The sequence below is a fragment of the Glandiceps talaboti genome, chromosome 14 (genome assembly GCF_964340395.1).
Source record: "Glandiceps talaboti chromosome 14, keGlaTala1.1, whole genome shotgun sequence".
NCBI lineage: Eukaryota > Metazoa > Hemichordata > Enteropneusta > Spengelidae > Glandiceps > Glandiceps talaboti.
Genome location: NC_135562.1, coordinates 19,376,698 through 19,448,786, shown reverse-complemented (window position 1 = coordinate 19,448,786; position 72,089 = coordinate 19,376,698). Strand labels below are relative to the sequence as shown.

Here is a 72,089-nt window from a genome sequence, read left to right as displayed (position 1 = left end):
AATCGGCTGCTGAAGTCACGGGATTGGTTTCGGAATCTCAGAATTCTTCTCCCAAGACGCTGTTATGTACTCACACTGGCAATTACTCTTCAAAACGGCTTCATCGGACCCCCTAGCTCAGCCTATTTATATACGGCTCAGAGCCACGGTTGAGGCGCTGCTGCCCTAATTTCACTACACTACACTATTAATGATATCATGGATGAGCTTTGGTCTATGAAGTTATCAATTGCTAATCAACTAAGGGAGCCTTCAGTATTTACAAGGGGGAGGGCTGGAGGAAATCACACATGGTCTGTTAAGAAAAACATGACCCTCGATCCCCCCCATTCTCCATTTGTAAAAAGTGACCCTCCCCTTTGTCCCATTTTGTAAAACATGACCCCCATGACAATTGCATATATAGACTGGGGCCGAGGATGACCAAAATCTCATCAAAATTTGCCCACACGGAGAGGAATTGGCATGAGGAAATTGTCACCAGTGAAATTTTACTCAGCTGATTGTTCTAGTGTGCTCCTGACTAAATTAGTGCTTCTAAAGGTGATAACCCACTAAGTAATTCATTGACAATAGTTAACGTCTTCGACGAAAGTCAACTTATGGAAATTAACATGACAAAGAGTATAGTACGATATTGTAGCGTAACTGTGCTGCTCGACTACGTTCTGAGGAGAATCACCAGAGCTATTTGAATTCCAAGTACATGTATAACTATGTTTTATTACTTTTACTCTCGAGTTTCACCTCTGATAAATAAAGATTGCCACAAAAAATGTCTTGTCAAATCCATGGAATTAAAACAGAAGTAGCACCATTACCTTTCTTTACTTTCACTTTGAAAGCAACCAAGCTAGACAACCAACGAACGCATGTCGAATGAGGATTAACGGTTTATTTCCGTGAATATTTCGACCTTTTATTTTTCATGGTTCGTACTTTGTAATTATTAGGTCAGTAAAATATTAAATCTTAGAGAGAAGTCTCTAAACGCCCTTCCCAATCAACACATTTCTACTCTTTGTCTAGATACAGTGCAAAGTTTGTCTTCCGTTAAGGATGATTTAACCTGATACTTCAATATTTCAATGGACATCTCATTATAATTTGCATGCCAGAGTCTTCCAACGTTAGCCAATGACGCTAAAATGTTCTCAAGTTGAGAGAACACCCGTTTCTAAAACCGCCAGCTACTGCTGCAGTGCCTGAACAATTACCAATTTTTGATTGGTGGAATCAATTTGCATATAGAATTACAGATGGTTTCAATGACGTTAAATATTGTCAAAAGACTAATGAGTCTGTATTGTTGTTTAGGTCGTGTTCATTCAGGTTAACGTCCGTATTTGCATATAAATATCTCATCAACGAGGGGATCGTAGTTGACCGTCGGTATACTATAAGTGCTTAGGTGAAAACCCACAATTACGACCGCGTTACGATTTATAGTACGCTTGTTGTTATCATCGAAAATAACGTAGTGTGAATCGTAACACCGTCACATTGGAACTAGACCATGGAAATATCAGTATCGCGTAATTATTGGCCCTTCACCACGACTCCTCGCTAAACATACTTAATAGCGTTAGTCCCGCTTGCAGACTGAGTAATTCGGGACTCGATTCCGACAATTGTCCGGAAACATCGCATCCCGTACACCGCGTACCGTCTGCTGCAGACTAACCGCGTGCGTCTGTACATGAAGTCAGCAACGTGGGAGATCTGAACATAATATAGTCCATGAGCGTAATTTTCACTTGTCCTCAGAAAACGTTTTATACTGCGTGTTTTCTTCTTTGCAGAGAATTGTGGAAGAGAAAAAAAAGGAGATTTGGAAATTATCAGTTTCTGTCAAAATTCAACGTGTTATATACTCACCATGTTTCGATATTGATGGAGACTCAGACCGAGGTGTATAGTTTACAGACTCATTCTGTGTTAAACGCCTCATTTGTGATAGCGCCAAATGTGGCAAAGCATATGTTTACTTTGTTTTTATAATTTAGCCTGCCTCCCTGGTTTTTTCCGAGGTGTTCGTTACACTTCACAGTGTGTCATGACACAAACAAAATGTCAATCAACGTCTTTGGAATAGAAAAAATTATTTTTACCGTATTTTGACTTGTATATATTTATGACTTGTATATATTTATGATATATTTAGACTGACTTCCGGTAAAGAACTATCTCAGCTGATCTGATGCTTCGTCTGAACACTGCACTGTACGTGCCATAGTAATAATGCTTGTACGGGCCGGGTGGATACGTATAATATAACGTTACCATTATGAATAGTGTTAGTACTTTTACTCTCTCTTCTTTGTATGTATCATGGAGACACAAAATGCAATAACCAATTATATATGCTACCATTATATGGAGAAAAAACATTCCTTTTATGAAAGAAAAAATAATTGTGTGTTTCCCATAACATGGCCTCAGAAGAAAGGGTAGGGAGGTCGGGAGCTTATTTTATTTTTAAATTGTAATTGTTTTTATTTTTGAAAACTATTGCTTCGCCCCAAAACGAATAAAATTAATGTTGGTCAAAATACCCCTTCTGTGATAGTTTGATGAAATATGTACAGACATTGCTGGGAGAAAAAAAAACCCAGACGTGCATGAAGGTCAAGAAGACAAAGAATGTCTTTCCTTTCTTCGCTGCTATTAGCCATTATATTAATTGTAATGACTATCTGGGGAAAAAAATAACTAATAACATGTCAGAGGAAGCCGTATTCGTCGTAGTTGGCGCTCTTGCATATCATCCTCTCCTGTTAAACATGTACATTACACGACGAGTCTTTCAAGTACCAGTCGACTTCAAAACGCACATCGCCGTAAATTAATGTTGACTATGTATACAGTGTTGGAGCCACACGATAGAGTTAGTACGCGTACAAAAGTTAGGCATGCAACTGCATGGATTCAGTGACTACTACACTACGCTTCCTATATATAAGGGTCTTGTTATACGATAGGCTGAGGGCACTTTTATAAAATGGATATAAACGTATTTGATTGAACAAATGTCATCATATGAGAACATTTTTCAATGGTATGGATCTCGGTATTTTAGGACATCTTTGGAGAAGATGTGTCTGAATGTGCAACAGAATGTGAGTGAATATATATACTCTTTGGTTTGTTACACTTTACTGGTATGTGGGTTACAGCTTGACACTCTGTATGGCTCTTTGTTTGGTCATTGACGGAGTTAGTAAGGTATATGGTAGTCCTCTTTCTGGAAGATACGGTCGTTTCGTTTGATTGTGTAAGGCGTTATTGACTACGCCTTGGATGGACTCTTCTTGGGAAGAAGTAGAACCTGGGTATTTGGTAAAACACCGCCCTGTCACACCGGAGAAAGTTTCTTAGCCGGAGTGAAAAAATAAAATTATCTTTGACAGGCGAGTGTCTTGACTGTTTCAGGGAAACTTCCTTGTTGTCTTGTTTCTTCCAGACTCGGATGATATAAAGCTACACTTGCAATTGATTGACGTCTTTCTGTGGATTTACATTTTCGTTATATCAAAATAGACAGAATTATGAATTATGTTCAAAACCAAACGTTAAATAATTATTCAGAAACTTTAAGCAATGAATTATATGCAGTCATAATTATGAACTTCAATTCGCTTGTACAAAGTCAGAACTACCAAAACCTGCTATAGCTACGTGTCATCATAATTTGTGTACTTATTTTCAGTGTATCCATGTTGTACTTGTTGACGTACGTGTGGTCAAACCCTACCAGCATAACATGAATTTACAACAGATTAACTAGTAAAGGTTCCATACCTCTATTCTACAAATTCATACACCAGTGTTATTAGATCGGTGGACTCATGAGAATTACATATATGATCGTAATTTCGTTCTAGACCAATCTTTCTAAAGCTTTGTCTGACAACATTTTTACCATTTTAATTTCTTAATTATTTCTACTTTACCTTTCTATAAATAAACCCAAAGGCAAGTGATAATCGTAATATAGATGGATGGATGGAGAGGTATATAGACATGCAGACAGACGAACATACATACATACATACATACATACATACATACATCCATCCATCCATACATACATACATACATACATACATACATACATACATACATACATACATACATACATACATACATACATACATGCATGCATGCATGCATGCATGCATACATACATACATACATACATACATACATACATACATACATACACACATACACACATACACACACACACATATACACACACATACACACATACACACACATATACATACATACATACATACATACATACACACACACGCACGCACGCACGCACGCACGCACGCACGCACACACACACACACACACACACACATACATACATACATACATACATACATACATACATACATACATACATACATACATACATACATACATACATACATACATACATACATACATACAAACAAAGGGAGAAAGAGACAGACAGACAGTGTGAAAATATAAACCAAGAATGTAACTGTGACCTTAAACTTACAGTTACCATGTCAGGTAGGGTGTTTATATGTTTACATATACTTTTATGACGCTTTCCATCTGCGTGTCCCCATTTCAGTTCACTATGTGTATATCCCACATATCACAACGACTTTATACTTCAAATACCATTGACACTAACCTGGGTTATGGGTCTAAATTTCGCTGAAACCCGTAACTTTGCCTCGTAATATACGATTTGGGGGATTTATCTGCGTAAAACAGGTTACAAGTCTGATGTATGAACAGTAGTATTTATTGCTCCACATACTATATATATACAATATCATAACAGTATAATGTTTGTTGCTCAGCCATTGTATATTGTCGATCAGTGACAGTTTTATTAAACTCGCGACATGCAGTAACAGTTACTCTTCCAACTAGGTGAAATAAATGTATTCTACCGCAGATTCTGTGTTGAAATAAATTTTGACAGGTTTGTACTTTGGCTCTCTGTATTCACCTTTCATGTGCTTGTTATACAATTTTTAAAATTGTGTTAGCTAAAATGATTCATATCCCCGGGTCCTTCTTTTCTATCGAAGCGTATTTTGGTAGGAACTTTATTTCTGCTGCGCGGATTTATCACATTGTGTACAGAGTGAAAGAACACTTCACTGGCGGTTGGAATTCACTTGTGTGTATCATAAAGTCGAACCCTACCAACCTGTTTAGGTAAGAAATTTGGAAAAAGTCTTCAAAATGTCACCATTTGCAGTTGTCTTCGTTTTGACGGGTAAGTGTAAAGTCTTTCGTTGCAAATTTATTTTCCCACTATGCTGATTGTCTGAAAAAACGTGCCATATCAACAACGTTCAATTTTACTACAAATTAATTACCTTAAAATGGCGGGATGTTAAAGTGCTCAGTTTTATCGCTTTCTGAAGTTAATCGTCCTAAATATCAATCATGTCGAAATAAAAAAATCTTGTTAATTCGTCTAAACACATTGACCATGAAAACATCAGAACATCTAGGATTTGCGAACATTTCAACAATAATCTGAAGGAAAAAAACCCGAGACGCGCGGTTTTTTCCTCAACACTTTCATCTGATTAATATATATTTATATATTGATAGGACATTTTGTTAATACTAGAAGCAAATTACGGTTAAAAATAAAAGAGAATAATGCTAAAAAAAAAAAAAAAAGCAGCTTGATTCGCAATTTTGAGTGTTAAACTCAAGTTGTCAGTACCCCAGGTTGGGGTCATACATGGGTCCGTCTTTGTGTACTTAATATATGTATATACCAATCCGTTAAGATAAGAAGCACACTCATAAGCACACTCCTCACATTCATGCCCGGCCCGGGCTTTCATGCCACGATTTCGTTTTCTCGCTTTCGGCTACTTTCTGGACCAGAAATTTGTCATAGCTCGCATAAGTAATATTTCCACGCACGGTTTCTTTGTACGTTTTTGTTTACTCGTGTTTGTTTTAGTTATTTATGACACAGTATTCACACTGGTTGATATTTCACCTACGCCATATATACCATCATAAATCAAATTACGCATATGTAATTAGTTGACCGTATCGGGTCAAATGTGTTGCCGTGTCCATCCTTATCGAGTGACGTCATTATGTAGAGAGAGTGACACATCTCTCCAACCACGTGACCAGACCGTGCGTTATTGTGCCATACCGTTCGAGGTCATCGTGTGTAGTTTCCTAACCCTGGCAGACACATACTGAATTAAAATGACACATTTCCTGTAAATCTTGACGTTAATCGTTCACGATTTTGACAAAAACTCATTTAGTTTTAGTTTATCTTTCAGTCAAAAATCAACTTGAGGTGTCAGTGAACAAAATTTACCGAAAAAATTGCAAACAATTGTTCGAACGGTTTTCCTTGTATAGTGTGGGAAAGTTCAAAAACCTTGTTTGACGCGTGTCACGTGCTGAACATTAATCTTAAGTTATAGGACACTATATGGCATAATTAATTGTCAGGTTACATCGTTATGTTTTTGAATGTGTAAGAAATGTGATTGTTCAGTAATTACAGGGAAAAGGAAATCAGGCTCAATCTGTTGCTTAAAATGTAACCCTCCGTCGATTCTGTCATGCTAAAAAGTGGCCTTCCCTCAAGTTTCTTTCTCTGATACATGAATCTCCCCATATTCAAATATTTGTATATCATTGGTTAAAATATTGTCAGACGTGAAAAGGGACACGAGTCCCAATCCCAGTCCCAAACCTTTGCCATGCCACCCAATTGATAGTTTTTATTAGAATTGAATATTTCTCACTACTACTACTACTACTACTACTACTACTACTACTACTACTACTACTACTACAACTAACACCACTACTACCACCACCACCACCACCACTACTACTACTACTACTACTACTACTACTACTACTACTACTACTACTATAACTACCACCACCACCACCACCACTACTACTACTACTACTACTACTACTACTACTACTACTACTACTACTACTACTACTGCTGCTGCTGCTGCTGCTGTTGCTACTGCTACTAGTACTGTTACTGCTACTACTACTACTACTACTACTACAACAACAACTACTACTACTACTACTACTACTATTACTACTACTACTACTATTACTACTACTACTACTGCTGCTACTACTACTACTACTACTACTACTACCACCACCACCACCACCACCACCACCACCACCACCACCACCACCACCACCAATACCAACACCATATGGAGTGTGCCTGAAAGCACTGCATTAATCAATACCTGTGTTTGGATCAAATTGGCTGAGTTGAAGGCCTGAACTCCAAAAAATCTAACTGGGCCTACTCCCGACATTGTCTGGACCTAGTTCAACATCTCCACCTCACAGCATTAACCCCAATATCACTATAGCACCACCACCACTACCACCATTACTGCAAACATTCCTACCATTACTACCCACATCTCCACCACCACCACCACCACCACCAACAACAACAACAACAACAACAACAACAACAACAACAACAACATCCCCATCATTACTACCCACATCTCCATCACCACCTCTAACACCACCACCACTATCATCACCACCACCATTACCTCTACTACCCCACCAGCACCACCACTACTATCCAATCACCACCACTATTACCACCACTATATAAGACCACAACCTACCGTGACACCCACCCACAACACAAGAAGACGATCAATAACCACGAAGAATGTGGCGTAAAATATCTATCATTGTGTGTTTCGTTATCTCATACATTAGATAGATATACAGGACAAGAAAGAAATATCTCCTACTCTTATTTCAATCTTGGTGTCGTCAAAATATGAAACGAACTTAAAACTCAGAATAATTGTATGATAGTATTGCATGAGGTTTACAGGGAAATATTTTATGTACTGATAACTTTAAGAGATATTGCCATCGCATGGTGAGTTTGCCGCCATTTTGATGTAGTTTGTCTAATAACTTCTTAACCCCGTTGCCACTCACGTTAAATACGCGTTGATGGATTTAACGTAGTTCAGAGGGTATTAAACGTCACATTGCAGTAGGGCAAAAGTCAATAATAACGGACTGAAAAATGTTCTCGAAAGCATGCAAGCGATGATGCAGCATAGAGTAGTTTTGATATCTGAAGAATCTTCGTAAGATATTGAGATTGAGACAGGTCTCTTGGCTAGGATTTATTTTGAGTGTACGTATAGACTGCTGCCATTAATAACTAAGACAAAAAATGAAAGTTTGGTGTTCGCAAAACATCACCAATTGTCCTATTACATTTGAATCTCGGTCAGTCTGCTCTCAAACACATTTTCTTGTTTTCGTGCAAAATTATCGTTAACTCATCTCAAATTACCAAATTACATGAATTGTTTCTTCATTTTAGTAAAACACACGCACAATTACTAACACAGCCACTTTGATTTATACTAGTGATAAATATAAATAACGTGAACAGTGTACCAACGACTCCCACTCTAGATATCGCATCGAGTTTTGAATATTTGTGTCATGAGCTCACTTCAAATAAAGTAAACGTAAGATGGACTTTGGACGGTTCTATAAATCACGCATACGTATTTGTTTGTATATACACAGTACCACCTGTATGAGTTGGAACTAAAGTAGTCATGGTTTAGGGATATATATATATAACCACGATAGCCTCTTGACTTATAGTCTGTAAGGTACGCCGTGACGGGGCGCCCTCACACATCGGCCAACCCCTACCACGAGAGGAGGCCGGTGAGGGCGAAACGTCACGACGTATCTTACAGTCTACTTGACTTACTGGGTGGTGCTGTGTGGTGCTTTTGAAAAAAACACTGCGACCAAATTTTATTAGTTTTCATTTGGAAAAAAAGTTCCTCGGTGTGTCTTTTTCACCTGATTGAAACTCGATATTTCAGAGACTTTGCATTTGACTTTCGAAAACACTAAAGATCAATATCGATCACATACTAATTTCGTAATGGTTTCAATGAGAGCAATCACACGAGGTAATAAATAGCATATTCAGCCAACGAAGCTGTTCGTCTACGATTTTTTTTAGTGGGAGGGGATAGTTTTTGTAATGGGAAGGAAAGAACCAGCCAGTATTTCTGCCAGCAAAACTTGAATTTCAACTGAGTGGTAAGGGGAGATGGGAACAGTATAGCCAATGTTGGCTGCATTTGAGTGTTAATAATTTGATAAGAGTGTATACGTCATTTGTGTTAAAAATATAACACTCAAAATTATTCGTTTGGAATTGTCATGGTGTTGAATATGGCGAATATAAGGAAAAAATGAAGTTGAATGATGGGGAGAGAGCAGTTGAGAGTATGTTGATATGGGGAGAGCGAAATGGCAGACGGTCACATATTCCTGGGTAGTGGGCATGTAGATTCACTGGGATGGTATGTCGTTAAAAGTTGTAGTGAGCGGACACGTACGACCACCTTTCACTTTCCCCATTTAGTCGTCAATATAACTAAAAACTGTGCCAATAAAGTTCGTTTACTATATTTTAAGCTGTTTCGTTTGCTACACCCAGTCGTCTATGAATGTAAAACATTAGAGCGTACGGTATAGAGATTTTATTTCCAGAGAATGTACTTCGTTACTCAATCACGTAGTTTAGTTGTGATGGCGGCGGTTAAATCTGTCTGTATATTAGCCGTCGCCAAAGAACTCTTTTTTTTTCTTTCTTTTTTCCGACCCTGAAATTGAATATTTGGTAAGATGTTGTAATGTAAATCTCCTGATTTGAAAGAACTTTACAATATGGACCGATACATTTTGTCTGTCTGTCTGTCTGTCTGTCTGTCTGTCTGTCTGTCTGTCTGTCTGTCTGTCTGTCTGTCTGTCTGTCTGTCTGTCTGTCGGTCGGTCGGTCTGTTTATTTGTTTGTTTTTGTTCTATGAACGCTCGTCTTGGTAGAGATGCACTGATGGATGACCTTGTATCAAAGTTAAAAGTACTTGATGTCACACAGATATCACTCTATTCCCGCAGATGTATATTAATCTAACGTTATTGTATGTTTATACCGATTTGAATTACGCTATTAAATTCTCATTTCCATCTTTCATCCTACAGTTCTCCACATGTGTACTGGACAAGTGACCGTCACTACAGATCCTTCAAAAGAGGGACTTAAAGACCAATCTGTAACCTTGAAGTGTAACTTTAACGCCGCAGGAGGTTCTAATTTCGTCGTAACTTGGGAGTTCACTCCAGAGAAGGGTGGCGTGACTGAAGTCTTCTACAGTAGAGCTGGCAGTACTGGCAGTGGGACGACACATGGGCGTTTCATAGGACGTGTCAATGTTGCAAGTTCAGGCACTAGTGCTTCTTTGACCATCAGTCGATTGGAAACACTAGACACAGGCACTTACAAATGTGAAATTAGCTTCTACATTACTAAGCAAATGGGCTCTGGAACAACACGTCTTATGGTTCAAAGTGAGTATGTATGTATGTATGTATGTATGTATGTATGTATGTATGTATGTATGTATGTATGTATGTATGTATGTATGTATGTATGTATGTATGTATGTAACAATGTATGTATGTATGTATGTATGTATGTATGTATGTATGTATGTATGTATGTATGTATGTATGTATGTATGTAACAATGTATGTATGTATGTATGTATGTATGTATGTATGTATGTATGTATGTATGTATGTATGTATGTATGTATGTATGTGTGTGTATGTGTGTATGTATGTATGTATGTATGTATGTATGTATGTATGTATGTATGTATGTATGTATGTATGTATGTATGTATACGTACGTATCGCATGTACGTAATGTGGTAGGTAGGTAGGCAGGTAGGCGGGCAGGTGGGTTGGTAGGTAGTCGGGGTACGTATCATGGCACTACTTTGTTCATTAGATATAAAATTTTCTTTTAACTATATCGATTCTCTATTTGAATTAGTAGTGGTTCAGTGCCATGTGTATATACTTTATTTTATGTAATTTCAGATTTGCCTCAAATGGTCGACATACTGAACTACCCTACCGGATCACGGGTGTACACCCCTCGCAGCAAAATGGCGCAATTCGAGTGTAGGGCAACGAGAGCACTGCCCATGGCCGAACTAGAATGGAGAAAGAATAACCAGATACTACCAGGTGGATCCACCAGACAAGAAATCAACTTAGATGGTACGTACACCACTACTAGCACCATCTCGTTCATGCCAGTGAAAATTGACAACAACGCTATCTTGAAATGTGACTCCAAGCAGAACTCACCATTACTACAAGGACAGTTTAAAACTGACCAAATTATGCTGAATACAAGTAAGTTGGTCTAAAGTACTCTAACCATCCCAACTCTAGCTTACCTGTAGACTTGAACTTGAAGGATTATCGCTACTACGCTATTGGCTATCCTATTTGATATTTGTCTTTCCATAAAGTCAAAATATCAATTAGGGTACAGATAGCGTAGTTGCATTAGTCCTTCGAGTCTACATATAGGCTATTCCCACCCAGACACGTAGGCTATCTCCACCCCAGACATGTAGGTTACCCCTACCCCAGACACGTAGGCGATCCCTACCCCAGGCAACAAACAGATAGAAATCCCCAACCTTTGTTATAGTTTACTTACCATTGAAATATATATAGGACCACGGACTGAATTATTCCCACTTCACTCAGTATCCATGGTAACGATCTCACAAGAATTGTTACTAGCACACAATTATTGTAAATCATCACGGTAACCATTTATTATATTTTTGGAGATAAAATAACAGTTAAAAAAATCGTTAAGTCTGGTCTCAATCTGTGATCATTGAAATGGTTGTCTTTTCCATATTGATGCAAGAAATAGTTTTCAGCCCGTCTTCACCTCCATGACCTTGTATAACAATGAAACCAAAATAAGAATCACAGGGGCATGTGGCAAGATACATCTTTGAAATCTAGTTATTGTTTGTAATCGTAATATAGTAATAAAATATATGTTAATTCTAAAACAACTACATTTTTAAGACTCAGCAGAAAGCGACTGTTTGTATGTACCGATATATCTATCTATCGCACACTTGTACGCTTTCTAATAATATCCTTGTACTCATCGACTACACAGTCAACTAATCATTCGTTGACATGCTGTTGTGACCCGCCGTATTTTTGCGACGCCTCCGAGTCTATAGTCATATGTAGTCGATGAGGGCGCACAGTACTAGGATATTAATAGTGATAAAGAGAATGCAGAGTATGCCATAGATATCGGTACATACAAACAAACAGTCGCTTGCTGCTAGCGACGCTCTCGAGGCTGTAGTATACTACACCTTTTTTTCTAACAGACTGTGTGCACAGTATTTTGTTGAGGTAATTAATTATCTAACCAATAGCATGTATTTTTTTGAAGAACCTACAGTAAATTAATATTGACAATAAACAAATGAAACATATACACAGACAACTGCATGTTCTTGTTCATCCTATAACACGTATAATGACAAAGTATACACATTTCAAGGACGCTTTATATGTACTCAATTGTACAGTCACATCTCGTCAAAACTGTTATTTGCTGACTACACAGTGCAGAATATACACCTCGTCAAAAACTGTTATTTACTGACTGCACAGTGCAGAATATACACCTCGTCAAAAACTGTTATTTACTGACTGCACAGTGCAGAATATACACCTCGTCAAAAACTGTTATTTACTGACTGCACAGTGCAGAATATACACCTCGTCAAAAACTGTTATTTACTGACTGCACAGTGCAGAATATACACCTCGTCAAAAACTGTTATTTGCTGACTGCACAGTGCAGAATATACACCTCGTCAAAAACTGTTATTTACTGACTGCACAGTGCAGAATATACACCTCGTCAAAAACTGTTATTTGCTGACTGCACAGTGCAGAATATACACCTCGTCAAAACTGTTATTTGCTGACTGCACAGTGCAGAATATACACCTCGTCAAAACTGTTATTTGCTGACTGCACAGTGCAGAATATACACCTCGTCAAAACTGTTATTTGCTGACTGCACAGTGCAGAATATACACCTCGTCAAAACTGTTATTTGCTGACTGCACAGTGCAGAATATACACCTCGTCAAAACTGTTATTTGCTGACTGCACAGTGCAGAATATACACCTCGTCAAAACTGTTATTTGCTGACTGCACAGTGCAGAATATACACCTCGTCAAAAACTGTTATTTGCTGACTGCACAGTGCAGAATATACACCTCGTCAAAAACTGTTATTTACTGACTGCACAGTGCAGAATATACACCTCGTCAAAAACTGTTATTTACTGACTGCACAGTGCAGAATATACACCTCGTCAAAAACTGTTATTTACTGACTGCACAGTGCAGAATATACACCTCGTCAAAAACTGTTATTTACTGACTGCACAGTGCAGAATATACACCTCGTCAAAAACTGTTATTTACTGACTGCACAGTGCAGAATATACACCTCGTCAAAACTGTTATTTACTGACTGCACAGTGCAGAATATACACCTCGTCAAAACTGTTATTTGCTGACTGCACAGTGCAGAATATACACCTCGTCAAAACTGTTATTTGCTGACTGCACAGTGCAGAATATACACCTCGTCAAAACTGTTATTTGCTGACTGCACAGTGCAGAATATACACCTCGTCAAAACTGTTATTTGCTGACTGCACAGTGCAGAATATACACCTCGTCAAAACTGTTATTTGCTGACTGCACAGTGCAGAATATACACCTCGTCAAAACTGTTATTTGCTGACTGCACAGTGCAGAATATACACCTCGTCAAAACTGTTATTTGCTGACTGCACAGTGCAGAATATACACCTCGTCAAAACTGTTATTTGCTGACTGCACAGTGCAGAATATACACCTCGTCAAAACTGTTATTTGCTGACTGCACAGTGCAGAATATACACCTCGTCAAAACTGTTATTTGCTGACTGCACAGTGCAGAATATACACCTCGTCAAAACTGTTATTTGCTGACTGCACAGTGCAGAATATACACCTCGTCAAAAACTGTTATTTACTGACTGCACAGTGCAGAATATACACCTCGTCAAAAACTGTTATTTACTGACTGCACAGTGCAGAATATACACCTCGTCAAAAACTGTTATTTACTGACTGCACAGTGCAGAATATACACCTCGTCAAAAACTGTTATTTACTGACTGCACAGTGCAGAATATACACCTCGTCAAAAACTGTTATTTGCTGACTGCACAGTGCAGAATATACACCTCGTCAAAAACTGTTATTTGCTGACTGCACAGTGCAGAATTTACACCTCGTCAAAAACTGTTATTTGCTGACTGCACAGTGCAGAATATACACCTCGTCAAAACTGTTATTTACTGACTGCACAGTGCAGAATATACACCTCGTCAAAACTGTTATTTGCTGACTGCACAGTGCAGAATATACACCTCGTCAAAACTGTTATTTGCTGACTGCACAGTGTAGAATATACACCTCGTCAAAACTGTTATTTGCTGACTGCACAGTGCAGAATATACACCTCGTCAAAACTGTTATTTGCTGACTGCACAGTGCAGAATATACACCTCGTCAAAACTGTTATTTGCTGACTGCACAGTGCAGAATATACACCTCGTCAAAACTGTTATTTGCTGACTGCACAGTGCAGAATATACACCTCGTCAAAACTGTTATTTGCTGACTGCACAGTGCAGAATATACACCTCGTCAAAACTGTTATTTGCTGACTGCACAGTGCAGAATATACACCTCGTCAAAAACTGTTATTTGCTGACTGCACAGTGCAGAATATACACCTCGTCAAAAACTGTTATTTACTGACTGCACAGTGCAGAATATACACCTCGTCAAAAACTGTTATTTACTGACTGCACAGTGCAGAATATACACCTCGTCAAAAACTGTTATTTACTGACTGCACAGTGCAGAATATACACCTCGTCAAAAACTGTTATTTACTGACTGCACAGTGCAGAATATACACCTCGTCAAAAACTGTTATTTACTGACTGCACAGTGCAGAATATACACCTCGTCAAAACTGTTATTTACTGACTGCACAGTGCAGAATATACACCTCGTCAAAAACTGTTATTTACTGACTACACAGTGCAGAATATACACCTCGTCAAAAACTGTTATTTACTGACTGCACAGTGCAGAATATACACCTCGTCAAAACTGTTATTTACTGACTGCACAGTGCAGAATATACACCTCGTCAAAACTGTTATTTACTGACTGCACAGTGCAGAATATACACCTCGTCAAAACTGTTATTTACTGACTGCACAGTGCAGAATATACACCTCGTCAAAACTGTTATTTACTGACTGCACAGTGCAGAATATACACCTCGTCAAAAACTGTTATTTACTGACTGCACAGTGCAGAATATACACCTCGTCAAAACTGTTATTTGCTGACTGCACAGTGCAGAATATACACCTCGTCAAAACTGTTATTTACTGACTGCACAGTGCAGAATATACACCTCGTCAAAACTGTTATTTACTGACTGCACAGTGCAGAATATACACCTCGTCAAAAACTGTTATTTACTGACTGCACAGTGCAGAATATACACCTCGTCAAAACTGTTATTTACTGACTGCACAGTGCAGAATATACAATCATTTGATATTTTCAGCTGTGAAACCTTGAATATACAGAATATAATGAGTAAAAATCAGAATGTTGTTATTTTAAAAATCATTTGTTAAAACCAGAAAGTTCTATATTTCATCGTTTGTCATTAATGTTTTATCAATAGGTGGTGCAGGTATTCAGTCTATCAGTACTTTCTTGATGGTCATCTCCTGTGTAGTTGGCTTGGTTCTAATTAAATAAAAGATACTGTACGATTCACAGGTAAATTATCTACTATATTTATATCATTTATACAATATCATTTGACACTCTATCTGTAAAAGAGATGCACTACAAAACGTCAAGTAGTTGCATTAGTTTTGAAACAAAACTATTTTACTCGTATGCACGCTTTTGAAAAACAAGAAAAAATTGAGAACGTGCCATTGAGGGCGCTGTCCACAAAAGTTGTTTTCGATGTGAAGTCACCGTGAGAACGTAATTTTAAAATGTTCAGACAAGGGTACATATTTTGAAGAATCTCAAATTTATGACAACAAAACAGTATATACTTACGTCACATTTCTTAATTCTTTTATATTTGTTTTCTATGCAGGTATTCTTCATTAAGGTCAGGAACGATGTCAGGATATTCAGTATTTTGTTATCAACATATATGTCACTATAGCAACATTGTCATCACAACAGAGAATTCAGATAAAAAAGGTCACTTCCACGAAAAAAGTAGTAAATTGCCAAGAAATATAGTCCCCCATCAGTAGTTATATATTTTATCAGACAACTTTCATGGACTGTTAAACTAAGTTTATTAAGTAATATGTATTAGTTGCCAAATAGCTGGGTTTTTTTTTTATTATGTTTAAGTTTTACATTTAAAGGTTAATATGTAACAATGCATTGAATTTTCCACATTTTTGAATTTATTATTTTATAGCTTAAAATTTTAGAATGTATGTATCAGTCAGTGTTTTAGCTTAGATTTAAGGTCTGTAGTAAAAGTGATTGGTTGAATTGTCTGGTCACCGGTCAAATTTATATTTTTAACTTGATCAGAAGTTTTGCAAAGTAAAACAGTGTTTATGTTCTAACCTCCTATTGAGAGGGGGGGGGGGAGTGCGGAGGAAAGGTAAGGCAGGAGGTGTAAGGTAGGTGTGTCTCCATCACCCCTCAAACAAAAACACAATTGTCCATTCAGTTAGGTTTCATTGTTACATAAGTCATGTTACCCTGCCCATGTGAGGGCGCCCCATCACAGCATACCTTACAGACAAGTGTCATTGTTTTCTTTTTTCTTTTCCATTACACTAAGAAATAGTTAAAATATTATCATTTATATCTCATTGCTTTATTTAACCTCACTTGGATAGTTTTTTCTCCTTTTTTAAAAAAAATGTAAAGGCAATAATAATAAAGCTAAGTGTTTGAAATGTTTGACTGTTTTCATGCCCTAGGTAGTTGGTCAAATACAGTGACAAAGGTTAAGGTTGTAAGACACAACTTTAAAATAGAATTCCATGACATAATGTAGCATTTTGAGGTTTCTATTGTCTTTTGTTTTGTTTCTAATTTAGCTGATTTATAAATTTATAACCCTGATTTTATCAATCTGACAATGAATGTACAACGTTGTTAAAAAAATATTGGAAGAAAAACAAGAGTTCTGTTTAGAATTTTTCAAATGATATTTGACGGTGTTCCATATCAAAGTTCTTTCTCTATCATCCAGAATACCATGTAAAGTTGGAATAAATGTTATTGTGGGCCAGGTCCGCATGAACACTTTAGAGTTGAATTTTGATTCCTCATTTGAAAATCATTGCAATAACTGATGTGTTCTGGATCTACTGCCCATTCATTTCCTGTTTAGAAATAGTTTCCACATACTGTTCGATAAAAAAACCCTGCAGAAACTGTATAACTTTAAGCTGCATTGCAAGATAATAGGATTTGAATGAATACAGTTTCTTGTGACATTTTGTCTAAATGAAATGAACTTAGCGTGCCACCTAGTCTTGCTGCTAGACGTTCGGGCTTTCTTTCGATACTATAAGTGAACGAAGTTCGCAGTGAGGGCTTTTTTTAATCGGAAGAACATCCGAGGTCTAGCAGATAGACTACGTGCCACCATCCAGACAGCAATACATTGATGTTCCTATTTGTGCATCAAGAAGCAGTGTACATAAACAGTTTATTTCATCTAGTCAAAAATTAATTTACAGAAATTGCATCTTGCTATTTTAAAGTGCAGAATGTAGCATTTTCAATGGCTGTAGCAGGGCCAGTGAACACTAACATGAAATGGGCTGTATACGATTAGAAATACAGTATAAGAATTAGTCTCAGCACTTTCATTTGTTTTAAGTGAAAAAATACCTACAATATTTGCAGTGCTTTCCTATACACACCAGAACAACAGACTGACCAATCATTTAACTATATTTTTCTGCAGTTTATTTCAAATTCATAATTCTTCAATGCTCGTTAGATATTATTTCAGATAGGAGGCTGTCATATGTAAGAATTTAATTTTTTAACTAGATGCTAAATTGTCATCCAAAATAGCTGTCTAACAGTCACAATAGGTCAATTTTTACAATTGGATTAGCTTTCAAAGATAAAAGCCCACATTTGTGAGTTGTATGGTGAATAGGAAGGGAACAAATAATGTTTATATAATTTTTGATAATCATACATATATTGCAAGTTACTATTTTAACTATAATATGATGTATATTATTTCTTTGATAATGAAAATTTGAATATAATAAAATAGATATTGGTACTAGTTGTCTTATGTATGTATGTATGTATGTATGTATGTATGTATGTATGTATGTATGTATGTATGTATGTATGTGTGTGTGTGTGTGTGTGTGTATGTATGTATGTATGTATGTATATGTGTGTATGTACATACATGGCTTACCTACCCCGATGGCTCCATTTGTGTGTGTGTGTGTGTGTGTGTGTGTGTGTGTATGTATGTATGTATGTATATGTGTGTATGTACATACATGGCTTACCTACCCCGATGGCTCCATTTTTTCATACTGTCTGAAACCTACCCTTTTCAATCCATGACTTCTAACTGCTTAATAAACTTTACAACATAATATTTATAATAATAATAATAATAATAATAATAATTTATTTATAAAGCGTCAGTATCCACAAAAAAATGTGATCAAAGACGCTGTAAGCAATTCATACAATACAAATATCACTTAAAAAGCAGTTTTAAAAAGTAAAGTTTTAACATTGGATTTAAAAGCAGATAAGGTAGGTGACTGACGGATGTTGAGTGGGAGATTATTCCAGAGAGTGGGGGCAGCAACACTAAAAGCACGATCACCATATGTCTTAGTACGTGATCGAATGGGGCAGAGTTTGAACTGATCAGCTGACCTTAAATTACGACGTGGAACGTATAGTTCTATCATGTCAGAAAGATAAATTGGTCCAAGCCTATGAATGGATTTAAAAATAAGAACTAAAATCTTAAAAACAATACGTTCAGAAACAGGTAACCAATGCAACTGATATAAAATTGGAGTGATGTGAAAGGTGATTTTGGAACGAGTTACAATTCTAGCAGCAATATTTTGAATACGTTGAATACGGTTGATTATGCAGCCTACATCATGAAATATCGAAATATCATGACAAATATACTAAAAAAGCTCATCTTATCAATACGTTTCAGTCATACCAATGTGCACCCTCCTGTAAAGTTACGGAAAATACCATCTTTTATGAACCCGTGTGTAAAGTTACAGTTTTGACCTACATACCTTAATCAAAGAGTAAACCTACGGATTTTGCCTCCTTTATCTAAACCCAAGTGTTAATTTATGGACAGTCATGATTTTTGTTAAAGCATGGAAGTATAACCCGACGTTATACTTCCATGGTTAAAGCCAAAGAGTAAAACTATGGATTGTCCTCTTGATGTTGCCTAACCGGTTCTATCACTACACAAACAGGTGTAAAGTGAAACGAAATGGCGAAACGCGCCGTCACGCTGAACATCTCCTCTTGTATAAGGAGTGTTTATGGTTGACAATGAAGACGCCTTGCCATTTTCAGTAATTTGTTTATTGTTCGATTTTGTTTTAATTCCATTCTCTTAGTGCCCAACATGTTTTATTTCCTGCTGTTCAATGGGGTGTTCACAATGACTAGTTCGCCGTCTCTAAAGTAGCTTACAATGTTTGTTTTTTCCCAAAACATATACAGTATACTACATGTGAAAAAAATACCGCCAATGGCGTTGTAGCACAACTGTACAGTTTTAAGTGTTTATCCATATGCTAGTCCATGCTAACAATAGGTGTTCATTTGCTGAATAACTATCCAGTTGCCTATCCAACCATGTTGCTATCTTTACGATAAATGCTATCATTTGGCTGTTGCTATGGGCGTGGTCATGTTGTTAGATATATTTGCATACATTTATGTATGTTTTTGTTCACTTGTGTATGAATTCCTGATATTGTCTTTGCAATACACGTGATCATTTGGCTGTTGCTATGGGCATGGTCTTGTTGCTAGGCAAATTTAAATACATTTTTTGAATGTTTATTCAATTGTCTATTAAACCCCATTGTTATCTTTGTGAAATACACCACCGTTTGGCTGTTGCTATGGGCGTGGTCATGGTTACTAGGGTATTTGCATACATTTTTTGAATGTTTATTCAATTGTCTATTAAACCCCATTGTTATCTTTGTGAAATACACCACCGTTTGGCTGTTGCCATGGGCGTGGTCATGGTTACTAGGGTATTTGTATACATTTTTTGAATGTTTATTCATTTGTCTTTCTATTCCTGTTGTTATCTTTGCAAAATACGTGATTATTTGGCTGTTGCTATGGGTGTGGTCTTGTTGCTATGCAAATTTACATACATTTTTTGAATGTTTATTCAATTGTCTATTAAACCCTGTTGTTATCTTTGTGAAATACACAACTGTTTGGCTGTTGCTATGGGCGTGGTCATGGTTGCTAGGGTATTTGCACACATTTTTTGAATGTTTACTCACTTGCCTACCAGATGATGTTGTTATTTGACCAAAATATACTGCCATTTGGTTGTTGCTAAAGGGCGTGGTCATGGTCGCTAGGGCCAATATTTTAAAATATTTTGAAGAAAATCTGCAGAATAACAGTTTCAGAAACATCTCGCCAAGTTTCAGACTCATTGACCAAGTACTTTTTGAGATATAAGTTTTTGACTAAAAATGAACATTCTTACACCTAATTTGCATATCACTCATGGAATCATTGTATGCTTAATATATCTTCGTCCATACATCCCTAGATGCATCCCCATCAAATTTCAGCCCAATCTGCTCAGTAGTTTTGGAATTATAGATTTTTAACCAAAAAGACACATTTTTAGCCCTAATTTGCATATCACTGATGGAATCATCATGTCATGAACAAATCTTACTTTACACCCCCTAAAGAATCTTCCCACCAAATTTTGCACCAATCTGCCCAGTAGTTTCTGAGTTTAAGTTTTTTGACCAAAAATCACATTTTTTGACCCAAATCACACACCTGTGTTGCGATCATTTTGATTTGAACAATTCCCAACTAGACACCCAAGGTAATGGACCCACCAAATATCATGGCAATCGGTTCAGCAGTTTTTGACTTTAAGTTGTTTACACACATACATACACACACACACACACACACACACACACACACACACACACACACACACACACACACACAGAGGTTCAGTTGTGCTAAAAATCATGTTTTTTTACCCAAATCAATGATCACCCTCATGCTGCAATCATTTTCATTTCAAACTTAGTAAAATTTCCACCAAGAAAGAAAGGGCATATTTACCAGTCTTATTTACATAACCTATTGTAATAACTGGATTTAGAATGTGCATATGAACTTTGCCCAGTGATTATATAACGTTACCTAACACATCCCCTCATGGTGTTCACTGAGAACAAAGAAGATTTTGAAGGAAAATTACATTTTTTGACCCAAATCACACACCTGTGATGCGATCATTTTGATTTGAACAATTTCCCAACTAGATACCCAAGGTAATGGACCCACCAAATATCATGGCAATCGGTTCAGCAGTTTTTGACTTTAAGTTGTTTACACACACACATACACACACACAGACACACACAGACAGACAGACAGACAGACAGACAGACAGACGCCGGGCGATCCCTATAGCACTACTGAACCTCAGTTCAGTTGTGCTAATAAAACCACGCGACTGAGGAAAGAATCATAATGTTTTTGAACCTCATGGTAGAGGGATCGTTAATTAAATTATTGTGTAGTTACAGTATCGATCCACCGGCCTCTTCCCATATCATTACCCCCCCCCCCCCAAGTATTTATTAACCATATATATTCAAGACTTGTCACACCTTAAATACGGTCTTGATCGAGTAATTTGATTTAACTAGCCATTTGTCGCTCATTGTCAGTCCTTTGTTTCCTATCCACCAGTTGTGCTGTGCGATGGATCGATAGTCGCGCCAACGATGGATCCACAAGCGCTGCGCAATCGATCGATCACGCACAACACAGACACACACACACAGACACAGACAGGCACACACATACACACACGTGGTCTCATATATATATATATATATATATATATATATATATATATATATATATATATATATATTAGTAAACAAAGGAATAATCTCCTACAATATAGTTTAACTTTAACTTTCGTGAGTGCCAATATAGAATGATCCTCACTCACCAGAAACTAACGTAGAATGTGGTCACTCGACTGTTACAATGTGTTCCATGTTCTGTTATTCCGTTTCTTTGCTGTTATGTTCCATATGGAACTTGTAAGTCAGTCCGTATAAATGGATGTAAAATCCGACGTTTCGAATAAAAATTCTTTATCAAGGTATATCGGCAATAATTTTGCATGTCTAAATGAATAGAAGACGGTATAAAGAAAGATTTGTTAACAAACACTAAGAGTTTCAACCAATCACCTCAACCACTATTGAAGTTATCACTCATCACTGAAGTTCTGCCGTCTTGTCAGTGTGTGTGTGTGTGTGTGTGTGTGTGTGTGTGTGTGTGCGCGTGTGTGTGTGTGTCGGATACTGACGTGGAATCATGATACATTGCAACATCATTTTTGTGTTTCTTTTTGTTTAAGTTTTTGATGACGAAGTGGTATTGATATGATAGATTACTCTAAAAATACCGCCAATAGCGTTGTAGCACAACTGTACAGTTTTTAAGTCCATGCTAACAATAGGTGTTCATTTGCTGAATGACTATCCAGTTGCTTATCCAAACATGTTGCTATCTTTACGATATATGCTATCATTTGGCTGTTGCTATGGGCGTGGTCATGTTGTTAGATATATTTTCATACATTTTTGTATGTTTTTGTTCACATGTGTATGAATTCCTGATATTATCTTTGTGAAATACACGACTGTTTGGCTGTTGCTATGGGCGTGGTCATGGTTGCTAGGGTATTTTCATACATTTTTTGAATGTTTACTCACTTGCCTACCAGACGATGTTGTTATTTGACCAAAATATACTGGCATTTGATTTTTGCTAAGGGCATGGTCATGGTTGCTAGGGCCAATTTTGTCAAAATGTTTTGAAGAAAATCTGCAGAATAACACTTTCAGAAACATCTCCCCAAGTTTCAGACTTGGTAACCAAGTACTTTTTGAGATATAAGTTTTTGACCAAAAATGAGCATTTTTACATCTAATTTGATATCACTCATGGGAATCATTGTATGCTTAATATTTCTATGTCAATACATCCCTAGATGCATTCCCATTAAATTTCAGCCCAATCTACTCAGTAGTTTTGGAATTATAGATTTTTAACCAACAAGTCATTGAAAATGACATAGTTCCCACTATGATTGGGTTTTAAGGAACTGGCAGTTTATGTTGTCATTTTCAAACCTGGTTAATGTTGTTTGGCCTCATATGGTTGTTTTTGATATCACTACTCTGTTCAAGCATGTCTGAGTTATGGCTTTGGACATGAAAACTGCGCCAATAAAATGGCTGTCAGGCAGCCATATCGGATTGTATCACAACAAAAATGGATATGCACATGTATGTCATCGAACATTGTGCTAATACCAACTTTGAATGAGATCTGTTCAAGCATGTCTGAGTTATGGCTTTGGACATGGAAAATTCACAAACAAAATGGCTGCTTTGCAGCCATATCGGATTGTATGACGACAACAATGAATATGCAAATGTCATATAACACTGTCCTATTAGCAACTTTGAATGAGATCTGTTCAAGCATGTCTTTATGGCTTTGGACATGGAAAATTCGCAAACAAAATGGCTGCTAGGCAGCCATATTGGATCGTATCATGACAACAATGAATATGCACCTCATTGGTTACGAAGAGCTGCCACTGATGGTTGAAATAGCATGATTAGTCCGGTAATTTTTAATTTGTCCACTGCTAAAGCAACAAAATTACTAAATCAGAATTTTTTTACCAAAAGATCACTTGAATCACGAATTCATTCATAAATTCGCGTATGTTTAGTATATTCATTGAGGAATTTTGTGTCCAACGAGTATATTCATTGTGAATATCAGGTCATCTGATTATAGTCATTTGTAATCTGTGTCCGCAAGGTACAACTGACAATATTTATATACGACACTCTTATACATAATATTTATATACGGTTCCAGGTGTGTAAAAATAAGGTAGTATTTATCACAAACCCTTTTTTGTTATGGAAACACGCAATAAAACAGTATTGACACACAGACACACATATATATACATCACACACACATATATACATATACACACTATCATATTGTGTGGGGAAGAAATTGAACAATCGCATGTGACTCATTTCGTTTTCGATAATATAAACGACATATCTTTCGCATTATTATTAACATCTAACTTTCATGTTGGCCATTTATACAAGAACATGCTATTTTCGAGAAGAGGAAAGTGCATTTTTCGAAAAGAAAGAGTTTTATGTATGTATCATTATTTTAACAAACTTACACCAATCGAATATCCTTACTCCATTCTTTAACACACATATATAAACACATTTTCTGTACATTACTCCTCACATAATTCATATAAGTACTCTACCATTTCAATCTATATCTTTATTTCATGTTCAAATTGTACATCACACCTTTCACTAATAGCAACAAAAATTCACTCATTGCTACTACAACATCCTTTTAGGGGACTATGTCTTGATATTGATATTATTTCCCAATAAGTCATTACAGAAAAAAAACTAACAAAGACAAAAAGTCTTTCACTGGAAACCAGCAAAATAGGCAAGTGTTCCCTTACATTTATCTTTACATTAATCTAGGCCATACACACCTACAAAAATACACAAAATATTTAAAATATTTACTTTCAAAATAACTTGTCAAATACAGTTTTATGTATGTATCATTATTTTAACAAACTTACACCAATCGAATATCCTAACGCCATACTTTAACACACACACACATATAAACACATTTTCTAATTTCATTTTCTGTACATTACCCCTCACATAATTCATATAAGTACTTTCCCATTTCAATCTAAAACAAGAAAACAATGACATGTACTGCATTTGATTTTAAAGCAATTAAATCATTAATATGGAACTTAGGTAGTTTGTTCACAATATAAGTGATAGGCACCAAATTCGAAGCAAGTCAGTCTGTACAAGTAATATGTGACTCAAAAATAACTTTGTATCACTGAAGCTAATAATGGACACAAACTTTACTTGATGTCACCAGATAAAGTTGAGAACTTACAAAGCTTTCAGACTCCACTGAGTCCTTGTTCACTGTGATTGAAAGATGCTATCTATCTATCTTGGTTATGATGTCACAAGATCTCGTTTTGTGCCATCACCCTTTCAGACTCAATTGAGTTTGAAAGCTTTGTTTTTAATTTCTCAACTTTATACACAGCCATCGAGCTCTGTTTGTTTCTAAATATAGCAAAACCTTGATAGATGATGAATCTACATAATTTAAGCTGTTAATGAGTTACCACTGCCTTACAGGGCGGTACTAAATTTACATTATTAATATGCGAGTCTATTGTTCGTTTACTTTCTTATCAAGTAGATACACACTCTTAATTGCCAGGTACACAGTTATTAATGGGATAAGATCGAAAGCATCAACATCGTCATGCTTACACATTCTATGAAACAAATGAGACTCAGCAAATACTGGTTCCTCCATAAGACACTTCTCTTTCCTCTCTAGCATTTCCTTACAAACATGTGCTCTTGTCAGAAGTATAGAAGAAATACCAACCATAGATACTCCATATGTAATATAATGGTCGTCTGTCTCAAATGGTGAATCTTTGGCAGCTGATGAAAACTGGCAAACCATTTGAGGGTATGCGAAGTCTATTCTAGTTGTACTGACTTTGTTCTAGAAATTAAAAAAAGTGTTGATGCATTAGCATTTTGTTCAAAACTTCAATTTCAGTACCAGACTCCCAGTTCCAAAGAGTCAGATAATAAGTGGCTCCAATAAATAATGTTCTAAAAGTTTACAATATGCTTCAAGTTAGAACAAATCATTCCTGCAAGAGAATTTTTTTGGAACAGAAATACTTGATAGTATCAATTCTACCTCATAATGACGTCATCTGCATGAGATTGCACAAATCTCCCAGAAGTCAGTGTGCAATTACTACCCGCTAGAGAAGTCATACACACGCTCAAGCTCCTGAAAAATTTCGGAAAAGAGCCCGAAAAATTCCAAATTTATGAGTAAACTCAGAAAATTTTAGGAAAATACAGTCTGTCAAACAAGTTTGACTGTTAACTCTTACTTTACAGTTAGTGACAATGATAGCAATCTTATCAGGTCAAAGGTCCATCCATTGTCTGAATTTAAATAATATGATAGTTGGTAAACCAAGTTACAAGTTTGTTATTGATAAAGTGTTGAAAACAACAAGACTTGGTGTACACAAGTCAGAGTTAGAGTTATCAGCTTTTCCGCCAGATAGGCATTTATGTGTAGTGTTTGTATTGCGAGAGTACTTACTCCACACAAAACCTTTGAGACATGAGAAAACTCAGTTATTATTCAGCTATGTAAAGCCATACAATGTAGTATCTAAGGATATTTTAGCAAGATGGGTAAAGACAGTATTGTCTAGAGCAGGTATTGACATTACCAAGTTCTCTGCACATAGTACAAGATCAGCACCAACTTCTGCAGCAAAGATAAGAGGTGTGCCTCTTGAAATTATCATGAACAGAGCTGGCTGGTGCAGACCATCAACATTTGCTAAGTACTATAATTAGCCTGTCCAGACACAGGATAGTTTTGCCAAAGGACTGTTATCAACAATGAACATTCAGTGTTAAACATAAGTGAAAGAATGTATGGACATCGAGTCCAGACTAGCAATGAATTGCTTGTATGAATTGTTACTTGTATACAGTAATTTGTTGTAACAATTGTAGACATGGGTTGTTATAAATTGTGTGTCAGAGTGGGTATTTTGTCTTACAACTCGTAAACACATTGCTTTCAAATGTCATGTAGTCCCTGATGACGTCATTATGAGGTAGAATTCCCGAATTAAACAAGACTTACCTGTAAGTTGCGATTTGATTGGAATTCTACCGAGTGATGCAAGTCAGCAAGGGATTACATGCCCAACCCTGTCAATTGTATATCCTACCCATAAATTGTCATTGGGAGGACTGTAATATATATTGCTGACTACACACTTGTCATCGGGATGTGTAAATATATTCACTCGCTGAACATTCAAGACTGACTTCTGGGAGATTTGTGCAATCTCATGTAATCCCTTGCTGACTTACATCACTCGGTAGAATTCCACTTACAGATAAGTCTCGTTTAATTGGGGAATTTTCACCTTGTTGTGATTTTTTTAATTCTTTTACAGAATTCAAAATTTTTAGTCAGCCTCAATGCAAAAAACAAACCATACCTCACACATGATCAACATTTTGTATGATTTCTTCAAGCCTAGCTCAGACATAGGAACTTTACGGTGAATTAATAGTTCCACGTCAGTTTCAGAAGCAATCCTCTTGCCACACATTTCAAAATATCTATTTGTAGCCCTTCCCATGCTGAAAAAAAGACAGATTCAAACATGTTAACACTATGTGTAAATGCTACTTACATACCATTACAGATGATGCATACTATATTTTACTGGATCACAATTGAAAGAAATAGATTCAAGTCTACTATGATGTAATATGCAACTTCATGTTATGTTATTATAGTCACAGACAGGTATTTCATGATATCGTTTTCAACAGACACATTTACAAATGTAGGTCATACAAGGACAATCACATTGATAGACTCATGATGTGTCTTTGGTCAGCAAAACAAATATGAAAAATAATAAATGTCAATATTGAGAATTAATATTCATAACACATTTTGTTCAAGGAGTGTAGAGAGCCTTTCCTTTACATCAAGTAAAAATATACAGCATGTTATACATGTAATTAAATATGCCAGATTGAAAGATTTGAAAGATGTTGTGAATTGAAATGTTGGACAAAACCTTTTTTTTTTTTTTTAGGTTTTCATAAGACTGGGAAATGAAGATACAGTGAATAGTCACATCTTTCCAAGTTTGAAAGGATCTGACTTACTTTATTGCAAAGCCCATGTGATGTAGGTTTCCTTCATCAGCGCATACAAAGGACATAACCCTGGATATAAACGTATCAATTTGTATTTCCAGCAATTCTGGCATCATACATATATCCAGCCATGTCAAGATTAGGCTAACTACAAGCAAATGTTCAGGAATTTCTGAAAACTTAATGGATAAACAAAACAAAGAAGTAAAGATCATTGGCATTCAGAAAATGTTTTCTTGAATTATATTGCACCCTTATATTCAGTAACTGTTGCATTATTCACCATCTATAAAACACAACTCAACAAATATTCAATTGTGCTGTAGCTATTGAGGACAATCAATGCCTATTCCCTATGCCATACATAATTCTTATTTGTTCGAAATGTTTTGACCAAAAAGTGGTTCGCTTAAGGGGAATACATTGGTAAAATAGAGTATCACAGCTAAAAGTTTCATAGTATTAAAGTGTATGTAAATAGGTTTCCAAAGTTTCAGATACGATAATTAATATCGTACTTTTGTCAAAAATGTCACACAAATCTTTAATCACCTATGAAAACTACGTCATTTGCAGGCAAAAAGTCGGAAAAATTGTAAACCTATTTACATACACTTTAAGTTAACCCTCTATATTTCTAATCTATGGAGTACCGTGTAACAAGTCATTGTAAATGACACAGTCCACACAGTTTCAACCATTTTTACGGAGCTGTTGATCAATGTAACAATCGATCACATGTCAGAGTAATGGCTATGGATATGAAAAATCGTAAGAAAATGGCTGTCAGGCCACCATATTGGATCGTATCATGAAAAAAATTGAAGTGCATATGTATGTCATGGGACAAGGTCTTCATACCAGCTTTGAATGCAACCAGTCAAGTCATGTGCAAATTATAGCTATGGACATGAACAAATCATAAGATAATGGCTGGCAGGCGGCCATATTTGGATTATATCACCAAAAAAAATTGATGTGTATATATGAAAGTCATGAAACAGTGTTTGCTAGAAACCACCCCAGTCATGTCAAAGCAGTGGCTCAAGATACAGACAAAATCATAACAAAATGACTGAAAGTCAGACATACTGGTGATCTGATGGCTGTATATTACACTGACTAGCTGATGGCTGTAAATTACACTGACTAGCTGATGGCTGTACATTACACTGACTACCTGATGGTTGTGCATTACACTGACTGGCTGGTGGCTGAACATTACACTGACTGGCTGATGGTTGTACATTACACTGACTGGCTGGTAGCTGTACATTACACTGACTGGCTGGTGGCTTACTTGCTGATGGTTGTTAAACATTATGCTCACTACCTTGTAGTGTTCCTACACCATGATAACTAACTGCTTGATTAGTTGCGACTGTTAATGTACATGTACACTGACGTTCTGTCAGTCTCATTAACTTGATCTAAAAAATTGAAATATCAACTGAGTGGTCAGTGTCACAATCACTGTTCTTGACCATGATCTGATTTTCAGTGCTCAGGGGTGAGCAATTCCACTAGCCTGAGCTCAAAGGCTAGTGGTTTTCATGCCCGGCCTAGGTATTTTTCCAACCCACTAGCCTGACGGGCTACCACATTTCACCGGACCCGGTTGATATATTGCATTCAGTGCCACTCTTAAGTCTGAAGCTGTGTCGCCACTGTCGCTATTTTTTTAGTAAATTAGGAACATTTTTGGAATTTGACTAAGAATTACAAATCCTGTTGCTAAGCTACACACAGCTTTGCTCTGAATACTATATGCAGTGTTCTCCCCAGGATTTGTTGATAGGATATCAACTCGTTAGCATAAATTAGCATCAATTTACATAACAAAATAATTATATTCCTGAGTAACTTAATGAATCTTATAAAATCAAAGTACATCGTAATATCAAACAAGTAGTACATGTACATGTGGCCAAAGGAAAGTCCAAAGTTTGTGTACAGCTCCCGGCAGACATCGTGTTAGTCCGAAATTTTGTGATACACGAGACTTAGTATCAGGGTTTGTACACTTAAAGCAAAACAAAATTCCAGGACTTTCCAGGGGTTTTGATATTGATTTTGGCAATTTTCCAGGGGTGTTGACACTAAAGTATATGTTTTGAATGACATCTAAATGTCTGATGTAGACGAGAAAAAATTAACAACAGTTCCCATAATATGTCACAAAACATCTTAAAGACAATTGACACTATGCAAAATGTTGGTTTCAAAACCACGTTTGCATGCTAAGATTAACGGAGAAACCGCTGTCCTACCCCCTAAGTAGCCGTTTCATCAAGCTGGTACATTGATTGTGTAAGATTGAGTTGCAGCATTCGTCAGTCTAATTCAGACATATCCAGAAAAATAAATTAAAAACTAAAGTTTGTCCTAGTTATTGTATGGTTTGATGTTACTAGATTTATGTCACCTAAAATAATTTTTTTCTTCAAAATTTTGAATGAAAACGTCATTTACGTGACGAAATTTCGAGCTATGAATAACTGAATACATACGATGTACATGTATCAGTCTACTATGTCCAACTACAAACTAAACGTGTTTTCAGGGTAAAATTGAACATGAAACTGATAATCGGAGATAACATCGCCACTTTATCGAAAGGCACATTAGGCTGTTCAACTCTTTTCACGACATTGAAGAATGCACATGTTCTTGGGTTGAGACATACTCGGTGTTACTCAGTCACTCGTAGAAAATTAACTAGACACTGAATGCCAACTTCATGAGTTTGTCGAACGTTTATACTTTATACCAAAATGGCACGGCATCATTTGATTTTGTAGTTGTCAAAATCTGGCAGTTCTACTGTCAAACCGACGTTACGGATGGGCCGGTTTTTCCTTTGATTTACCGAAAGCTGTTGTACCATTAGCAGATATACGCATTTTATTCCTATCGAAAACAATACTGACGACAAACTTTAATGAAATCTGTCTGGTTGTGGTAGAGGGTTGACTAGTCGTTTGAAGTAATTAGACACTTTAGTTTTACTTGCAGCTTATGTGTGAAGGATCAATACAAACGTTGCGAAACAACAAAGGCGTCAGCTGACCGACTGACAGATGAACAATGTCAACTTGCAATATTTACCACACCCTATGCAATCTGATAGCGCATCGGGACAACTGATTGCATATCGGTGAAAAGTAAAGGATACATTGTATCAGGCTCAATACCCTAGAACCCTCTGCAGAAAACATTGATATGATTTGGTTAATGAACTGTATTGATGTCGCTGAAGTGTCTACGGGAAGTAGCCGTATTGTGTCAGCGACCTTTGAGGCAGGAATATTTAGAGGAGTTTCATTGACCAACTCATGAAGATTTACATCACAATGTTTTGATAAGTTACTCGAGTGGAATGGATGAATATTTACTTGAAGTTCATCGTTCCAACTCTGAGTGAAAAGAGTGTAACTTACATTTGCATTAAAAATGCCAGCCAAAACATCTCTATTCACATCTGCCATAGACATGTGCCTTGTTTCTTCATAAAATTTTACCACAATCTTCAAAAAAGCTGAATCTGTGGATGAAAATTAGTAAAAAATAGTGCCAATGGCATTGTAGCACAACTGTACAGTTTTTAAAAATGTTTTCCCACATACTGATCCATGCTGGGTATAGAAGTTCATTTGCTGAATGATTACCCACACATTAGTGAATGTTTATTCATTTGTCTATTTATTCCTGTTATCTTTGCAATATATGTGATCACTTGGCTGTTGCTATGGGCATTGTCAAGTTGCTAAGGATATGTGCATACATTTTTTAAATGTTTACTCACTCGCCTAACAGATGTTACAATGTATTTAACCAAAATATACTGCCATTTGGTTGTTGCTAAAGGCGTGGTCATGGTTGCTAGGGCCAATTTTGTCAACATGTTTGAAGAAAATCTGCAGGATAACACTTTCAGAAACATCTCACCAAGTTTCAGACTCATTGACCAAGTACTTTTTGAGATATAAGTTTTTGACCAAAAATGAAAATTTTTACACCTAATTTGTATATCACTAGTGGAATCATTGTATGCTTAATATTACTTTGCCCATACATCTCTAGATGCATTCCAATTAAATTTCAGCCCAATCTGCTCAGTGCAGAGTTAGGGCTTGTGCTCGCCACAGTAGCAAAATGCAAATAAAATTCATAATTGGCGAAAAAAAAAATGATAACGTTGTCGCCACGGTGGCGATTGTATAATTTGTTGCTGCCAATGGAAGTTTTTGGAGCCTCGCCTGCCCTATTCGCGATCGTATCATTCCAAGGTCATTCCAGCGGTCACTTTTTTATAATGTGTTCTCGCCAACACTAGCATCAAAATCCCAGGATGGTGCATCTTTTCCAAACGACATGTACAGATGTACACGAAATATATATTACAAATGTTTACAAATTACATGCACGCTGTATGTGTCATTCTTCTGCACATTGTATACACATAGACACAGCTTGTACTTCCAAACTGTCACAGTAACATTTATGTGCAACAATATTGTACACAGTGATTTAATGTTAACTTTCTGGGCTTTCGATTTTCCATGGTAATCATTCGCTGGAAATATATGCGCCCAGGACCTTCTCGGGCCATATAGAGTACAGCTACAGTACACTATGGACACAGCACTGCAGTGCACATTTACTAAGTTCCAACTTCCATGACATGAATGACACCGTTAACTTTCAACAGACATCGTGTTAGTCCGAAATTTCATGATACACGAGACTTAGTATACTTCCCTATGGAGGATTAAAAAAACTCGCGATAGTTTGTGACATCATGGCCCCCATATTGAAAAATCCATGCTTTAATCGTAGTCATACAATGTACATGTATCAGTCTACAATGTCAAACTACAAACTAAACGTGTTTTCAGGGTAAAATTGAACATGAAACCGATAATCGGAGATAACATCGCCACTTTATCGAAAGGCACATTAGTCTGTTCAACTCTTTTCACGACATTGAAGAATGCACATGCTCTTTGGTTGAGACATACTCGGTGCTGTTACTCAGTCACTCGTAGAAAATTAAGTAGACACTGAATGCCAACTTCATGAGTTTGACGAACTTTTATACTTTATACAAAAATGGCACGGCATAGCTGAATATGACGCTCAATATGACACTAGGTGAATCTGACGCCAACTTTATACTCGTCAGACTAGACGCAATATCATAAAACCATTGACAGCGACTGGCCTCTGAGGACAGCCTTCCGAGTTTACTCAAATTAATATAGCGTAATTATATTAATTCATATTGTCTTAACAGTTTAAAGTACAGGAACAAATGAACAAGCAATGTCATACTCCCCTACACACATACAACACGTGTTGTATGTATGTAGGGGGTATGACATCGCTACCGATTTTATAAGAATATCGCCAATCTCTATAATAACGTCATTGTTCTGTATTAGGACCGTCATAGACAAGAATAAAAACATTTAGGAAAGGAATAACAGTTTACAAGCGACTATGTACAAACCTTTCGAAACCACAAAGGCGTCAGCTGACCGATTGACAGATGAACAATATTTACTGAACCCTATACAATCTGATAGCGTATCGGTGAAAATTAAACGATATCGGGCCTGATACGCATGCTAAAACCCTCTGCGGAGAACACATATTATATGAATATGATGGTGGGTTCACACTCGTAATATTATACACTCTCTTTTAAATTACATGCTAATTTACATAAATTTGCATGTAATTTACATAATATCTATTTTAGCATACACAATTAAATATCATATGTAAGGCCAGAAAAAATAAAAGATGCTGGTCAACGGGTAACCTAACCCATCACATTGGGTAAGTAGGTCGATTTCATTTTTTCACAATGCTTGACAAGGATAAAACAAACCATATATAATGATAGCAAAATATTTCAGGTCGAGTTTAGATAGAACTTATTCAGTCATCTTGATACTATCTCATGCAATTTGTCTGCAAACAAATGTTGTAGTTCCTCTCACCCTCTCTTCTCAAAAAATGTTAAGCCCCGCCAATTGAATCTCGAGCATCATTTTAGCCACCCCTTCTGTCACCTACACTACAGTGGAGATATCAAATCATATGGTACAATGATGCATTGGAAGGAGACAACTCCAAAGGTGAAAAAAAATTGAAAATAAGACAGTGTAGGAGGCCATTTAGAGGCATAAAATATCAAACCATAGACATAATAAAATACCAGAATTGAAACAATTATGCTATGCATTAATTACATATTATCTGGAAGTGTATTTTGTGGCAAAGCTGAAAGATATTATGCGGATGTGCACATGGTAAATGACTTCTCCTGAAGTTTAATTTGGTTCCAAAAAATCCCGAAAAAAGAGCAAAACATTTCAAGACTTTCAGACTGGTGATGGCCAAATGGTCGTAAACTTTTGTTCAATTCTTTTTAGTGCACATTGGATATTTAATCTCAATTCATGCTTGTATGCAACATCAGAGCCAAGTAAACCACTGTATAAGATATAATATAATTTGGAATAGACTCAAATGTATAGACTATAGTGTTACATGTACTATTCAGAAAATATAAAGTCCTTAATTTTGAAAAAAAAATGCGAAGCCCGCATGAGGATATATTGCCCATCACCAGAAAAAAATATATGGGTAGGTTGAACAGCTTTTTCATTTTTTCTGGCCCAATGTCGTATCTTTCAAAGTAGTTGCCGAAAAGATGTCACATTCAAAGTAAAAAAAATGGATGGTGCTTTCTCAAATAAGTAACACAACAAAATAATCATTTTCTTTACCCAACTTCCAAAACTGTTATGGCCTCGTTTATGTCGGAACCCAAGGTGAACTCAGTGAATTCTCCTTGCCATTATCATTATAATGGAAATTGAAGTTTGGAATTTGATGTCGATGTCTTTCCATAGCAAATTGTCGCTTCTAAATGAATTGCGGAATAACGCTAGTGTCAGTGTGCAATGAGATAATTATATCAAACAACATTTTAACAAAAGACAACGTCGAACACAATTATTGAAAGAAATGTCTTCAAATAGTGGATCTTAAACTGCGTACCTAGTTTAATAGTTTTTCAGGGCCACCAAATATTCCAAAAAGAGATCTGCCGTTTTATGAAATGTTTTAATATAAGGAACAAGATGTAAATGAGATCGAGTGCATCTTCGGAGTCACTGCATGCAGCATAGCAGGCGACCTCACGTTGAACGACTTTTCCGTCTTTTTTTTTGAGTTTCACTCGCTGACATTATAATTGCGACTTGCTATCTTCAAATGAAGGAGACTTTCAAGACTACTGTTACTCGCGGAAAATGCACAGTGCAAGTGCGCACTTCTTTTGTACTTTCCCGCACAAAGAATTTTTAATTTGTTGCAAAAAGTTACAATTTTGAACTGGACACATTTTTATTCAAAGTTAAGCCAGCGTACAATAGCGATATACATGTAAGTTACATATAAACCAGGAGTCAGTGTACAGTCACTTTAGTGAACTATCCATTTAAATCGCGCATGCTAGGAATCGTCACGTAAATGACGATTTTAATAGCATCGCTATGTGTTCAAAATGTAGCTTTCTTTCTTTTTTCCAAAATCTCGGGGGCAGCTGCCTCCCTTGCCCCCCCCCCCCCCCCACAGGCTACGGTACTGATCGAACTGTCCTTGTTAGCCGTAACAGTCTCAGTCCACTAACACTCAGTCTGTTGTCTTGTGTTGATGGTGGTGTCACGCGCCAAAGTTTCCGGTTGTATGATGTGCGCATGCGTCGAAATAGCCCGGAAATTCTGTCGCACGTAACGATGCGAAATTGTTTCCACTGCGACAAACATTCCGGTCATTACATAACCTTACATATACTAAGAGAACCATGTGATCTAATCATTTCAAGGTTATTTTGAATGTTTATTCAGAAAGCTACACAATTTCCAATGATATGGCATACATTTAACTGAATCATAGCCCATGACGTTTTGACGTTGATCTGAAATTCTGTGTAATTTCAACTAAGAATAATTTCTACGGAGAATGGTATGTTTTGAAGTTGAACTTCAATTCTTTTCACTAAGTTTAGGCCAATCTACCCAGTAGTTATGAATTCAAATCTAATTAACTCACCCCTAAGAATGTTCCAACCAAAGTTTAGGCCAATCTACCCAGTAGTTATGAATTTAAAAAAAAAAATTGACCAAAAAACACATTTTTTGACCAAAAATCCACATCTTTGATGCAATCATTGTCACTTGAACAATTTCTCAACTAGACACCAGAAGTAACATAACCACCAATTATCAAAGCAATTGGTCTAGCGGTTTTTGACTTCATGTTGTTTACACATGTGATCGAGCATTACTGTACATGGTTTGCCAATATAACAATTAAACTAATTAAAATTATGTAATTAAGATGCTCGGATACATCCCAAAATCTAACCAACTTTGTGCATTCCCCGAAATCTATATAAAACTTTAGGTGATATTGGATAAACAGACTAACAGACACACTCAAGTTGTGCACACCCCCCCCCCCCCCCCCAAGTTCAGTTCAGTTGTGCTAAAAAACCTACAAAAACAAAGCCTTCAAAAATCTTTCCCATTAAAATGTGTAGGCAGATTCTATGAACACGTTCACATCTCCATACTTTTGGAATTTTCTCAAAATCTTCATCTAGACACTTGAAATGGAACCAATCAATACATTTGCTACACTGGATCATATTGCTGAATGATTCTGGCATAGTGCACAGGTGGCAACTCAAAATTAAAGAAATTAGTTTGCTTCCTTTCGATCTATTGGTCTTACTTTGGAGTTTTGGAAATGCACTGACTGATCCATCCTCACAACATTGAACTAAGTGCATTCTCATCTGTTTCTCATCATATTTAATGCTATCTATATTATCTATTCTACCAGCACAGAGTTCAAACGTATTTGCAATTACAAACAATCCACAGTTATTCGAATATGGCGACTGTCTCTGGGTGTTTGGCATTGTGATGTTGATGGTGTCTTCTGTCTTGAACTGGGCATACAAATTGGCGAGCTGGCATTCGAGTTTGGCAGATGGCTTGGTATACATACTGTCAAATAGTGTGACCTTTCCAGCGATAGATGATGACGTAACCCAATGGAATCCACCATTGTGCATAATTTGTACAGAATTGACGGCTGCTTCGTTGAATTGTAGGTGTGCACCAAGCAAAGTGTCTTGCAATCCAGGCACAGTTGGGAATTTTTCCGAAATCAATTTCTGCACTGTGTTGATGTGGACATCGGAAAGCATAGTACCTGGTGCCAATATCGTGTCTCTGTCAGATGCGTGCAATTTATATTTGGAAACCCAGTAAGGTTTCTTTGGTTGAAGATCCTGGTCCTGCATAAAATGAAAAGATAAAAATGTTTCAATTGTCATCGTATATGATATATAATCATGATGTAATTCCAGCTGTCTTCGTATAGACTCATATGCCCTACTTTACAATATGCTACAGAAATAAATACACAAGACACTACCAATGCCCCTTGTCAGTAATATTTATAGTTTAAATTTCCACACCAAGGAAAGTTCAGAATCACATTTAGTACGGTAACAGAAATGCCTAACAGATTACTTTGATTGCTAGAAGGGTACAAGGAAAAGTCGCATGTTACGACCACTGTTACTTGGTCTCTTGAACAATACAGATTATGTTTGTGTGTACATAACCACAAAGACAAGTTGAGAAATACTACTGATATTGATGACAGTGCAGATCTACCAAAATCCTTCAGAGACAATTAAAATGAAAACAATTATATGACAGATATGACTAGAACTAACATTACAGGTTACATTATCAACCCTGTGATTTTATCAGTTCAGTTGCTCTAAAAAACAAGAAGATTACACATAATTATTCTATACTTACGTTATCAGTTTTAGTTAAGTCAATAGGTCCATCTGGGGCTTTGGTATCTCTTCGGTGCACTTCTTTACTTTGTGATTTGTTCTCAGTTATTCCATTGATTGTCTTGCCTTCATTTCCATCTGATTGATCTTTTGCATTAGTTACCTTCTTAGGACTGTCTTGATTTGCCAACTTGTATGGTTTTATATGGCTGTAGGCTACACTGGTACCAAGTACCTTTCCAGTTGTATCATTCTGAAGAACAACTAGACTGTTCTTCTTTATTTCCAAGATTCTGTTGAAAAAAGCAGATGACATTAATGACATTATTTAATGACATTATTTGTAAAATTATCAATCAAAATGCAACGCAATTAAACAGAAGCGGAGGAAATGCAACAGATAGTTAGACATCATAAAAGAAATTGTGTGATTCAGATAACATTTAATTTTTTCCCCCGCCATTGTTAAGGCATTATGTTTTCTGTTGTTTTCCATGTGGTAACTGTGTCAGTGATTTCTTCTTTGTCAAATATATACAATATGACAGAGCCCGTGGCTTCGCGATTGCCTGGTAGGCATACAGAAGTTATTTTCATGATTGATTCAATTTCTTCTGCCGTGTATTTTCATGATCGATAGCGTGTGAAAATGCAGCAGAAGAAACCGAATCACAAGTGCAAATAACTTCTGTATGGTCTACATTCCATTGCGAGGCCATGGGGTTCTGTTATCATTACATAATTATGTACTCCAAAAACGCAATGAATTCCAGTGAGGGAGGCCGAACGACAATTTGAATATGAATATGCATCAGGTCAGACAGATGTCGGTGACGTGAATTATGAGCGATGACTGGCTGTCAACAACAATAAATATTGATATGCAAATTAAGACAACCTGCCAAAGACTTGAACTTTGACACCAAGAGCTTTTAATTTTCTGGCTAAATTAAATCTGAAATTAAAAGATCCACTGCTAAGTGGTGTGTTTGAAAACATTCTGAATATCTGCGGACATTGATTGACTGCGTTTTGACTGGTTGATGTTGTTGAGAACGATCTTATCGGCTACATTTTTGAGTTGACATCGCGTGCGGTGGTGGTTGCCGCCGTAATCTCTGGTGTTGCATCGGAAAAATTTAACTTCACTTGTATAACGATAATAAAATTCACTCTCTGAATGTTCAAAATAATTCAAATCTGGTCATTTACCTACAAGTAGATCAAATACACATAAAGAAAAGGAATGTACATGTACCTCTCTCACTAATGCATGAAATATAGATTCACAGACAAAGTTTTAAAACATAATTGAACAAGGCATTTTACTTGTAAACATAATTTAAAAGATATCAAAGAAATTACCACGTCATTAACATAAACATAGACTCTGTCATTTCAGGACAGGAAAGATCTTCTAACTTCAAATTTACACTAACATTTGTAAGCCAAAAAACAACTAAATACCTTGTTAATGAATTCACGACCTTGATCACTTAGTATATGGTTTGCAGCACCAAACCTGAAAAGGGAAATATAAAGTTTGATGAATGACTCAAGTGGTTACAAATTCAAAATTAACTTTAAAGTTGTGGTGTACATTCTGATTTTGAAAATAATGACACAAGATGGAGTGACACCAATTACATGAATGAATAAATTTTTGAAATAATTGTCATATCATAAATAATTGGTCCACTATTGATTAAAAATCAAGACAATTAGTCTCAGTCAGTTTGAATTAACAAATCAGCACAATCTTGTTAATGTTATTTCTCCATTGCCCTCAAGATGTACAGAATTTACCATTTGATTTATGGACAAAGACTTACCTGTAGAATACTTCACATAGATGTTGTGCCACCAAATGAGCTGACTTCTACGGGAGAGCGAATGCCTCCAGTGACTTGGTGAAATAATCAGTTACGGTCATAATGTATACATTGCCATTGTCAGTGGGTGGTAAAGGACCAATCAGGTCCATGCCTACCATGTACCATGGTGATTTCACAGGAATGGTCTTCAATTCTGGTGCTTGCGTCTTTATTTTCTCATAATTTTGGCAATTGTGACAATGAGAAATCTGGATGGAGAACATACAAGTACATGTATTAACTTCATGCAGCAGATCTAGTCATACCGTTTGGATTGTAAGAGTTTCTTATCTGGGATAGGTGCAATCGCAAATTGACAAATGACAAGCTACTAGGTTCCAACATAAATTTTTATAACACAACAGCTGCTGTGTCTGTGTAATGACTTTGTACATATAAAGATCATATCAAAATGGCTGCCTAGTAACCATTTCAGACTGCATCACAAAAGAAAGCATTATTTGACAAGACTGTACTCCCATTTTCTTGTTGCTAAGGGCGTGGTCATGATTGCTAGGCATATTTGCATACACTTTTTGAATGTTTGTTCACTTGTCTAAGAATCCCTGACATTAGATTAGTGAAATATATCACTGTTTTTCTGTTGCTATGGGTGTCGTCATGGTTGACACAGTTTAGCCCTAATTTGCATTTCACTTATGGGACCTGAAGAATATTATTCCACACAAATTTCAGACTAATATGCTTATTATTGGGGAAATCATCATGTCATGTACAAATCCAAATTACCTCAGCCCTAAGAATGTTTCCACCTAATTTCATGTCAATCTACACAGTAGTTTTGGCATAAAGTTTTTTTAAAAACCAAAACAAATTTTTTGATCCAAATCCACATATCTTATGTAATCATTTTCAAAAAAGAAATTCATGTGCATATGTACCCCATAGTGTGTTGTCATTGTTCGAAGTTTGAGATAAATTGGTTCTGTTATGTCTGTGAAATAACTCTGGACTACATCCAACAGGGAATAACAAACCATTGTTTATGAAACAATGTTGCATAACACATATTTGCTCTATCAGTACCTGTCCTCTCTGTGATAGGTAAGGTTTACTGTTCCTTTCTGGGTCTAGTAACTGATATATATATATATATATATTTGTCTGATGATCGCACTGTGCGTGAAACTCTGAGTTACAACCAAGAAAGAGTTCCAGAACTACCAAAACTATATATATATATATATATGTATATATATATATATATATACCTAGATTCAACCATAGGGGGAAATGCCAAAAAAGTCAACCATAGGGGGAAATTTTATTTATTTGCTTGTAAAATCATAAGGAAAAGAATAATTCATAATGTTACTGTTCAGTTAACTAACATTTAGGTAGTCATTACAGATATCGACATTTATATAATATTTAAATAAATAACAAAAGATATATACTTTCTAGCCCTCCAAAAATTTCCCCTTAAGGTATTTTAACCCCAGGAGCTACAATAGGGGGAAGGTCCTTAAGGGAACTACATGTGCTCAATTTTCCCCCTAGGAATGGGTGAAAATATTTGACTTTATATGCCCTTAGGGGGAAATTTTGAAGATTTACTGAGAATATCCATAATTCTTTTTAGTGATCACAGACACATTTAATTTACCATAAATTGTTTTTGTTTATAAAATTCTGGGTGTGCGCAACCCCATATTAAATCATATGAGAACAACAAATAATAGCAACCTCCACTTAGAATAACTAGAGAGCTGATTTGTTGGCAAAATATATCTAGACATAGTAATACCCATATTTTCTCTGTTTTGTCGTGATTTTGTTCATTCTCACACGTTACCATAATACATGTATCCTTTGTGGAAAGGTTATGTTAGATAATTACTGTCTTTAAGAAATACTATGGCATGCACACACACACACACACACACACACACACATGCATGCACACACGCACAGACAAGTACTGTCTTTAAGAAATACTACGCACACACACAAGACATGCACACATGAACACAATATTTCAAAATTTCTGACAACAGTATGGGAAATTCTTTTCATTTATTATTCATTTTATTTTAACAACTTGCTGTCCATTATTAAGCCAACTACAACAATAAGAAAAAGCCTGGCTTTGGGCCAACAACCCTGAAAAAAACAATTGACAAAAATTAGACATTATGTTATTTTCACTGAATTTGAAACTTGTTTTAAAATTGTTGTACTCCTTTCCAACTCATCGCCATTGTTTCAACTGTGCTCCTAATTTCATTTAGCGGACACTTTTTTAGTTAATCGTACACTTTTTTTAGTTAATTGTACACTTTTTTTCAGTTAATTGTACACTATTTTTAGTTAATCGTACACTTTAAGTTAATTGAACACTTTTTTTTTAGTTAATCATACATTTCTTTTAGTTAATCGGACACTATGTTTATTTAATCAGACACAAAGGAAGTATCCGCATACCGTTAATCCATGAATGTAACTGGCTATGGCCCACTCCCTACCTTGTCACTGTTCAAATGCAATCAACATGTGCTACCGCACCTAATTTTGCACCTGTCTCTCAGTAAAGTGTTTGTAAAAAATCGACTTTACCTAAATGGGTCTCAAACACAGTACCTCTAGTTATGTACCTATTCATCTATCCAAAGGTACGTTCTCTAACTACTTCACTACAAAGTGAGATAGATATCATCTCCAGATATCATTTGTTCATTGACTTGACAATGCGTATGTTTACAGGGTTAATAAGAACTGTGGATGAGGAAAATGGAAATACTGCTTGATTTGGGACTGTCGTTTTGATACAGAACGAATCCTTCTGGGTTCATGGATTTCACGCTAAACGTTTGGGGGAAATTCAGATTATTTAGCCGAGAAATGCTGGATGGGATTTCTATAGCGAATTTTGTAATTAACATAACAATGGTGAGAGGTTACATAACAGAGCTCAGATACCTAGGTTGACTTTCTGGTGAAAAACCTAAAAACTCGTCAAACTCTAAGTATAACGTCGTTATAGTACACGTCCTCGGACATTAACAGTTTTTATTCAAACAGTTTTGGTTAACCCATCAGTTATTTAGTCCTCAGCTGTGCCTCGGACAAAATAACAGACAGGTTAACCAAAACTGTCCAAATAAAAACAGTACATGTTCTCTGATGTGTACTATAACTATCAGTTATCCACTCAAATTCCTCCACTCAGGATCGAAACAGGTCGTTTTAGAGGTGAGGTGTTTCAAGCTCGCCGCTGTGTGTTTTGTAATACAGATTAAAATTGAGGACGAATCCCACTTTTTATTTCACTGTTGATTCTACTAGGTATTCAATTTTATAGTGACTAATAAGCCCGATGGGCTAGGTGATGTATTAACTCTCTGATATTGTTATTGGCAATTTTTAAATGTATATCACATGTCAACATCTCTTACTATCAGTGATATGCAAATGAGGGCTTGGGTAGTGACACTGGAACTTGGTGAGATGTTTCTAGAAGTGTTATTTTGCAGATGTTGTTCAAATTTTTTATAATTGGCACTGGCAACCATGACCATGCCAATGGCAACTTCTAAATGGGAGTACACTTTGGTCAAATAATGATATTCTGTGGGCAATTGAATACAAATTCATTAAAAATATTCAAATACCATGGCAACCATGACCACGTCCACAGCAACATCCAAACAGAGCTGTATTTCACAAAGATAGACAAGTGAACAAACATTCAAAAAGTGTATGCAAATATGCCTTAGCAACAACAAAATGGGAGTACATTTTGGCCAATAGCAACAGCTAAATGGTACCATATCTCATAAAGATAACATCGCAAATTCTTACACCAATGAATACACATTTCAAACATTGATAAAAATAGACAAGTGAACAAAGATTAATAATGTGTTTGCAAATATACCTAGCAACAATGACCACACCCATAGCAAAAACATTGGAGTACATTTTGGTCAAATAACAATATCATCTTGTAGGCTATTCAGTAAACATAAAAAAATTCATGCAAATATCCCTATCGACCTTGACCCACCAATAGAAAATGATGTGATGCCAATAAATTCAAATAAGACAAAATATACAATCTTAAGTATTGATTGGTTCCCTTGAATTTAAGGGGGTCTCACTAGATGAAGTTAAAAGTTCACCTTTTGTTGGGGACAACATTGACAATACGCTGTCTTGGAAGCAGCATATAGCTGAGGTGAAAAAGAAAATTAGTAGAATGACATGTAGAATGAATGTGTGTTTTATAAGTTATGTCACACGGTTCCAGAATATGTACTTGTACTATTGTATAATGCTTTTGTTCTGCCCCATATCACCTACGGTCTCGAAGTGTGGGGTAACACGTGTCCGACATACCTGAATGAAATATTTTTAATTCAAAAAAGAATAGTGCGCACCATAACAGATAGTCATTGATGTGCTCACTCGGGGCCATTATTTAAAAGGTTGAATATTCTTGACATTTTCAAACAGCACAAAATACAGCTTGTCGTTATCATTCATGACGTTTTGCAACTCAGATTACCGGATACCTTTCAGGATTTTTTCACTCCCATTAAACACTCCTTCACAACACAACAGAGCGCCAGAAACGACCTTACCATCCCAAAAGCAAACCATAGGACTGGTCAGTTCACTGTCAAGTATTCAGGTGCTAAACTATGGAATTGTGTCCCTTACAACATTCGCAACATAAATAGCAGAAGTAATTTTCAAACAGAGTTCCAAAACTATCTCCAATCATTGTAAACTAGTTATACTTCATATTCATAGAGAATGATTACCGTTTGTCTGTATATTTAAGTAGGTCATTTGTTGTTTCTTTATATTTGTTTGTTTGGTTGTTGTTGTTTTTTTGTCCACCTATATTTATACAATGTATGATTGTTTTCTATTCTGTGAATATTGCAATATACTCAATTTGACCAGCAGCCCCAGTAATTAGTAATTCCTAATCCCTAAGATTGTAAAAGGGGACGGACTCGACTAGTTGCAAAGACAACTATTTTTCGTCTCCCTTTCCCAAGTTGAATACTTCATATATTGTAGAATTGTTATATATTTCTGGGAATAAAGATTATTATTATTATTAATAACAACAGCTAAATGGTAGCATATTTCATAAAGATAACATCGCAAATTCTTACACCAATGAACAAACATTTGAAATATTAATGAAAATAGACAAGTTAACAAACGTTCAAATAGTGTATGCAAGTATGCCTAGCAACCATGACCACGCCCTTAGAAACAATAAAATGGGAGTACATTTGGTCAAATAATGATATCATCTTGTAAGTAATTGAGTAAACATTCAAAAATAAATGCAAATATGACCCCACCCATAGCAATAGCTAAATGCAGGGCTTAAAACTCGGGTAGTCTCACATCCACAGACTACCAATGTGCATCTCTGGGCTACCAAATTATGGTGGTAGCCAAATTGGGCAACAAAGTTTTTAATGAAACTATGACAACTTGACTATAGGACCTGTGAGAGGTCACACTTAACATCTTATTTGATGCCATACTTGACGAAGGGAACCGAGATGAACATTTTTGGATGTATGGGTCACTATAGGGACACATGCATATGGGCTACCAACCATTGCTCTTGGGCTACCAATCTCAGATGATGGTAGCCCACCTGGGCTACCAAGAAACAAATCAATGACAATGACATAGTCCCAGCTCTGATTGGATTTAATGAACAGGCAGTTTATGTTGTCATTTTCTTGATATCACTACTCTGATCAAGCATCAACACTTGTGAACCTAAATCAAACAGACTTAGATATGTTGGTTCTGCTCGTTGGACATCGAACATGCCTACTCTTCAAGATGACATGATGGAATAAACCATTCAACAATAAAGGATAGGTCAACTACGGGGGTGGGGGGGGGGGTGTGGGGACCTGGTCAAGCATGGCTGAGTTATGGCTTTGGACATGAAAACTGTGCCAACAAAATTGCTGCCAGGAAGCCATATCAGATCGTATCACGACGAAAATGGATATGCACATATATGTCCTAGAACACTGTCCTAATACCAACTTTGAATGAGATCGGTTAAAGAATTTCTGAGTTATGGCTTTGGACATGGAAAATTCACAAACAAAATGGCTGCCAGACAGCCATATTGGATCATATCACGACGAAAATGGAGATGCACATATGTCATAGAACAATGTCCTGATACTAACTTTGAATGAGATCTGTTAAAGCATGTCTAAGTTATGGCTTTGGACATGAAAACTGTGCCAACAAAATTGCTGCCAGGAAGCCATATCGGATCGTATCACGACGAAAATGGATATGCACATATGTCATAGAACACTGTCCTAGTACCAACTTTGAATGAGATCTGTTAAAGCATGTGTGAGTTATGGCTTTGGACATGGAAAATTTGCCCAACAAAATGGCTGCCAGGCAGCCATATTGGATCGTATCACAATAACAATGAACAGGCACATGTATGTCATAGAACACTGTGCTAATAGGTAACAGGACAATTGTCCCCCGGACAACTGCCCCCCGGACAACTGCCCCCGAAGGACAATTGCCCCCCGGACAACTGCCCCTGAAGAACAACTGCCCCCCAGACTACTGCCCCCGAACGAAAAAAAAACTAGTATTACAGATGTACGGGTTTGTCATTCATTAAAAAGTCACCGTCGACAACTTACCGCCGCAATTTGCATACATTATACTCACTAAACACAAACACGAAGTCATTTTTTTACTGGAAAAGATTTATTTATTATCAGTTTAATACAAAATATACAGGTAATCTCTTCTCAGTCGTGACTAATTCCCGACTTGGACTTGAACGATCCCGTACGAGAGTATGAGAGTGTAAGTGCTAGAGTGCAACGTTAGAACTATCCATACTTATACCGTTCAACTCTACGACTCACAACACCTGTATATGATATTGATTGTTGTCCAACTGATGTCTTCACTGGCGGAATACACAAATTGCCCTGAGCCTTCTGTCGTGTATTGTATTCATAATTAAACAGCGAGCAATAATCGGTTATAGAGTGTGGTAAATTATTGTGTATTAAATCGTAAACAAAAACACCTACTAAATACTTGTGTAACTTAAACACGTCGAGAATTGTTAACTGGTTGAAAAGAGGAGAAGAATGTTCCAGAAAATTATGTGAATTACGGCCGTAAGTTAAATCATCATGCCGACATTTATGAATGACGTAACAGTTATCACAGATAACAATAGAGTAAAACATGTGAGTGAGTAGTAGTGAGTATAATGTACACAAATTGCGGCGGTAAGTTGCAGACGGTGACTTTTTAATGATTGACAAACCCGTACATCTGTAATACTACTATTATTACTAGGTTTTTTTTCGTTCGGTGGCAGTAGTAGCAGTATCATGACAACAATGAATAAGCACATGTATGTCATAGAAGACTGTCCTAATACAAACTTAGAATAAGATCTGTGCAAGCACGTCTTGAGTTATGGATTTGGACATGGAAAAATCACAAACAATATGGCTGCCAGGCAGCCATATTGGATAGTATCATGATGAAAATAATTATGCACATGTATGTCATAGAACACTGTCCTAATACCAATATTGAATGAGATCTATTCAAGCATGTCTGAGTTATGGCTTTGGACATGGAAAATTTGCAAACAAAATAGCTGTTAGGCAGCCATATTGGATTGTAGCATGAAACAAATTAACATGCATATGTATGCCATTGTATGTTGCCCCTGTACCAAGTTTGAAAAAAAAACAGTCCAGGCATCTCGAAGAAACAGCTCTGGACGGACGGACGGATGGATGGACCCCAATCCATAAGTTCCCGTCCCGGACTGCGTCCAGCAGGGACTAAAAACACGAATTTTGAGCTCTGAAATGATAGCATATTTCATAAAGATAACGTCGCAAATTGTTACACTAATGAATAAACATTCGAAACATTGATGAAAATATATGCCAAGCAACAAGACCACACCCATAATACAAGACCACATCAATAATAAAAGTCAAATGAATTGCATACACTACCAGAAATGAAATTCTTGAGACAAGAAAAAAATTCTTCACACAAGAAAAAAATTCTTGAGACAAGAATCAGTAGGTTAAGAATTGCAATTCTTGAAAATTCTAACCGATAAATTCTTATATCAAGAATTTTTTTCTTATGCCAGGTTTACCCAAAAATCTTGTCCTAAGAACTTGTTTCAAGAATATTCAAGAAAAATAATTCTTGTCTCAAGAATATTCAAGAAAGAGAATTCTTGTCCCAAGAATATTCTCAAGAATAAATTCTTGTCTCAAGAATATTCAAGAAACAGCATTCTTGTCCCAATAATAATCAAGAAAGAGGATTCTTGTGCCAAGATTATTCAAGAAAGAGAATTCTTGTCCCAAGAATATTCAAGAAAAGGGAATCTTGTCCCAAGAATATTCAAGAAAGAGAATTCTTGTCCCAAGAATTTTCAAGAAAGAGAATTCTTGTCCTGAGAATTATCAAGAAAGAGAATTCTTGTCCCAAGAATATTCAAGAAAGAGAATTCTTGTCCCAAGAATATTCAAGAGAGAGAATTCTTGTCCCAAGAATTTTCAAGAAATAGTATTCTTGTCCCGAGAATTATCAAGAAAAAGAATTCTCGTCCCAAGAATATTCAAGAAAGAGAATTCTTGTCCCAAGAATATTCAAGAAAGAGAATTCTTGTCCCAAGAATTTTCAAGAAATAGAATTCTTGTCCCAAGAATTATCAAGAAAAAGAATTCTTGTCCCAAGAATATTCAAGAAAAAGAATTCTTGTCCCAAGAATATTCAAGAAAGAGAATTCTTGTCCCAAGAATATTCAAGAAAGAGAATTCTTGCCCCAAGAATATTCAAGAAAGAGAATTCTTGTGCAAAGAATATTGAGGAAATAGAATTCTTGTCTCAAGAATATTCAAGACATAGAATTCTTGTCCCAAGAATATTCAAGGAAAACAATTCTTATGCCAAGAATATTCAAGAAATAGAATTCTTGTCCCAAGAATATGCAAGAAAGAGAATTCTTGTCCCAAGAATATTCAAGAAAAAGAATTCTTGCCCCAAGAATATTCAAGGAAAACAATTCTTATGCCAAGAATATTCAAGAAATAGAATTCTTGTCCCAAGAATATGCAAGAAAGAGAATTCTTGTCCCAAGAATATTCAAGAAAAAGAATTCTTGCCCCAAGAATATTCAAGAAAAAGAATTCTTGCCCCAAGAATATTCAAGAAAGAGAATTCTTGTCCCAAGAATTTTCAAGAAATAGAATTCTTGTCCCAAGAATTATCAAGAAAAAGAATTCTTGTCCCAAGAATATTCAAGAAAAAGAATTCTTGTCCCAAGAATATTCAAGAAAGAGAATTCTTGTCCCAAGAATATTCAAGAAAGAGAATTCTTGCCCCAAGAATATTCAAGAAAGAGAATTCTTGTGCAAAGAATATTGAGGAAATAGAATTCTTGTCTCAAGAATATTCAAGACATAGAATTCTTGTCCCAAGAATATTCAAGGAAAACAATTCTTATGCCAAGAATATTCAAGAAATAGAATTCTTGTCCCAAGAATATGCAAGAAAGAGAATTCTTGTCCCAAGAATATTCAAGAAAAAGAATTCTTGCCCCAAGAATATTCAAGAAAAAGAATTCTTGCCCCAAGAATATTCAAGAAAGAGAATTCTTGTCCCAAGAATATTCAAGAAAGAGAATTCTTGTGCAAAGAATATTGAGGAAATAGAATTCTTGTCTCAAGAATATTCAAGAAATAGAATTCTTGTCCCAAGAATATTCAAGGAAGACAATTCTTGTCCCAAGAATATTCAAGAAATAGAATTCTTGTCCCAAGAATATTCAAGAAAGAGAATTCTTGTCCCAAGAATATTCAAGAAAAAGAATTCTTGTCCCAAGAATATTCAAGAAAGAGAATTCTTGTCCGAAGAATATTCAAGAAAGAGAATTCTTGTCTCAAGAATATTCAAGAAAAAGAATTCTTGTCTCAAGAATATTCAAGAAAAAGAATTCTTGTCTCAAGAATAATCAAGAAATAGAATTCTTGTCCCAAGAATATTGAGGAAATAGAATTCTTGTCCCAAGAATATTCAAGAAAAAGAATTCTTGTCCCAAGAATATTCAAGAAAGAGAATTCTTGTCTCAAGAATATTTAGGAAAAAGAATTCTTGCCTCAAGAATATTCAAGCAACAGAATTCTTGGCCCAAGAATATTCAAGAAAGAGAATTCTTGTCCTAAGAATATTCAAGAAAAGGGAATCTTGTCTCAAGAATATTCAAGAAAGAGAATTCTTGTCTCAAGAATATGCAAGAAAAAGAATTCTTATCTGGAGAATATTCAAGGAAAAGTACTCATTATATGGAAAAAATGATTTCCATAAATACAGTCCCCTTTAATGAAAAATCTACCCCAAACAAAACTTGTAAATTGTAAAACTTTTATTTACATAAATAATGGCAATATACATGTAAGTCAATAAAACTGTCATTAAATATTTTTTGAACTCTTCTAAAAATATAACATTTCAATGTCATGTAACACTTCAACCAGTTTCATCTTCTTTAAATACTTTCACATGCCATCATACATTATCTTGTTACTGTGAAATGAAATCTGGATATTGATTACAAGATATTTAGCCTAACTTAAACGGCCTCAGTCCATTGAAATAGTCCACTGGGCTTGCCCCAAAACTTAATGGACCTTGATTTCACAAGCTCAAGGATAAAAGTATGACATTGACAGACAACCCCAGTAAATTTGCTAATAGCCTATTTTACGACAGTTAACAGCAACAGGGTACCTACCCAAGAAATGCACACTTTCTGTAATTTAGATGGCAACAGAAATCTTAAATTGCAATAGGGAGACTTCATATTCAATTGCCCCTGAATGAATTTCAATTTTTACTTAAAAGATTAAAAATCAAACAAATCATAGACATTGGAGAGAGATGGACTGGAAAGCAAGCAAAAGATCAAAGGAAATCAATTGTGTACAAATGGTAGAACTGATTTATTCCCCGTCAATTGGGTGCATTACTTTTTATCCAAAATATTCACTAAAAATAGGGATGTGCACAATTAATGTCAATGCAATCTGACCAATGACTTTGGACAAGAAGTCAAAATATCCTGATTGACCTGTGCAGAAAATAGCCATTCTCAGTGCACCAAATATCAAAGTAATCTGACTTCTGATTTCAGAAAAGAAGTGACAACGTAACTTTGAAAAAAAGGTCGATGAAGAAGTTGAAATAGAAAAGGCTGACAGACAGACAACAGAGAATCATCATAACTTTATAGCTTTACCTGGCTGTTGTTTCCAGTCCATTTCTCATCAATGCCCATGATCTAATTAACTTGAATTAAATATTTAAAAAATTAAATGCTCTTTCTATCAGGAGGAATTTCTTTGCACAGAAAAAACTACAAGTTGGGAAAATGAGGATCAAATTAAAAAGTTAAACAACAATTGTTCCTACTCGCTGTCATCGTTTGTCTGGTACTACAATGTATCTATGGAGTTCCTTCAGCTTCTTCCTATAGTATACAATGTGTTCTTCATGTCATGTGGATTAGTAAATTTGTCCTGAAGTACCTGTTCTTCGAGGAAGAGGTCATCATCATCATCTTTCGACTGTGCAGCAGTCGACCATAAGTTTCCTCCAGCCACAACGGTTTTGAGCCATTTCTGAAAGTTGACCATGATTCAGCATGCCATCTGCATCTCCCAGAAGATAGTGGATGTATTTTGAGAACAGGGTTCTTTGCCTTCCAGGTTTCCTCTTTCCATGTTTTGGGACATACAATGCATACACCTTGACAGGCTCCCCATCACGCATGCGCAGTACATGTCCAAGGAATTTTAGTTGACGATTCCTGGCTCTCTCGACAAGGGGCACAGTCTCCGTAAGATTGTAGATAGTAACATTTGGTACTTTGTCAATCCTCTTGATGTTTAACATTATACGGTAACATGATGTGCCAAAGGAGTTGATTTTATTCTCCATATCCTTAGAGATTATCCATGACTCGCAGCCATACAACAATATGGTGACACAAGTTGTACAAGGAAGAGGTAGGCTTGGGCTACACTGTCATGGTAACCAACCTGGAAAGTGAACAAGAAAGAAATTGTCTCAAAAGTTGTCAAAGACTTCCATAGTAATCGAGTACAGTTTAATAATTATATCTATTGTTAAGTGTTGCCCATGACCTTGTCTTTGTACTAAGTGTTGAGAGCTTCTTGAGATAGTAAAACAAGACAAGTTACTGGGCTATGTAGGATGTTACTTCTGGAGATGTACATGTAGCTAGGCAAGTTTCATGGCAATGTAAAATGTACCTACATGTAGGCCAGGCCACACCCACAATGGCTGATCTGTCAGTCTAATATATGCTAATCTGCACCTTTTCTAAGTACACATGCTCACAAGATTGCATAAGGTTTATTTACATGGTGTTAGTTAGACTTTGAGTATATTGAGTGAAGTGTACTAAACATTGCTTACAGGATAAATTTGATGACATTGCAAGACCTTTCACTGGGAGGAGAGTCAAACTTTAAACCTCAAGCCCAGTGTAACAATGGCCATGATAACATTTATACAGATTCAAAGTTCTGAAGAATGTGAAATATTGCACTTACCAAAGAATGCCCTCCACATTGCTTCTTTAACGTCTTCGTTTTTAAACTTGTTGATAGACTCTGAACACAACAGATGCCACTCTCTAAGCTGGGTACAATCTTTTTTCTAAAACCGGCCAAGGTTAAACCATGTTTTCAAGTTTAAGATGTATGATGCAGGATCAAAAATGACAATGTTGTCAATCTTCTAACAAAGTTGCAGTTGTGAATTCAAAAATGGAGCCAAATGATGCTATCCCAGAAAGCATCAGGTCTGCCCACACACTTCCATATATGGCCATATATACAAGCTTGACCAATGGAGACACACTATTAACAAAAGGGATATATCCTTTTGTTTGTGCATGGAGTCTAACTGACAATCTCATACTTGTACCAAGAATTGTTGGGCAAGAAAACTCAAAAATGCATGGCTGAACAAGAAAAAGTAAGAATTTCATTCTTGTACCAAGTATTGTTGGGCAAGAAACCCCAAGAATTCATGGATAGACAAGAAAAAGTAAGAATTTCATTCTTGTACCAAGAATTGTGGGGCAAGAAACCCCAAGAATTCATTTCTTGTATCAAGAATGCATGGGTTGACAAGAAAAAGTAAGAATTTCATTCTTGTACCAAGAATTCTTGCTCAAGAAAACTCAAGAATTCAATTCTTGTAACAAGAATGCAGGGGTTGACAAGAAAAAGTAAGAATCTCATTCTTGTACCAAGAATTCTTGCTCAAGAAAACTCAAGAATTCAATTCTTGTAACAAGAATGCAAGGGTTGACAAGAAAAAGTAAGAATTTCATTCTTGTTCCAAGAATTCTTGGGCAAGAAAACTCAAGAATTCAATTCTTGTAACAAGAATGCAAGGGTTGACAAGAAAAAGTAAGAATCTCATTCTTGTGCCAGGAATTCTTGGACAAGATAACTCAAGAATTCAATTCTTGTAACAACAATGCATGGGTTGACAAGAAAAAGTAAGAATTTTATTCTTGTACCAAGAATTCTTGGGCTAGAAAACTCAAGAACTCAATTCTTCTTTCAAGAATGCATGGGTTGACAAGAAAAAGTAAGAATCTCATTCTTGTACCAAGAATTCTTGCTCAAGAAAACTCAAGAATTCAATTCTTGTTTCAAGAATACATGGGTTGACAAGAAAAAGTATGAATTTCATTCTTGTACCAAGAATTCTTGGGCAAGAAAACTCAAGAATTCAATTCTTGTAACAAGAATGCATGGGTTGACAAGAAAAAAGTAAGAATCTCATTCTTGTACCAAGAATTCTTGGGCTAGAAAACTCAAGAATTCAATTCTTGTTTCAAGAATGCATGGGTTGACAAGAAAAAGTAAGAATTTCATTCTTGTACCAAGAATTCTTGGGCAAGAAAACTCAAAAATGCATGGCTGAACAAGAAAAAGTAAGAATTTCATTCTTGTACCAAGTATTGTTGGGCAAGAAACCCCAAGAATTCATGGATAGACAAGAAAGAGTAAGAATTTCATTCTTGTACCAAGAATTGTGGGGCAAGAAACCCCAAGAATTCATTTCTTGTATCAAGAATGCATGGGTTGACAAGAAAAAGTAAGCATTTCATTCTTGTACCAAGAATTCTTGCTCAAGAAAACTCAAGAATTCAATTCTTGTAACAAGAATGCAGGGGTTGACAAGAAAAAGTAAGAATCTCATTCTTGTACCAAGAATTCTTGCTCAAGAAAACTCAAGAATTCAATTCTTGTAACAAGAATGCAAGGGTTGACAAGAAAAAGTAAGAATTTCATTCTTGTACCAAGAATTCTTGGGCAAGAAAACTCAAGAATTCAATTCTTGTAACAAGAATGCAAGGGTTGACAAGAAAAAGTAAGAATTTCATTCTTGTACCAAGAATTCTTGGGCAAGAAAACTCAAGAATTCAATTCTTGTAACAAGAATGCAAGGGTTGACAAGAAAAAGTAAGAATTTCATTCTTGTACCAAGAATTCTTGGGCAAGAAAACTCAAGAATTCAATTCTTGTAACAAGAATGCAAGGGTTGACAAGAAAAAGTAAGAATCTCATTCTTGTACCAAGAATTCTTGCTCAAGAAAACTCAAGAATTCAATTCTTGTAACAAGAATGCAAGGGTTGACAAGAAAAAGTAAGAATTTCATTCTTGTACCAAGAATTCTTGGGCAAGAAAACTCAAGAATTCAATTCTTGTAACAAGAATGCAAGGGTTGACAAGAAAAAGTAAGAATCTCATTCTTGTGCCAGGAATTCTTGGACAAGATAACTCAAGAATTCAATTCTTGTAACAACAATGCATGGGTTGACAAGAAAAAGTAAGAATTTCATTCTTGTACCAAGAATTCTTGGGCAATATAACTCAAGAAATCAATTCTTGTTTCAAGAATGCATGGGTTGACAAGAAAAAGTAAGAATCTCATTCTTGTGCCAAGAATTCTTGCTCAAGAAAACTCAAGAATTCAATTCTTGTTTCAAGAATGCATGGGTTGACAAGAAAAAGTATGAATTTCATTCTTGTACCAAGAATTCTTGGGCTAGAAAACTCAAGAACTCAATTCTTGTTTCAAGAATGCATGGGTTGACAAGAAAAAGTAAGAATCTCATTCTTGTACCAAGAATTCTTGCTCAAGAAAACTCAAGAATTCAATTCTTGTTTCAAGAATGCATGGGTTGACAAGAAAAAGTAAGAATTTCATTCTTGTACCAAGAATTCTTGCTCAAGAAAACTCAAGAATTCAATTCTTGTAACAAGAATGCATGGGTTGACAAGAAAAAGTAAGAATCTCATTCTTGTACCAAGAATTCTTGGGCAAGAAAACTCAAGAATTCAATTCTTGTTTCAAGAATGCATGGGTTGACAAGAAAAAGTAAGAATCTCATTCTTGTACCAAGAATTCTTGGGCAAGAAAACTCAAGAACTCAATTCTTGTTTCAAGAATGCATGGGTTGACAAGAAAAAGTAAGAATTTTATTCTTGTGAGAAGAATTGCTGAGCAAGAAAACTCAAGAATTCAATTCTTGTATTAAGAATGCATGGGTTGACAAGCATAAGTAAGAATTTTATTCTTGTACCAAGATTGTTGTGCAAGAAAACTCAAGAATTCAAATCTCATATGAAGAATATGTATGGTACATTTCTTGGAGATTCTTATAATGAGAATTGCCTTTCTTGATGTTAAGATTCAATAAGAAAAAATGTCTGACAAATTCTTGTGGCAAGAAAACATTCTTGTGTCAAGAATATATTCCATACATTTTGTCATTTTGCATACTTGAACTTTCTTATTTATTCTTGAACATGCTTGTATGTTCTTAATTTTCTTGTGTCAAGAATTATTTTCTTGAGACAAGAAAGTAAGAATTTTATTTCTGGTAGTGTAGATTACAACTATGTTGGATAGGCAACTCGATAGTCATTCAGGAAATGAAAACATATAACCTAACATGGCTCATGTATGAATAGATGTTTTAAAAAACAATACAGTTGTGCTTCAACACCATTGGCGCTATTTTCCTTGATCCAAATTTGAGAGAATTCAGTCTACTTATGTCCATGGTCAGACAATGTTAGTCCCACTGCTTTTTGTTTCAGTCTTTTTTCATCATTTTTTTCCTTTTCTTATCTCATTCATCAGCTTGGTAGAGGTTGTTGGTAAATCATGCCCAAAGTCTGTGTTCGCATTCAAACATTCACGAACTTGTCCTCTTCCTGTAAATAATAATGAGAAGAAACAATATCCTGTTTAAGTGTTATATATATATAGATATATATATATATGGACTTCTGCTCTTAACAGAAAAACTAAACAAAAAAAGAGTTATTGCAAATGGTGGCTATGTACTTTTTAACCCAGTGCGAATAAGAAATTGATTGGGGATATTCCATTATTAATTAAACCTTGTGACACCGTGAGGTCGTCAATGGCAGGTCGCGCGATCCTGCCGATGACAAACCACAGATGCCAATGCTGTATGATCCATCACTCCTACGTGTTGGTTTACATGAACTGATAAAGACGTTATGGCAGGATAATGTGGCAGGATCTACATCATTGTCTTTCATCAGATTTCTTTAAACAAACGAAGTATTTGATATAGTCGTCTGTGAGACGTATCATTATGCTGCCAGACTCACATGTATGCAGTATTTGTGTATGCAAATTTGTTTGTATTTACTGTAAACATGATAAATATTTTACCCAACACCCATACTATCTGTCTATTAATTTTTACAGCTAATTTCCAATTGTAAATGTAATCCTTGTATTTATCAAAAAAATAAATTTCACATGCTTTTTTGACCAAAAATGTGTTTCATACCAATTTTCCCCAATTTCTTGGTAAAGGTACTGATCATACATTCATGTAAGTTAAAATTCAATATTTCATAATTATATACTTGTAGATGAGACCATATCCCACCTGTTTTGGTGTAAAATGATCACTATCAAAACATTGTGTACAATTGTGTGCAACCTAAAAAGTCCTAGGGGGGTCATTTGCATGGAATGTCTATGGCATCTTTAGGTAGTCCCACATCTAAAAACTACCAATGTTTGACTTTGAACCACTAAATAATGCAAATGGTAGCCCAATTTGGCTACAAAGTTATGAATTGAACAGTGACACTGTGTGGCACATTAAAAAAATAATGTCCCCAGTTTGGTATTATTTTGTGTTGATGGTATGTACCAAAACAAACCATTGTAAACATACTGGCATATACATAATGGCAGTAGATTCAAATCTTCATTCAACGCACATATCTTTCAACACTGACAGGACACACTATTGGACTTACTTCAACTAATCAGGTAACAAATTTAGAGCTCTACTATAGATCTGATGATTGATTTTTGTAGTGATCTCTGATGCAAAAAAAAAAATTCTTTTTGTGTTAAAACTGTCCTTGTCTTTCTATATATAGTTTGAAAAAAATTGTAACTTTCCTGAGAAAACTAAGCAAATGCTGACTAAAAAAAATGATTTGCAAAAGATTAGAGTTATAAATTTGCAGAGAAAGAACACTGGGCTCTAACTTAGTTTACTGCATGACAGCAGGTTTTTTTGTTTTTGTTTTGTTTATTTATGTTATTTTTCCTGTTTTCTTGTTTATTTGCTGTTTGTTTCTAACATGGTTCATGGGCTCCCTGCGGTTCAACAAACATCTCCTTTGCATATGAAAAGTAATCTTGTTCTGACTGGTAATGTAGTTGGTTATCACGGTTTTTAATGCATACCACATCTTAATTGCACATATCCACTGTAGTGTAGCTAATAGAAGGGGTGGCTAAAATAATTCTAGGGTTTCATTTGGTGGGTCTTAACATTTCAAGAGGAGCTACACAATTAGTTTAACAGTAAATTTGCGTTCATTTCCAAACTGTACAACTGGAAATTTATTGATATTTCAAGTGATAAAATTAAAATGAGTGAATAAAATCAACTTGGATTTTTTTCCTATATCATGATTACTATTTTTTTTTAAAATTGACCTACCTGCCCAATATGTTGGGTTTAGTTGCCCGTTGAGCATTTTTGTTTTTGCCATAAAGGAATATATTTGCTTATCAAATACCTAGTTAACTTGCTAATGTTATGAACCCATATTTACTTAGTATGCAAATACATACTAAATTAAATGTTAAAATCTGAGTAGTTTCGATTAATGTCAGCAGCAATGCATTACTCATTACCGGTAAACACAAAAAGAAAAGAAAAATAATTGTCCTTACCAGCATTTGTCTTGAAAGTATGATATTTGGGCTGTCCATTATTGGTTTTATTAGAAGCACCAAGATCCCCAACTGCAATAAAGGTAAAGTAATTATAATTGCATTATTGACTAGAATTTCACATGTATTCTGCAGGTGGTAATTTCAAAACTTCCCCAAAGTATTATAGCTAAGGTACATATTTCTACTACCACTTATTAAAGTCAAGAAGTCATTGGGCCAATTGTTTTGATAGTTGGTGAGGACATCACTTATGGTTTCTAGTTGATCACATTACATGTATGGGATATGGGTTAAAAAATAAGATTTTTGTTACAAAAAGATCAACTGATCTTGCTTACACTTGCTGTTGATATTTCTAGTGAATGTGAAAAACCAAAATATATTAGGTCTTGAAATATGCTTTTGGGGTTAGAAGTCTCAAATAAAAATTACCTGGGCATATTAAGCTGAAATATTTTGAAGGTATGTTCATGTGGTTTGGATATGAAGAAAAATGGTGATACACTGGCCTATCTGGTATAAAAATTAGCATAATACATTTTTCTAAAAATCAAAACTCAAAAACTACTAGACCGATTAAACTAAAATTCAGTGAGGGTATGTTTTAGGAATGTGAACGTTGTGATGAGTGATATTCACATTCTGTCTAAAATTTGCATTTCTGTCTAAAGTCTGAAATGTAAACTGTGGTGGGTTTGTTCTCTTGGGTGTGGATATGAAGACTTATCATATGTCTATGTCAATATCTCCCCATTACATGATATGGGAAATTAAAAGTCATTACATTCACATTATATGTCACCGGGAAGTGTCTCCTTAGTGAATAAGATATGGCGCTACCAAATGTAAAGAAACAAAATGGGGATCAATGTGCACAATTGATGTCACTATAAATTATTGCAAAAAATAAGATATGTTCCAGAACTGCTGTAGTAGTATAGAATGGATAATACAGACATGTATGAGCAAAATTTTTCCATGTTCCCTTAAATGTGGAAATTATTGTAAAATTGTGAATTTAAGGATAAGCTTTAAATTTTCAGAAATATTGCAACATATCAGTAAATTCAATTGTGCATTGAGGTAATTTGTCATATTGTGTATAAACTATAACCCAAACACTGAGTATGCAATACAAATATATGGAGTTATACAATGGATAAGATGGTGGTTAGCACTAGATTTCACATGCTGAAGTCATTTGGTAAAATAAGATAGGCGGTTATTGATAAATCTATGTAGACAATAAGTGTCATCTGTGTGTGAGAAGGATGCAGGTAAACTGGACTTAAGTATGTAGTGGTGATGTTATCAAAGCTGAAGTACCTGTACTTACCATCAACTTTGCCTATTGAATCACACATAGTTTGAGCTGAGACTCTGGTGGCTGAAACGAAATTCAATGTAAATTATTCTATTGGTCATAATAACACAAACAAATGTACATCATATACATACACTCCAGTACATATGTGCAACATTCAACATATATATACAAACAACAGAATTGTTACAACCAAGCAATGCATCAATATGGATAGTATAGAGCCTGGCTTTCATGATCAAGTTAAACTAAGTTACAGGTAGGTTATTCCTTAGTGTTCACATCTGTGTTATTGTGTGATTCCATGAATCAAGAATATATTAGTCTTGTATATACAAGAATAACGGTCAAATCTTACATACAGTAAGATATGTGATGATTATATATGCAAAGTAAAATAACAGAAATCCAGAGTCATGTATATATGTTCCTACCTGGTACTGCTGAGGAATTGTGGTCTGGATCACTTTGGAAGGAGCTCCCTCCTGAAATGAAATGATACATAGAAAATGTTTGGTTTAGAATGTTTTGAGATGTCATTCATGGTTGTTTATTCATAAAGTGTGCACTTTTCACATTTTATGACCCAAATTTCAAACCTGTGGTGTAATGTTTATTTGAGCAACATTCTCACGAGACATCATAAGTAACATCTCTACCAAATATTAAAGCAATCTGTGTAAGTTGTTCACACACACACACACACACACACACACACACACACACACACACACACACACACACACATGTTTCCATGATACTGTAAAACACATTGAACCTGTCAAAAAAAGGAAAATTGTCCTCACCCAATATCATTGACATTTCTCAATTGAAATTGTTCACACACACACACACACACACACACACACAAACACACACACACACACACACACACAGATGTTTCTATGATACATACCGGTATAACACTGAACTGAAGTTCATCATATTTATTCAGAATGTAATGAAATGTTATACTCATGGCACAGATCAACAGGTTACACACATGGCACAATCAAAAGAGGTAAAATATCCTTCCCTTGTGTACCTAGTGACAATATACACATTAAAATTTCTCCCTATGGTCACTTTCACCATAAGGGGAAATATACATACACATGTACCTAGTGAAAATATACACATTAATATTTCTCCCTATGGTCACTTTCACCATAAGGGGAAATATACATACACATGTACCTAGTGAAAATATACACATTAATATTTCTCCCTATGGTCATTTAAACCATAAGGGGAAATATACATATACATGTACCTAGCGACAATATACACATTAAAATTTCTCCCTATGGTCACTTTCACTATAAGGGGAAATATACATATACATGTACCTAGTGAAAATATACACATTAAAATTTCTCCCTATGGTCATTTTAACCAAAAGGGGAAATATACATATACATGTACCTAGTGAAAATATACACATTAATATTTCTCCCTATGGGCACATGTACTATAAGGGGAAATATACATGTACATGTACCTAGTGACAATATACACATTAATATTTCTCCCTATGGTCATTTAAACCATAAGGGGAAATATACATATACATGTACCTAGTGAGAATATACACATTAAAATATCTCCCTATGGTCACTTTCACTATAAGGGGAAATATACATATACATGTACCTAGTGAAAATAAACACATTAAAATTTCTCCCTATGGTCACTTGTACTATAAGGGGAAATATACATGTATCTAGTGACAATATACACATTTTAATATTTCTCCCTATGGTCATTTTAACCAAAAGGGGAAATATACATATACATGTACCTAGTGAAAATATACACATTAATATTTCTCCCTATGGTCATTTAAACCATAAGGGGAAATATACATATACATGTACCTAGTGACAATATACACATTAAAATTTCTCCCTATGGTCACTTTCACTATAAGGGGAAATATACATATACATGTACCTAGTGAAAATATACACATTAATATTTCTCCCTATGGTCATCTAAACCATAAGGGGAAATATACATATACATGTACCTAGTGAAAATATACACATTAATAGTTCTCCCTATGGTCATTTAAACCATAAGGGGAAATATACATATACATGTACCTAGTGAAAATATACACATTAATATTTCTCCCGATGGTCATTTAAACCATAAGGGGAAATATACATATACATGTACCTAGTGAAAATATACACATTAATATTTCTCCCTATGGTCACTTTCACTATAAGGGGAAATATACATATACATGTACCTAGTGAAAATATACACATTAAAAGTTCACAGCAAGGTCAAAATGGCAGCTTCGAACGATGTCGTCTGCCAACCTCAAGAGAAGAGAGCAAGATTTTCATGAGGTATATTATAAAACACATATTGCCTGGCCTATATTTGGCCTATAGCACCCGTTTATTACCCCCTCGTGACTGTGAGTTACCAGAATTACATGCTATTTCCTGAGGCCGAAGGCCGAGGGAAATAGCATGTGATTCTGGTAACTCACAGTCCCCCGGGTGTAATAAACAGGTGCTATAGCCCTCATGGCCAGGCAATATGTGTTCAATATACATATACCTAGTGACAATATCCACATTAATATTTCCCTCTATGGTCACTTTCACCATAAGGGGAAATGATACATACATGTATACCTAGTGACAATATACACATTAAAATTTCTCCCTAAGGTCACTTTTACTATAAGGAGAAATATACATATACCTAGCGACAACATATACATATAAATTTCCTCCTATGGTCACATTTCCTGACTTGAGTTTGTGCTCATTGATTGCCAAAAGTTTTCACTCGTCACTATATTGGGAATAGAAATGATATGTTTATGGCAACTTAAACCTTTTTCTGCTATCAGAGGTAGTATATTACTCGATAGTGAGATATTTTCGGCTACCATTAATTTTGCTATTTAGGATACAGGAGATTGCACCAACCTGTTTTTGCTCCCATGGCAAATTCTTCACACCATAATCACAGAGAATTTCTTCTCCTTCTTCAATATCTTTAATTGTGAAGAGGCAAAGCACTGGTGATCCATCCAATTTAAGTAATTTCATTTTGGAATTTGGTACCCCATGATTTACCAAACGCCCCATACATGAGTTTGGTTCTTCTAGCTGTAGCATCGATACTGTAAAAAAGAACACATATATCAGATTCTCATCTTGCAACATGGTTTTTGTCAAGGGAAGTCATGTCTTACTAACTTACTCAAATTTCTGGATGAAACGACACAATATGTAGATGTTATATACTTAGACTTTGCAAAGGCTTTCAACAAAGTATCCCATGTCAGATTAATTAACAAAATGGAAAACCATGGTATAACTGGTCCTGTCCTTCAGTGGGTCAAGGCATGGCTAACTGATCGTCAGCGAGTTGTCATAAATGGAACTTCATCAGCATGGAAAGCAGTCATAAGGGACTGGTCAGTTTCTTCAGCCTGGGGGGGGGGGAGGGGGTGGATTGGGAGGGGGGTCGGTCACCCTGTTTTTGACTTTTTATACAATGGCGTACCATGTATAGCTTTGTCTGAAATGTGGTACATGTAAATATTTGTTCTTCTCCCTGTTTCTTACATAAATTCTTTAATATTAATTATTAGTTCAAGCATAACTATAAATATACATATACATGTATTACCTAGCTACCACACTAGTTACAGAACATGTCAAATTGAACTTGAAGGTTTCGTAATGACCGATAATCTTCATAGATAGTTTATAAAAGAAGTTATTAGTTAATCTAAAATGTTCCCTACTCATCACTATGAACTTGTCAGAAGCACAGTCGCTTGTAAACTGTTATTCCTTTCCTAAATGGTGTTATTCTTGTCTATGACGGTCCTAATACAGAACAATGACATTATTATAGGGATTGGCGATATTCTTATAAAATTGGTAGCGATGTCATAAATACAACACAAGTTGGGAAATCAAGCTTGGCCAAGCCATTACCAAAACGGTGACATCCGATTTTCATCGATCCAAAAGTATTGCCAAAACACCAAATGTAACCAAAACATAACCACCCATGCCACACTTGCATATCACTGGACCAACCTGATCACTAATGTGCAACAACATCGATCTAAAATACGTTTACGATCGCGTTTCCGAAACAATACCCTCATAGTTGAAAAATACCGCGGAATCAGGTTGACCTGTCATGTTAATGAGGTGGTGCAACGTCACTACGTTAATATAGCATGATATATTCATTCATGATGAAGAGAACTATGGCTAAACATGTCTTACAGTGCGGTTTTTTTTGACGTGGGAGCGTGATATGGTAACTGTACTGTAATCAATAATGTGTCATCCACTATGTACCCGTGTTTGGCATGATGCAGTACTTTTCCAGACACAACAATGGCAACAAAAATGTGACATTTCTAAGTTTATACGTTGATTACAACATGACAGGACATACATTATCATATGCATCAAATTGAAAGCAATCAGACTACGCATTTTTTTTATTCATTACACATATACTCTTAATAAGCTACATTTCCAAACATTTGCAATGTCCCATATTTGTTCAATAACCACCATCTCCAATCCACCACAACAAAACACAAGAAAGACTACAAAAATAAGACATCTTTGATAGCAAGAGAGGGAGTGCCCCCTTCTCTTCAGTATCGACCTGAGAGGATGTCAGTAGAAGCTCCAGGGGTATTTTCCCTGAGGTTTCAGAGGTAATTTAATGAAGTATTATGTAAAGAAAATCAGTTTCTTTAATTTTCTATATACCTTTTTTGAAAGCTGTATTTTTTTCCATGTAGCCTCCCAAAAGATGGTGTTTGTGAATGCAGTATTACCAATAAAGATAAATATGTTTATTGTGTTAATGTAGCAGAGATAAATTGTGTTAGAATTCATAGTGGTTACTAGTTGATGCAGCATTATAGAAACTTCTTTCATCTTTCCTTTCTTTTTCCTTTAGCAGGCTAATATTTTATCCATTTTTGGCAATCAATGAGCACAAACTCAAGTCAGGAAATGTGACCATGGGGGAAATTCATATGTATATATTTTCACTAGGTATATGTACAACTATGGAATGTAGAGAGTTGCGGTTGCTTGCATGAAGTGAGCTTCAAGCAAGGACAATTTAGGTAAAGACCAATCTGATTAAAATCCGATGTGGTGAAAGTGGCTAGATGTCCTTATTTACCTCTATTCATCGTGTTGTGACTTTGTTTTGTTCGCAGTGATTGAACAAAACAAACGTCACAACACGATGAATAGAGGTAAATAAGGACATCTAGCCGCTTTCACCACATCGGATTTTAATCAGATTGACCACACACGTTTGTACAGTCACACAATGTTTCGACCAGAATTGAAGTCATCTTCTTGCTAATCAGAGGATGTATGATCATAGCAAAGATGTCAGAATTACATGTACCAAGCGAAGACAACAGTACTTGATTTGGTATAGCATGTTTACAGGAGGCATCGTCTACCCTTGCAAGTCGATGGGAAAGCCAAAGTCAATTATTTACATGTCAGACAAACAGTTGAGTTTTAAATAATGATAAATCGATCACATGTCGAGTATTTTTTTTCAACTCTCCCAACTTTTGAGCGTAAATTTACATGAACTATTTTTCGAGGGATGACTTCATTTTGTAAAAGTAGTGCTACTTGTGCGCCTGTTGGATAACAAAATAAATCATTCGAAGTACATGAATAGATACAATAATAAAACCATTTCAATACTGATTTCAGTGATCAACAAATAACATGTTGTATGTAGCTTGAATTATAATAAGATGAAGTTGTTGTTGTTGTTGTTGTTGTTGTTGTTTACGAAATTGTATCTAATATTATACTTCATAATGGTATGAGCCTCTGGTATGAGCCACACTGCCCCAGTTGATCATTATCACATGCAGTGTCCTAATCAGTAAACAGAGTCGTTGGATGTTGGATCCCATGGTGTTTATACTTTGAAAAGTTACCGACACTGATTATATTGTTTGTCTTTGCTTGAAACTTGTCTCATTCTTCATTGCCACAAGCAAGCAACCTCAACGCTGTTATTTCCAGAGTATATTTCTCCTTATAGTACAAGTGACCATAGGGAGAAATTTTAATGTGTACATGTATATTGTCACTAGGTATAATATGTATATTTCCCCTTACAGTGAAAGTGACCATAGGGAGAAATTTTAATGTGTATATTGTCACTAGATATATGTATATTTCCCCTTATAGCAAAAGTGACCATAGGGAGAAATTCTTCTGACAAACCATAGGAATTATTCACAAAAGAGTATTGCAGCCTGCCAGCTGAAAATGCAAGACTATCTGCTGACTGGATCTATCTGATGTCAGCACACCATGATTTTTGTTTTCTTAATACTTTGCTGTGTACCAAAAATTATTTTAACATGACCCTTCCCCCATTCTCCATTTGTAAAAAGTAACCCTCCTCTTTGTCCTATTTTGTAAAACATGACAATTGCATATACTGAAGGTTAACCAATCTTCCCATTATATGTATACATACAAATTAAAAGATTTTGACTCTGTATTAGAAAGCAATATTTGTACATGTAAATTTACCTCCCGTTATTGGCAAGATATTTTGTTCCATTTTATATAAGAGACAGGATTTATGGTTAAATGAAAACGGTCCTATCATCGAACTACAATCAGCCTTTAAGAAATAGCGAAGTGCAATAGATAATATATTTATTCTTAATACTATTATTACAGATTATTTAGCTAAACCCAAAGGACGAATGTTTTGTGCGTAAGTCGATTTTGAAAAAGCCTTTGATAGGGTACAACACTATCTACTCTTCTATAAGTTATTCAAATCTGGTATGAAGGGAAATTACTTTCGTACTTTAATGTCAATGTATAGCAATGTTCAAGCTTGTGTTCGAACACCTCATGGTTTGACTAACTTCTTTCATTGTAATTGTGGCTTAAACAGGGGTCTGTTATATCCCCACTTTTATTTTGCTTTTTTGTAAATGACATCGAAAGAGAACTACAAACCGAAAAATCTGCCAGAGTCTATATTGCTGGCCTAAATTTGTGGCTATTACTATTTGTAGACGATCTGGTCTTAATGAGTGATACCGTCGTTGGGCTGCAAAGATTATTAAATAAATTGTCCATGTATTGTAAACGTTGGCTCCTAAATGTAAATCATGCCAAAACTAAAATTATTGTATTTAACAAGGTGGGATAATTAAGAAAACTGAGAAATGGTTCTTAGATGGGCACAAACTTGACGTTGTCCCTTTTTATAAATACCTCGGAATCATTATGTCGAGTAGCGGCAAATGGTATTTAGCTCAGAAAACCCTTGCACTTCAAGCCAGCAAAGCTATGTTTACTGTTCAAAACCAACTGGCTAAACTTGGAGACATACCAGTCAATGCCGCGCTTAAAGTTTTTGATGGAAAAATATCACAGATACTCAACTATGCAGCAGAGATTTGGGGTTTTCATAAAGAAACTGACATTGAACGTGTCCATAGTAAATTTCTACGTTACATATTGGGTTTAAATCGACATACGCCAAACTGTGCTTCCCTTCCTGAAACCGGTCGTTTACAATTAATTGTTACCAGACAAATCAAAATAATCAAGTATTGGTTTAAGTTGTTAAATTTGAAACCAGACTGCATCCTGTCTCTATGCTATAAGTATCAGTACGGAACGGCTGAAAATGATGTAAATTGTTGGGCCCTTGACGTCAAACACTTGTTATGTTGTTTTGGTTTTAGTGAAGTATGGCAGACACAGGGTGTTGGAAATGAAAATAGTTTTATCAATATATTCAAGGACAGGTGCAAGGATATCAATAGTCAACTAATACACAGTGAAATGTTAGAAACCTCTAAACTAGACATGTATTGTAATTTCAAATCTTTATTGACCTATCATATGAGATTTACCTAGACGTAGTGGACAAAAAAGTGTTCCGCTATGCACTCTGTCGCCTTCGTACGTCATCTCATCAGCTACAAATTGAAAACTGTAGATGGGAAAGAACAAAACCCCCTAGAAGTGATCGAGTGTGTCCTTTCTGTCAAAATGGAACAATTGAAGATGAATATCATTTTTGTCTGGTCTGTCCTACATATGATGACATACAAAGGAAGTACATTCCAGATTATTTCTTCGACCCACCTGCTCTACAAAATGTATTTAAGTTCTTAATACTATTATCAACAAAACATGAACATTTAATTAGACAACTCTCATGTTATGTTCACTTTGCTTTTCAGAAAAGAGCTGAAATGATTGAAAAATCTGGATGACGGTAAACAACTGTACAACTTTTGGTTTATAAAGTTTTGTACATAAAGGCCGGTGGCCTAATATTATACGAATAAAACATTTATTCATTCATACAAATTAAAGGATTATGACTCTGTATTAGAAAGCAATATTTGTACATGTAAAGTGACAAACAGTGAAAGACTAGCTAGTTACCTTTCTCTTATAACCACACACAATCTAGTTAGTATCTAAAACATGCTTTCCATGTTGTGCATACTCTGCCTGATCTGGTCACTTGTAAAAGTTCCTGATATCATTGTCATCATCATCATCATCGTCATCACCTTCACCTTCAGTATTGCCATTATCAGTGTCACTCATCTGACTCACTGGTACTACTTAATTAAGTCAGTACAAGTCTCACTGTCCGTGTTCTCTATTACATTCAAAACTAAATCACCACCACCACCACCACCACCACCACCACCACCACCACCACCATCATCAGCATCTACATCAGTATATGGTACGTCTCAATACTTCTTTTGCTGGCACTCATTAGAAGTTGATGTTTGTGTTGGAGTTGGCATGGAGGTACCTTGTTAATATTGGCTTAACGCTCTGTGCATACTATTCCTTTTACCTCCATGGAGTTGGCAATCCAGTTATACCTTTGTTGTTGTTGTTATTTAATATTAACACGTGTTCTTCTGATGGCGAGCCCTGTGACCTGGCAAACTTATGCTGTTCACGAAGAATTCTGTCCAACTCTTCCTTCGAGTCTATTGTCTCACAGATACTATCAACTTTGTCATAACCAAGATATATCGGGACATCCATAACTTTATCTAAATTGTGCATTCGACGTTCGACATGTCGCGACACCATGTCTGATAGCAGGAGGGACGAAAAGCTTCACAAGTTCAAGCGTCACTCGACTCTGAACTCCAGTATGGCACAAACAAATCACCAACAAACTAACAGAGTCAACAACAAAGGTCACTCTGCGAGCGATATTCTTATAAAATCGGTAGCGATGTCATTTCCACAGTCACACACACAACACAGTGTGTGACTGTGGAAATGACATCGCTACCGATTTTATAAGAATATCGCCAATCCCTATAATAACATCATTGTTCTGTATTAGGACCGTCATAGACAAGAATAAAACCATTTAGCGGTGAACGAACTTACGCATATCGTAAGTACAGTACTAGCAGTAGTAGTAAGAAAACCGTCTAGAAACGGGACAACTACCGATTACCAGATTTAACGATTTCGATATTACCGTATCACTTTCTTCTAACGATGTCTTTAGACCTTAAAAAGTACAAAGATTCCCCCCCCCCAAGCAAATGGTTCAAAGTCTTCTTGTTATATCCTTCAAACACTGTGGATGATAACTTTTAAAAAGAAGGCACAAACACGTTTTGATATATTACAGGGTTAACGTCAGTTCATAGCACACGGAAGAAATATCGTAGATAATCTCACTAAGGCCAAAAAAGGGTAAACTTTCTAAAGTGGTGCGACGACGCGCGTTTTTTTTTTTTCCTAATTTTTTTTTTTTTTAAATTAGTAAATACACATTTTTGACACTTTACATGCTCTCGAAAGATGTCATACAACTCTGGAAGTTGACACTGTTGTATGGCAAGTTTTGTACCATGCGGATCAATCATCCATCAGGGCATCACTAGTCACATTTACAAATTTATCTTATCGCCCAGTGATTTGCAGTTATAATCCCATCCAAGATAATAATGAGTCTTGCCTTGCAACCACTGTATAATGTCATTGTGCAACTTGTAACGTTAAATAACGAGAAATAGGTCTGTCCAACGGACGTAGAGGAGGCAGTGTTTCTTTCGAGCACCGTCCATCATCAGTCTGATACGCAGTCTGTATACGCTACGATGTTCGACACGTCTTTCCATCTCATCGCAGCTGGAAAGACGTGTCGAACATCGTAGCGCATACATCCAGAGCTAACTGCTTACGCTACAGGAAAATCTTTGTATTCAGAAGGCAGAACGAAACGATCACCAGAACTAAGATCACCTTGAAAGTCAGCTGAATTGATATCAACATTTCGATTGCTCACGACGTACTCAAACTTCAGATATTTTCGAAACATGTGAGCGGTTTACCACCTAGCACAGTGAACACACTATTTCCCGTGATTCCCATCAACCACGCTCATCGTACATATTACGTACACATATCGTACGGGGGGTTATGGGTATGCAACAGTACTAGAAGAAAAGGGTACCCGTTACCAAATAGAAGTGCGCCATCACACGAGTTAAATTTTTCCGCTAGCCTTGCATACAGTGTTGATCGGCGGGGAATTGTAAATAAGGAACGGGAAAGCAAAAATTATCGGAAAAAAAAGATCGACGCGGGGGTATTCAGGGCACGCGCGCGCTGACCAGAACCAGACATATTTTTTTTGGCCTAATATGTATGACTAATATGCGCATGTGCAATGACCAAATCCGGTAACTTTGGAGATGAGAAACTTTGGCGCATCACACCGGCACTACAAATCTGATAACCCCATCATCATCTATATGTTGATAATTATCATTATTGTCCGGTTCTTGGATTTTTGGATTTTTACACATTATACCATTGCTGGAGACACACTCGAGCTCAGTCTGGTTATGGCTGCAGGAATATTGCATGCTGTACGTGACTAAAACCAAGGGTTTTCAAGGGGAGGTGGCCCTAGATCTGAAGTGGCATGAGCGACGAGAGACGTTTTCAAGGAAGAAAAACAGGTTGAAACGCTTCCAGATTGCATTGTCTAATTTACAGACCCTTTCTGATACCAACACTTCATGAAAAGTATACCCTTTCTGATACCAACCAGCATAAAAAAACGACCCCTTTCGCGCGGACCCTCCCCGTATAGCCGCCTATGGGAGTTGCCCCCCCCCGGGGGGGGGGAGTGTAAGGGAATAATATAATATGTCGTTTACCTTCGAGTTCTGACTGTATTTCGCCCTTGATAGCATCACTCACAGGAACCGCGTGAACGGTTTTCTCGCCGTCTGGTGTTTTCACGCGAACACTGTTGAACAACCACTGTACTATCGGAGTAAAACATGACAGAAGGGTCCACTTGGTACGCCAAGAACAATTCAAATGACGATAATAATCATCGATCTGCGGGTTATCATAATTTGAGAAATATGGGAAACCACGACAAATATATTTCAATGCCCCGGCTTGTTTTTCAGTCCAAGCTGACGCACACAAATTTCTGCCGCGTGGTGCCTTCATTGGGCAATTATCACAGCATCCGTCCTCTTTCGAACGCGAACAAGAAGAAGAGATTGATTTCGGTGAATTAATTGATGAACCTTCCTCCCAGAAACGTTGGATTTTTTCACCTAAAGCTTCTTCTTCTTCTTCGTTATGTGTAAAACGTCGAACCTTTAGGTCGTCTCCTTCCAACAGTCGATCACCCGCACGACCTTCTGCCATCTTTAAATCGTGTCGCTCGTTTCCCTCTCCTGAGAGCGTCGTGGAGGGCTCCCTACTGTCGCCGCCAAGACCTCTCTCCAAATCCATTTCGACGAGCGAATCAGGATGCAAGATGGCAGCCGCCACCGACGAAGTTTTCAGATATGCCTAGCGTTCACCTTTCAACACTGGTAATGCTGACTACAACTTCACAGCCTGTATTTGGAGTTGAAACGATCAACAGTGGATGACGAGAATACAATGTGGAGAAAACAAATCTGTAACGGTAAGTTTTTTCGTGTGTATGACATGTAAATCAAGTCTTGATTTGAAAGTCAGTGATATCACATCAGCAGACAAATTGTTCCAAGGTTGACAGACTCTATAAGTGAAAAAATACCAATGGATATCCAGTGATGGTGTTTTAGGTTTCTTCAACTTGAAAGAGTGACCACGAGTTGTAGGGTTCACTACGATAGTGAAGGGAGATTGAGTTTTGTAGAAA

At 36.1% G+C, this 72,089-nt stretch overlaps 3 protein-coding genes across 6 annotated transcripts; all 3 read right to left on the bottom strand.

Moving 5' to 3' along the window:
• Positions 1-24,822: 24,822 nt before the first annotated feature.
• On the bottom strand, positions 24,823-28,444 carry LOC144446008 (uncharacterized). The gene is made up of 3 exons (XM_078135677.1): positions 28,339-28,444; positions 27,654-27,798; positions 24,823-26,107 (listed from the first exon to the last, which is right to left on the bottom strand). The coding sequence occupies exons 1-3, from the start codon at positions 28,440-28,442 to the stop codon at positions 25,760-25,762; spliced, it is 597 nt and encodes a 198-aa protein (XP_077991803.1). The 5' UTR covers positions 28,443-28,444; the 3' UTR covers positions 24,823-25,759.
• An 8,436-nt stretch (positions 28,445-36,880) lies between these two features.
• LOC144445388 (uncharacterized) lies at positions 36,881-51,845 on the bottom strand. Its single transcript, XM_078134927.1, has 6 exons — positions 51,738-51,845; positions 40,114-40,313; positions 39,698-39,752; positions 39,129-39,238; positions 38,250-38,523; positions 36,881-37,714 (listed from the first exon to the last, which is right to left on the bottom strand). Exons 1-6 carry the CDS (start codon positions 51,843-51,845, stop codon positions 36,881-36,883), a joined length of 1,581 nt encoding a protein of 526 aa, XP_077991053.1.
• A 4,191-nt stretch (positions 51,846-56,036) lies between these two features.
• Positions 56,037-71,607, bottom strand: LOC144446063 (uncharacterized). 4 transcript variants are annotated; one of them, XR_013481949.1, is made up of 6 exons: positions 71,098-71,607; positions 62,789-62,985; positions 60,269-60,319; positions 59,847-59,897; positions 58,508-58,579; positions 56,417-56,481 (listed from the first exon to the last, which is right to left on the bottom strand). XR_013481949.1 is itself a non-coding variant. In XM_078135756.1 (5 exons), the coding sequence occupies exons 1-5, from the start codon at positions 62,802-62,804 to the stop codon at positions 56,375-56,377; spliced, it is 297 nt and encodes a 98-aa protein (XP_077991882.1). In that variant the 5' UTR covers positions 62,805-63,177; the 3' UTR covers positions 56,037-56,374. The 4 variants fall into 4 exon arrangements, 2 of the variants coding, with proteins under 2 accessions (XP_077991882.1, XP_077991881.1); XR_013481950.1 differs by lacking the exon at positions 71,098-71,607 and adding an exon at positions 68,324-68,561; XM_078135756.1 differs by lacking the exon at positions 71,098-71,607 and having other exon boundaries at positions 56,037-56,481; positions 62,789-63,177.
• Between the last annotated feature and the right edge of the window lie 482 nt (positions 71,608-72,089).

What these genes read in the sequence shown, in the direction of transcription:
- LOC144445388 (XM_078134927.1), bottom strand. Translation starts at nt 51,845, where the DNA reads ATGGTCAACTTTCAGAAATGGCTCAAAACCGTTGTGGCTGGAGGAAAC. An exon ending in GTCGTGAATTCATTAACAAG is followed by an intron (nt 39,239 to 39,697) that starts GTATTTAGTTGT and finishes CAATGTCCGCAG; the next exon opens with ATATTCAGAATGTTTTCAAA. An exon ending in ACTTAACTAAAACTGATAAC is followed by an intron (nt 37,715 to 38,249) that starts GTAAGTATAGAA and finishes CATTTTATGCAG; the next exon opens with GACCAGGATCTTCAACCAAA.
- LOC144446063 (XM_078135755.1), bottom strand. Translation starts at nt 71,605, where the DNA reads ATGGCAGAAGGTCGTGCGGGTGATCGACTGTTGGAAGGAGACGACCTA. An exon ending in AATACAGTCAGAACTCGAAG is followed by an intron (nt 62,986 to 71,097) that starts GTAAACGACATA and finishes TCTTTTTTACAG; the next exon opens with TATCGATGCTACAGCTAGAA. An exon ending in TGCCATGGGAGCAAAAACAG is followed by an intron (nt 60,880 to 62,788) that starts GTTGGTGCAATC and finishes TATTGTCACTAG; the next exon opens with GTACACAAGGGAAGGATATT.
- LOC144446008 (XM_078135677.1), bottom strand. Translation starts at nt 28,442, where the DNA reads ATGCCAGAATTGCTGGAAATACAAATTGATACGTTTATATCCAGGGTT. An exon ending in CACATGGGCTTTGCAATAAA is followed by an intron (nt 27,799 to 28,338) that starts GTAAGTCAGATC and finishes TCTTTTTTTCAG; the next exon opens with CATGGGAAGGGCTACAAATA. An exon ending in AAATGTTGATCATGTGTGAG is followed by an intron (nt 26,108 to 27,653) that starts GTATGGTTTGTT and finishes TTTAATTTCTAG; the next exon opens with AACAAAGTCAGTACAACTAG.